General features: G+C 35.9%; 1 pseudogene; it reads right to left on the bottom strand.

The window, feature by feature from the left end:
• Positions 1-35,239: 35,239 nt before the first annotated feature.
• Positions 35,240-49,897, bottom strand: LOC132499540 (serine/threonine-protein phosphatase 4 catalytic subunit-like; annotated as a pseudogene).
• Between the last annotated feature and the right edge of the window lie 22,192 nt (positions 49,898-72,089).

Here is a 72,089-nt window from a genome sequence, read left to right as displayed (position 1 = left end):
AACTCTTATAATTTCAAAAACATTAAGTAAGGTAAAAGCTACAACAAACATTCAAACACTTGCAGTATTTTCTCTCTCTTGAAAAAGGGTAAACTTTTAAAATTTTGTTTAAATGCCTTAAAAATCATGTCCTCTTTGATTTAAGTTTATTCAACAAATGACTCAGTTTCTATTTTCTGTTTTATTTGGTCCTGGGTGTGTCACTGAGAAGAATAGTTTAGCACTTAACAGTAATGGGAATGCAGAAAGCTCGGTCAAACAATTTGGGGGTTTCTGATAGTAGTTTCAAGTGATACCACAGTTTGTGTATGAGATCATGCAGGGCATGGAAACTGAGGAACTAATTTATGCACCAGAGCAACAATTTACTCTGCACGTAATAAGGATCAGACCTAGATGAGACACATTGTTGTCTCTAATCTTCACAACAATCCTGGAGGGTAAGAATTCCTGCTGTGATTTTACAAGGGGAAACGGGTAGAGAATTAAAGCAACTGGCTTAAGGGTACAGAGTTCCCAGGTTTTGGAGCAGTGATTTAAAGCTTAGACTGTTGACTCCCAAACCCATGTTTTTGCAATTAAACCTTAGGATTAAGCAAGATGTACCCCTGAAACAGTGTTTGGTTCTTCCAAAAATGGGATCTGCTTTAATTTTTATATGCCATAATTTCTGGAATAAATTTTAAAATAATGCTATCTGGGACAATGTTCCAGAATTTCAGTGAAACACTGTAAACAATCTAAATGTCAATAAACAGATGAATGGATAAAGAAGATGTGATATATATATATATATATATATATATATATATATATATATCACATCTTTATATATATATAAATGAATAATATCTGTCTATCTCAGACACACACACCACACACATACACACACACAATGGAATACTACTCACCATAAAAAAGAATGAAATTTTCCCATTTTCAGCAAGAAGGGTTGACTTGGAGGATATTATGCTAAGTACAGTAAGTCAGACAGAGAAGGACTAATACTGTCCTTCAGTGTTTGGTTTTAGGTGGACTCTGGGATCTGCTGTTTCACCTCTGTGGCTCATTAACTCTGAGCGCCTTGGAAAGCCAGCCCCACAGCTCCTCTTGCAGCTCCAGCCTTGCCCCCACCCACCACTGTGATTCCACTTGCTGTTTCCCCATGGATCTCCCTTGCTCACCTGTGGGCCACCTATGCATTTAAATAATGTAACTAAACTCTTCTCATTTAAAAAAATCACTTATATGTGGAATCTAAAAAATACAGCAAACTAGTGGATATAACAAAAATGTAACAGACTCACAGATATAGGGAACAAACTAGTGGTTGCCAGTGGGGACAGGGAAGGCAGAAGGAGTAGGGGATTAAGAGGTACAAACTATTATGTATAAAATAAACTACAAGGGTGTATTATACAACATGGAAAATATAGCCTATGTTTTATAATAACTATAAATGGAGTATAATTGTTATAATTTTTATGACAATTAAAAATTATGAATCACTAAATTGTACACCTGTAACTTGCATAACATTGTACCTAAACTATACTTCAATTAAAAAAAATAAAATAAGTCTTTTCTTGGTGAAAATAGTCCTCATATACAGTAAGTCCCCTACATAGGAACGAGCTCCATTCTGAGAGTGCTTTCGCAAGTCCAATTGTTCCTAAGTCCAACAAAGTTAGCTTAGGTATCCGACTAACACAATTGGCTATACACACACACACACACACACACACACATATATACACACAAACATACAGTATACATACAGTACTATACTATATGTACATTAAGTATAGAACTGTACTGTAATAGGTTTATAATACTTTTCACACAATACATTAAAAACAAACACAAAAATAAAGAAAACATTTTTAATCTTACAGTACAGTACCTTGAAAAGTACAGTAGTGCAGTACAACAGCTGGCATCCAGGGGTTGGCATCGAGTGAACAGAAAAGGAGAGTCACTGACTGGAGGAGGGAGAGGAGGTGGGAGAAGGTAGAGCTGAAGGATCGTCAGCAATAGGAGACAGAGGGCAAGCTGCAATTTCACTCACGCCTGATGTTGATGGCAGAGGTTCTGGTTCCTTGCTGGATTCAGTTCTATCTGCCTTCTTGAAAAAATGATCCAGTGATGTCTGGGTAGTAGCTCTTTTTTTCTCATCACAGTTGACATGGTAACACTGGATTGCATTTTGAAAGGCTGCTGCAACCTTTGTGTACTGTTCTAGGTTTGGGTCCTGTGCCTCAAAAACTAACAGTGCCTCATCAAATAAAGAAAATCCCCTCTCCATTACCTGTGTCATGAATCTCTTCTGTTCTTCAGTTACTTCTTCTTCCTCTTGTCACTCCACTCTTTCAATTATTTTCACTTTTGTTTCCATCGTTATTGCTTGGCGCTTCTTAGCAGTACCGGCTACATCACCACTGCTTTTATGCTTGCTTCCGGACATCCTGCCTTTGAAATAAAGTACAGCTGTACTACTGTAGTCTATACCGTGCTGTACAGTAAAGTACACAAAAGCACAACCACTTGTAGAGGATGCACGCACGTGACAATGTATGCCAGACACGTGAACTAACTTATGTGATCGGACATGCAATGCACGTTCGCACCTTTGAAAGTTCGCAACTTGAAGGTTTGTGTGTAGGGGACTTACTGTAGTATATAAAAGTGCATACAAAAAGCATCTTATTATACACATTGTTTTAGAACTTGATATTTTTGGTTTAAAAATTGTTTATGAGTGTTGACCATGTTATTATCAATAGTCCTACTTCATTCATTTTTTTCTCCAACTTTTGTAGTTATAGCAAAACTATTCTTCAAAGTTGTGACAAATCATACTCCCAACAGAAGTGTATGAGTATTCCCATTTTCCACAACCTTGCTGTGGCAGACACTACTAGTTTTCTATATAATACCCATTTGCCATTTTTTTCTTACTAAATAGAAGCCAGATTTCTTTTGGTGGTAACATGTCTAACTTCTGAAAGTATATTTCCCAGCCTCCTTTGCTAACTAGAGGTGGCTGTTTGATTTAGTTCTGGCCAAGGTGATGTAATCAAAAATCTGTTGGATGATTCTAAAGTTTTTCATCTGTCTTATAGGTCCCAGCCCTTCTTTGGATGTTTCCTTGTTTTGAACTGCCCTGAAGTACAGATATGAGGTTAGAGATAGAACAGTGATCTTGAGTCCATGAAATATTAGTATGAGGGTGATAAACCTACAATAACAATGATGTAAGAGAAAGATAAAAGGTTGCAGGGCCATTGATGGAGCTGTTGTATTGGCTATGACTGCCAATCTCTTATCATTGTAGAGAAACATCTGTAGAGAAAAAAAGACATTGCTCTGACAATTTTCATTACATCCTTGGCAGGTTATTGATGTATGTTAAAAAGATGATTTTTACATTTAAGCCCGCATTTTTAGATGTTATGTATTCAAAGATCTCAGAGTATCTAATCACTATTTTTGCCAAAAAAATGAAGCCTCTTCAATCATTTAAAATTTGAACTCTTAATTAAATCAACACTTTGCATACTTGTTTGAAAAAATTAACTAAAGTTCATAGTAACTCAAATAATTACTCTTTTCAGTTCTTTCCTTCTTTTCATATAGACTGATCTGTTTTCTGGTTCATTTGGCAGGAATACAATACTAAAATTTTCTGTGATTTCAGTAATAAGTAAATCTGGGAGGAAAAGTACTTCTGGAGTGACAGAATGAGGAGCTCTGCTTACCTTCTCTCCCGTGAAACAATCATGACTAGTGAAAATCATAAAAAAAAAAAAACTCCATTGAAAATCTCTGGAGATTGACCTAAGAGCACACAGCAAATGGAGAAACACTTACTTAGGAAAATCTATTAAATCTCAGAAGAGTGAGTCTGTTTCATTTGAGTCATGACCCATTCCCCCACCACCAAGCCCTCAACTAAATCTGCCTCTTCCCCCAGCTCACTGTCTAGGATTATATTTTCTCTCAGTGAGGGACAGGCCACCAGCATTTCTCATTCTCTCCAGTCTGTGTTGCAGAAGCTCTAGTCAGCCAAGCATGGAAGTCTGGGATTCTCTTATTCCACCAAACCCTCAATCATAGACTGAGGGATTGCATTAACCCCAGTTTGCTCATAGAGCAGAGATTCCACACTGGGAGAAAAAAGCCAAGAAGACCAAGGCTACTGCCCCCACTCAGTACCATGCTCAGAGAGTAGGGATATCCCTTGGAGACAAGCAGACCATTATATAGGTTTTGCTTAGAAAGGGAGGTAGGCTGTAAACACTGAGAGTTCTATAGCTCATCCCAAGGAAACTGGGTTTATTTGGAACAGAGTGAGGAAGTTCAAGCCTAAAGATTCTATATTAAAAGAAAAAAGGAGACTTTGGTGTGAGCAGTTAAGGAACAGCTAGTAGCTCCATGATAGCAGCAAGTGAAATGATAGATTAGTTAGTAGTCTAGTTAAAAAAAAAAAAAAGACAGAAAGAGAAGCTAAGAAGAGCTCTCCTGGGATATGACCAAGTCACAGAGACTGGCCTAAAAGACTACCCCTGCAGAAAACCTGACTTTAATTGATTCAGAATGCAGAGTGATTTATGCCCTTGGGCATTTCCAAGAAAAAAGAAAAAAATCAATCAGCTAACATTTATTAAAGTTTAACAGCTGGGGAATAATAACACTAGAGAAGACTAGTATGAAGACACTAGAGAACACTAATAATAACACTAGAAAATTTTAGTATGAAGATCAGGAAAAGAGAAAATCATAGACAGCTCAGCTAAAACCACTGTCATCCCTGGGCAAAATGGATATCAGGGTGACTGTGCACTTGCCCAAGGATATGCTATCTGAGCAGTGACATTAAAGGTCTTACACTAAGGCAGAAATAGAATTCATTGAAATACTCCCCAAGGTCACTAAGCAACTAAACAAGCAACAACTACAGTAAGACCTAGGCTGGCAGGAGGACCAGTATCCAGAGTTGTTACATCAAGTTTTCAACAACAACTACAAAAATTTGCAAGAAATGCAAAGAAACAGGGAAGTGTGATACATACACAAACTATAGAGACTAAGTTTGAAAGGACCCAAATAGTGGATTTAGCAAAGACTTCAAAATAGCTATAACTGATATGTTCAAAGAACTAAAAAAAAAAATCCTTAAAGAATGAAAGAAAGACATGATGACAATGTCTTATCAAATAGAGAACATCGGCAAAGAGAAATAGAAGTCACAAAAAAAGAACTAAATGAAATTTTGAATGTGAAAAGTATAATGAGCAATATGAAGAATGAAAACTCACTAGAGGGGATCAATGGTAGTTTTGAATTGGCAGAAGAAAGACTCAATGAACTTGAAGACAGATGATTAGAGGTTATGTAATCTGAAAAACAGAAAAATGTATGAAGAAAAATCAACAGAGCCTAGGAAAAATGTGGGATACTATTAAGTATGATTGAAATACTGGAAAACTTTTTTTTTTTTTTTGTGGTACACGGGCCTCTCACTGTTGCGGCTTCTCTTGTTGTGGAGCACAGGCTCCGGACGCGTGGGCTCAGCAGCCATGGCTCATGGGCCCAGCCGCTCCACGGCATGTGGGATCCTCCTGGACCGGGGCACGAACCCACGTCCCCTGCCTCGGCAGGCAGACTCTCAACCACTGCACCACCAGGGAAGCCCAGGAAAACATTTTTAAAAGAAAGAAGCAGAAAAATTATTCAAAAAGCAATGGCTGAAACCTGCCAAATTTGATGGAAAAAAATGAAGTTACATATTCAAGAAGCTTACTGAACTCCACCTGGAATAAACACAAAGATATCCACATTAAAACACATCATGGTCAAAAGGTTGAAAGCCAAAATCAAAAAGAAAATTGTGAAAGTAGCAAGAGAAAAATGACTTGCCAAGGACTTGGGATTACCCCAATAAAACCAACAGTTGATTTATTCAAAACAAAGGAGGCTGGAAGACGGTGAATATTCAAAGTGGTGAAAAAAAGTATTATAAATCAAAGTTCTTATGTCAATTAAAAGTATCTTGCAGGGCTTCCCTGGTGGTGCAGTGGTTGAGAGTCACCTGCCGATGCAGGGGACACTGGTTCATGCCCCGGTCCGGGAGGATCCCACATGCCGTGGAGTGGCTGGGCCTGTGAGCCATGGCCGCTGAGCTTGCGCATCTGGAGCCTGTGCTCCACAATCGGAGAGGCCACAACAGTGAGAGACCCACATACCGCAAAAAAAAAAAAAAAAAAAGTATCTTGCATACTAAAGAAAGTTCTTCAGGCTGAAGACAAATAATCTCAGATTGTAATTCAAATCCACATGAAGAAACAAAGAGTGTTTGTAAAGGTAATTATGTAGGTAGTTACAAAAGACACTGTAATTGGAAATTTTCTCCCTTCTGTTAACTTATTTAAAAAGCAGTTGTATAAAACAATATGTAATTATGTTGTTGTGCTTATAACATACAGAAATACAATATATTCACAAAAGAAGTGGGTGAGAGCAAAGCTGTATTGTAGTGATAAAGTGGTACCAGATCATAACTCAAATCTACAGGAAGATGAAAAAAATAGAAATGGTCAATAAGAAGGTTAATATAACAAAGTTTATAAATATATAATTGCTCTCCTTTCTTCTTTTAGCTGCTTTAAAAGATATAAAATTATACAAAGTAAAAATATAATAGTGTATATGTAATATGTATAACATTGTAAAACATTGGTAGCACAGAAGAGGAGAAAAAGAAACATAACATTTATAACAGTCACATTTCTATATCTCAGTGGAACTAAGTACTATAAATCTGAGGTACACTCTGATAAATTAAGATGCATAGTGTAATTTCTAGAACAACCACTAGGAAAGTAACTCAAAAAAGTATAGTGAAAAAATTGTTAGAGCAATTAAAATAAATACTTGCTCTTCTCTCTTTTTTCAGCTTCTTAAGAGACATAACAATTATATAAAGTAATAATTAGAACTTTAGAATAATTACAATATTGTGTTCATAACATAGTCATAATATATATAACAAGAATAGCATGAAAAGAGGGAAAAGGGAATAGTTCTATATAGAAGTACATTTCTATATCTCATTAAAATTAAACTAGTGTAAGTTTGATATAGATTCTTAAAGTAAGTTAATACATCTATTGTAAGCCTAGAACAACCACTAAGAAAATAACTTAAAAATATAGCAAGATAACAAAGGAATTAAAATGATACACCAAAATTATGAATGAAATATTAATAAAGTTAATGAAAAAGAAAGAAAGAAATAGGGACAGAAGAACAAAAAAGACATGAAACATATATAAAACAAAAAATAAAATAAATAACAAATGTAAATCCAAACATCAATATTAACATTAAGTGCAAATGAGTCAAATAACCCAATCAAAAGACAAAGATTGTGAGACTAGATATTTTTAAGTCCCATTATATGTTGTCTATAGAAGACATATTTTAGATTTAAAGATACAAAAAGGTTGAAAGTTAAAGTTTGAAAAAAATATACCATAAAAGCAGCAATCATAAGAAAGCTGGAGTGGTTATACTATTACTGGACTCATATACAAAAAAACTGTTGCTAGAGATAAAAAAGGGACATTCTATAATGATAAAATTGTCAATCTGTCAGGTATTACACAATAATTATAAATATATATGCATCTAACAACAGTATCCCAAAATACATGAAAGAAAATCTGATAGAATTAAAAAGAGAAATAGAATATTGAAAATAATAGTAGAAGACTTCAATACCATGCTTCCAATGATGAATAGAACAACTAGACAAAAGATCAATGAAGATATAGAAGACTTAAACAACACTATAAACCAACTAGACCTAATAGAAATGTCTGGAACATTCCACCCCGCAACAGCAGAATACCCAGTCTTCTTAAGCACACATGAAAATTTTCCAGGACAGACCATGTATTAGGTCATAAAATAAGATTCAATACTTTTAAAAGGATTTCAATCATATAAAGAATGTCTCCAACGAAAGTGGAATAAAATTAGAAACAAATAATTGAAGAAAAGTTGGAAAATTCACAGTAATGTTGAAGTTAAAAAACACTCTTAAATAACCAATTGATCAAAAAGGAAATCACAAAGGAAATTAGAAAATACTAGGAAATGAATGAAAATGAAAACATAAGATACCAAAACATGGGACACAGCTAAAACAATGCTTAGAGGGGAATTTATAACTTTTAATGCCTATATTAAAAAAGAAAGATGTCAAATCAATTATCTAGTTTCCACTTTAAGACAATGGAAAAGAATAGCAAACTGAACCTAAAGACAGTAGAAGAAGGGAAATAATAAACATTAGAACATAAATTAATTTGAAATTTAAACTACAATAGAAAAATCAATGAAACCAAAAGTTGGTTCTTTGAAAAGATCAGCAAAATTGGCAAATTTTAGGTAAATTTACCAAGAAAAAGAGAGAAGACACAAATTACTAAAATAATGAAAGAAGGAACATCACCACTGACCTTTCAGAAATAAAATTAATTATAAGGGAATACTGTAAGGAACCATATGCCAATAAATTAGATAACTTAGATGAACTGAACAAATTACTAGAAAGACACAGACTATTAAAACTGGCTCAAAAATAGAAAATCTGAAAAAATATAACAAATAGAGATTTGATTAGTAATTTTAAAATTTCCTACAAAGTACGTAAATTGGTTCAGCCACTATGGAAAACAGTATGGAGGTTCCTTAAAAAACTAAAAGTAGAATTACCATATATATGCAGCAATTCCACCCAAAACACTAAAGTCAAAAAGATACATGCAACCCAATGTTCACAGCAGTACGATTTACAATAGCAAAGAAAATGGAAGTAAAGCAAGTGTCCATCAACAGATGATTGGCTTAAGAAGATGTGATATATACATACATACATATATATATATATATATATATATATATATATATATATATATACTATGGAATATTAGTCATAAAAGAGAATGAAATTCTGCCATTTGCAGCAATGTGGATGGACCTAGAGCAGCAGCCCCCAACCTTTTTGGCACCGGGGACCAGTTTTGTGGAAGACAATTTTTCTGGTGGTGGGGGGATGGTTCAGATGGTAATGTGAGTGATGGGGAGTGATGGGGAGTGATGGGGAGTGGCAGATGAAGCTTCGCTTGCTCACCTGCCACTCATCTCCTGCTGTGTGGCCTGGTTCCTAACAGGGCATAGACTGGTACTGGTCTGCAGCCCGAGGTTGGGGACCCCTGACCTAGAGAATACTATGCTTAAGAAATAAGTCAGAACTAGAAAGACAAATATAACTTATATGTGTGGAATCTTAAAAATAATACAAATGAATGTGTACCCAAAACAGAAACAGACACACAGACCTAGAAAACAAACTTAAGGTACCAAAGGGGAGGAGGGAGGGACAAATTAGCAGTATGGGATTAACAGATATGAACAACTATACATAAAATAGATAAGCAACAAGGATTTACTGTATAGTACAGAGAATTATACCCAATATCTTGTGATAACCTATAATGGAATATAATCTGCAAAAATACTAAATCACTATGCTGTACTCCTGAAACTAACACAATATTGTAAATAAACTATAATTCAATTAAAAAAATACTTTCTACAAAGAAAAGCCCAGCCTGGATGGCTTTACTGGTGGAATCTACCAAACATTTAAAGAAGCAATACCAATTCTTCACAAACTTTTCCAAAAAATAGATGAGGAGGGAATAATTTCTGACTCATTCTATATGGGTGGCACATCCATGATATATCTGATAAGGGATTTAAATTTAGAATATATAAAGGACTCTTACAACTTAATAAACAAATATAAATAACTCAATTGAAAATGGGCAAAGGATCTACATAAACATTTCCCCAAAGAACAGATATAAATGGCCTATAAATGCATGAACACATTAGCCTTTAGGCAGATCAAAACCATAGTGAGATACCCCTTTACATACACTATGATGGCTAAAATAAAAAAGTCAGTTAATAAAAAGTGATGGCAATGGTGCTGAGAAATTGGTACTCTCATACGTTTCTGGTAGAAATGTAAAACAGTGCAGCTGCTTTAAAAAAAGTCTAGCACTTTCTCAAAGGTTAAACAGAGCCAACATATGACAGAATTTTCACTACTAGTTATATACTTAAAAGAAAGGAAAACATATGTCCACACATGATCTTGTACACAAATGTTCATAGAAACATTATTCATAATAGCCAATTGATAAATTCATTTAGTGGATGAATGAATAAATGTAGCTTATCCATACAATGGAATATTATTTTCCATTAAAAAAATTGGAGCCACAACATGGATGAACCTTGAAAATATTATGTTCAGTGAAAGAAGCCAGTCACAAAGGACCACATATTGTATGATTCCACTTGTATTATGAAATATCCAGAATTGGCAAAACTATAGAAACAGAAAACATATTAGTGGTTGCCTAAGCCTGGTAGAAGTGGAAGGAGGTGGAATTGGGAGATTGACTGCTAATAGTACAGGATTTTAGAGTGGTGAGTGATGAATGTTCTGAAATTGTGAAGATTGTTGTGATGTGGTTGCACAACTTTGTGAATACCTTAAAAACCATTGAATTATATATTTTAAATGGCTGAATTTTATGCTGTATGAATTACATCTGAATAAAGCTGTTTTAAAAATCCTTAGGAAGGGTAGCTGCTAAAACATTACATTTTAAAAAATTACTTGACTTTTTTTTCTGTTAGCATATATTGATAGAATTTCTTCATCTCATGACTGATATACTGTAATAGAGCAGAAATGGGAAAAAACAAGGATCAAAAGAACCACATTTATGCTTCTTAGCTAGTGGTTTACATGAAGAATTGTGAAATACTGAAGCCTTCTTTTTCTTGTAGATTATTCAGACACAATGGAATGCTTAAGATTCAGAGGAACTTAGAGATCATCTACTCCCCCTCCCCCAAACTTTTTAAAAAATTAGATATGGTCACTAGGCCTTGAAAGATAAAGTGATTTGCCCAAAGTCCTGTGGTGTTGGAGCCTCAACTATAACCCAGATCTTTCGTTTCCTAGGCTGGGACTTAGTTCAGATGATGATTGTGTTTGTGATACATGACATTCAACTCATTATTTTTTTGTTCTTGGATTCATCCAAAATCAAAATACCTGTGCCTAAGAGGCATAGCTTCACACCCTCACAACAGGATTTGATCTTCACTCCTTTATTTTCTGATGCCAAGTTTTCCGATTTGTCAATGAAACCACAGCATACATTCATGCATTCATTCATTTTATTTAAACAGCGCTGTTGAACCCATACTATCTACCAATTTCTGGGCTCTGCAATTGCTGATCTCTATGTGGGACCACAAACATGAATAAGACAGACACTCTACAATCTGGGATACTAAGGTAGAAACATTACCCAAAAACTTAACAATAAAAAAAGATTAGTAAGCTAGAGAGAGAAGGCAGAAAAGGTGTTGTAAAGAGAGGGACCAGCATGTGCTAAAGGACAGAATTATGTTGGAAAAGTATAGTGAGGAAGTACCTGAAGAGGCACTATGAGTTTCATATTATTAAAATAATAGAACAAAGGCACAAATCTAAAGGAGGCTGCCGGTGTATTTTCACAAAGAGAGCAGGCCTATGTCGCCAAAAGACAGAATAAAAAACTGAATGTTATCAACAACCCAGAAATCCTCCTCTGCCCCTCCAGATACTACCTCCCTGCAAAAGTTACCACAGTCCTATTAAAAGGCTTAAAAAGAGAACGAGACAATCAGTGTAGAGGGTCAACCAAAACAGAAAGGGATTAATGGAGTAGGGCAAACAAATTTAGCAAACCATCACACAGTCTAGGAAGGAGATAGAAAAATCAAGGAAAGTAATTCCAATAGGGATGGAGAGAATAAAAGGAACTAGAAATTTGAGGGCGATGTTTCTCAAACTGGACTCTGTATCAGAATTATCTGGTAGTATTACACAGAATACAGGTTCAACACCACTGAATCTCTAGGTTTCAAGACCTGGAATAAGCATTTTAAAAGCTTATATGTTTTCTCATATGCAAGCAAATTTAGGAACCACTGACTTCAGAGACAGAACTCACCAGTCATGGAGACTACTTAACTACAGGATATGAAGAAAAGGGACAAGTCAGTAGAAGCCATGACATTTCTGTCTTGGGCAGCTGAGAGAAATAAAAACAAGAAAGTTGTTGAGTTTGAGGTGACTCTACAGCATCAGAGGTAAAGAGATGATAAGCTACTGATATTATTAGTCTTGCATTAAGAATAGACTGTGAGGGCTTCCCTGGTGGCGCAGTGGTTGAGAGTCCGCCTGCCGATGCAGGGGACATGGGTTCGTGCCCCGGTCCGGGAAGATCCCACACGCCGTGGAGTGGCTGGGCCTGTGTGAGCCATGGCTGCTGAACCTGTGCATCCAGAGCCTGTTCTCTGCAACGGGAGAGGCCACAACAGTGAGAGGCCCGCGTACCGAAAAAAAAAAGAAAAAAAAAAAGAATAGACTGTGATAAAAATCTGGGAAGTTTTAAATGTATGTGGTAGTTGATCTAATTGTATTGAAAAGTTTATTTATTTATTTGAACCATTACTCAGTTTCATTGGTGTGGATGACAGAGAAGTGACTACACTTTAGTTATTTTGAACTAAGTATCTAATCCTGTCTTCCAAATGGTGTACTAGCTGACTTAAATAGTTTAGTGAATATGGATTCCTATGACATCTTTGAACATATTAATAGCAATGGGTAATCTGACTTTATTTCCTTCTCCTATATGTCTCTTGTGTTTTGAGATGAAGGGAGAGGTAACTGGACAAAAATATTAATATCACAACAATGTTATACACACAGATATATTTTAATATGAACCATTGGTGACCCTATATGATTAAACAGTAGAATAAGATAGACAACTGGTGAAACTACTGCTCCTCCATATATTATGAATATTAACAACTCACTTTAAGGAGAAAGGCTTAAAGGAATGTTGCTTTACTCAAAATATGAGAAAGAATTTCTTCTGCCCATTTTTAAATCAGATTGTTTTTTTGATGTTGAGTTGTATGAGGTCTTTATATAGGTTGGATATTAACCCCTTTTCAGTTATATCATTTGCAAATATTTTCTCCCATTCAGTAGGCTGTCTTTTCATTTTGTCAGTGGTTTCCTTTGCTGTGCAATGGGCAGAAGAATTCAATAGACATTTTTCCAAAGAGGAAATGAAGATGGTCAACAGGCATATGAAAAGATGCTCAGCATCACTAATCATCAGGGAAATGCAAATCAAACCCACAGTGAGATGTCATCTCACACCTGTCAGAACGGCTATCATCAAAAAGAACACAAATAACCAACGTTGGCCAGGAAGTGGAGAAAAAGGAACCCTCCTACACTGTACGTGGGAATATAAATTGGTGAAGCCACTGTGGAAACAGTATGGCAGTTCCTCAAAAAACTAAAAATAGAACTACCATATGACCCAGCATTGCCACTCCTGGCTATATATTTGAAAAAGAAAACAAGGGCTTCCCTGGTGGCACAGTGGTTGAGAGTCCGCCTGCTGATGCAGGGGACACAGGTTCGTGTTCCGGTCCGGGAGGACCCCTTTTGCTGTGGAGCGGCTAGGCCCGTGAACCATGGCCTCTGAGCCTGCATGTCTGGAGCCTGTTCTCTGCAACGGGAGAGGCCACAACAGTGAGAGGCCTGCATATGGCAAAAAAAAAAAAAAAAAAGAAAAAGAAAACAAAAATACTAAAATCAAAAAGATACATGCACCCCAATGTTAATAGTAGCATTATTTACAATTGCCAAGATATGGAAATAACCTAAGTGTCCATCAAGGGATAAACAAATAAAGAAGATGTGAAATATATACACACACACATATACACAAAATGGGATGTTATTCAGCCATAAAAAAGAATGAAATTTTGCCATTTGCAACAACATGAATGGACTTGGAAGGTATTATGCTAAGTGAAATAAGTCAGACAGAGAAAGACAAATACTGTATGATATCACTTATATGTGGAATTTAAAAAATACAACAAACAAGTGAATATAACAAAATAGAAGCAGACTCACAGATATAGAGAACAAACTAGTGGTTACCAGGTTGGGAGGGGTGGAATATAGGTGTGGGGGAGTGGGAGGTACAAACTATTGAGTATAAGAGAGGTTCAAGGACACATTGTACAACATGGACAATATAGCCAATATGGAAAGTAACCTTTCAAAATTGTATAAAAAGTTGAAAATTAAAAACAAACAAAAACTCCCCACAAATTGTATACAGGTTGTATAAACTAATAGCACTAATTGTGCAACAAAATATTATGCTAACCAAAGCAAACAGTTATATAATAGCCTTGAAACATAAACTGAATAAACTTCTCATCTCAAAAAAAAAAAATAGGAAAGATAGGAATTTCTTGGTTTCCTTAGTATGTGACCCAGAGGCTTCTCTTAAGTTTGCAAATATGCTTTGTTTAACCACTTAGAATTAAAGTAATACTGAAATGAATATAATCAAAAGGAAAAATATTGCAATCCACTTCCAAATATTTTTGTTTTAAAGTCGTATTAAGATATTTGAATAAGCTTGTAGACCTAGTCTTAGAACTCTTCATTTGTTGTTTTACACTAAAAATCTAACCAGGTGCCCATCTTTCTTCCTTCCCCTGATATTTATTGAGAGGGAGAAGAAATAAATGAAGGAATAATATATGAACTCATTGAAAATAACTAGGCCCTGACCAACCAGATATTAATCCAGCTCCCTAATTGAATCAATTGAATTGTTATTTTCATCTGTCAGGATTCAAACTGATACCAACCTCTTCAATTTTTAGTGGGTTTTCTTCACAATTTAGTGTAATGTAATATTTTGCCCATTTTCAATACATTTTTCACTAAGAATGATCACTTGGAATCATGAAAACAACCACTATAAAAGTATGATTTTACTTTTTCCAAGATTTTTCTTCAAACAAATTTTTAAGGTCTCTTTTCTTTTATTACTTGATAGAGGTTTCCATGTATGTTAAAGTGAATATGAAAATTTGTGTATAGCTATAATCTAAATTAATTATTTAAGCCCCGTTGTATTATACAGAGTAGGATAAATGTTACCATTCCTAAACTACATTATCTAAATCAAAAACATATCACAAGTCTCATTAATTCCCTATGTGTTAATAGTGAAAATTAAAAATCTCCAGGTAAATCCATCATTTTCCTTCTCTCTTCTGTGCTACTCTAGTACTCTGTGCATACTTCTAGCCTAAAGCTTATCCCCGGAGCCACCATGCTACCCAGCATTAGGGAAACATTCACACTGTGGTCTTTTGAATAGCTGTGTGTGTTGAGCTGCAGTGGGCAACATTCGCAGAGGCTACAGTGCAGATATACCCCTGGAGTGTGGCCCTGCTTATATCATTAAACCATAACTATTAAGTTAGTTGTTTGTTTGCCCCACCAGAGAGAAAGCTACCTGAGGATGAGAATCATGTCAGGCTCAATTTTTCATCCCTATCTCTAGCAAGCTTCCTGGTATAACACTAGTGCTGAAGAAGTTTTTATTGTGCAAATGAATAAACTGATTCATGAAATATGGGAAGCAGTAATGTTGTACAATGTACCATGTGATTCAGATGTTTCAATTATCTTTTGTTGTTAGCCCCCAAATTAGTGGCTTAAAATATGAGCCATTTTATTTTTTAGTTTTTTAAATTAAAAAAAAAGTTTGATTATTTTTCATTTCTTTTTTTAATTGAAGTATAGTTGATTTACAATATCATGTTAGTTTCAGGTGTACAGCACAGCGATTTAATTATATATATATAAATATATATATATATTCCTTTTCAGATTATTTTCACTTATAGTTTATTACAAAATATTAAGTACAGTTTAGTTCCCTGTGCTATACTCCTTGTTGGTTATCTATTTTATATATAGTAGAGTGTATATGTGTTAATCCCAACCTCTTAATTTATCCCTCCCCGCACCTCCTTTCCCTTTTGGTAACCATAAGTTTGCTTACTGTGTCTGTGAATCTATTTCTGTTTTGTAAATAAGTTAATTTGTACCATGTTTTTTAGATTCCACATATACGTTATATCATATGATACATTTAAAAGCTTTTGCACAGCAAAGGAAACCATAAAGAAAACAAAAAGACAACTTACAGAATGGGAGAAAATATTTGCAAGTGATACAACTGACAAGGGATTAATTTCCAAAATATACAAACAGCTTATATAGCTCAATATCAAAGAAACAAAAAACCCAATCAAAAAATGGACAGAAGGCCTAAATAGACATTTCTCCAAAGAAGACATCCAGGTGGCCAAAAGACACATGAAGAGATGCTCAATAACACTAAATATTAGAGAAATGCAAATCAAAGGTCCAATATCACCTCACACCAGTCAGAATGGCCATAAACAAAGTCTACAAATAATAAATACTAGACAGGGTGTGAAGAAAAAGGAACCCGCCTACACTATTGGAAATGTAAATTGGTACAGCCACTATGGAGAACAGTATGGAGGTTCCTTAAAAAATTAAAAATAGAACTACCATATGACCCAGCAATCCCACTACTGGGCATATACCCTGAGAAAACCATAATTCAAAAAGAGACATGTACCACAATGTTCATTGCAGGACTATTTACAATGGCCAGGACATGGAAGCAACCTAAGTCTCCATCGACAGATGAATGGATAGAGAAGATGTGGCACATATATACAATGGAATATTACTCAGCCATAAAAAGAAATGAAATTGAGCTATTTGTAGTGAGGTGGATGGACCTAGAGTCTGTCATCAGAGTGAAGTAAGTCAGAAAGAGAAAAACAAATACTGTATGCTAACGCATATACATGGAATCTAAAAAAAAAAAAAAAATGGTACTGATGAGCTTAGTTGCAGGGCAGGAATAAAGATGTGGGCATATATCCAGAGGAGACTCTAACTGGAGAAGATACATGCACCCCAATGTTCACTGCAGCACTATCTACAATAGCCAAGACACGGAAGCAACCTAAATGCCCATCAACAGATGAATGGATAAAGAAGATGTGGTACATATATACAATGGAATATTATTCAGCCATAAAAAGAATGAAATAATGCCATTTGCAGCAACGTGGGTGTACATACAGATTATCACACTAAGTGAAGTAAGCCAGACAGTGAACCATTTTATTATATCATGTGATTTTTTTTTTTTTTTTGTGGTATGCGGACCTCTCACTGTTGTGGCCTCTCTCGCCGTGGAGTACAGGCTCCGGACGCGCAGGCTCAGTGGTCATGGCTCACGGGCCCAGCTGCTCCGCAGCATGTGGGATCTTCCCGGACCGGGTCACGAACCCATGTCCCCTGTATCAGCAGGCAGACTCTCAATCACTGCACCACCAGGGAAGCCCTATCATGTGATTTTTGTGAGCTAGGAATCCAGGCAGGGTTCGGCTGGGTGGTTCTTTTTTTCTACATAGTATCAATTGGGGCCAGAGGGAGCGGGCCTTGTCTGGAGGGTCCACAAGAACTTCATTCACGTACTTGGCTCCTGCGCTGAGTTGGCTGGAACAGCGGGGGATTGACCAGCATCACTTCATCTCTCCACATGGTTTCCTTGGTCTTCCTCACAGCAGGGTGGTCCCAGGGTAGTTGGACTGACAGGGAGCCCAGGGCTCTAAAAGCAAGTACTACAAAATACCGAGTCAGAAACTGTAAGATTCATGTCCCTTGCATTTTGTTCGTCAACCAAATAGCTAAGGCTAGCTGAGATTCAAAGGAAGGATCATTAGATTCTACCACTCAGTGGGAGGAAAAGCAAAGAAGTTTTGGCCATCTTTAATGTACCACAGATATTTGGATCCAACCTTTGTTTTTCAAGAAAGAGGTTAAGTAAATTGATAAGTAAATTGATCTCAGGAATGTTTATATATTTCGTGACTTCTTCTAGGATTGGCACCTCTTCCACCCAACTTTCCAAATCATATACATTTGCATCTATAGCTATATATTTCTAAAGTTTAGAATAGAAATAGAGAAAGGAATCTCAGTAATCTTTGAGATCAATTTTACTATTATAAGTTTTCTTTACAAGTTTCCTAAAAATTAACCTGAAAGTTTAATATATGTGTTATGCATTCTGTTGAATAACCTGGAGATAGGTGGCAAATTTCATAAATATTTTCATTAAAATTCAGGAAAAAATGTCAAAGATAATCTCCCACTGTCTATACATAGGAATTTTAAGGTGTACTTTTAGGAGTATTTGATTTTTACATATTTTCTGGTTTAAAGTATTGCAGTAATACTTTATGGAGTCCAGTGTGCCCTCTTATTGGTTCATTTGTTTCTGTTAGAATGGTCCGAATATGACTTTCTGAGCGTAGCCTTGCCCTGCTTATTTATTCCTTAACTCACCATAAAGTGCCTCGGTTGTGGTTTTCCACTCAGGGACTTCTACTTGTTTGTTTTCTCAGTCTTTAGGGGAGAATGTCAATCCCACCCACAGCTCAGCTGCTAACGTCTAAACTCAACTGGCAACGGAATACAGCTGTTTTCCAGCTACTTGCAATGTGAATACCTATGAAAGTTCAGCTGAAAGAAATAATATTTGTGGAGGACATCCTCGAAAACACCCATCCCATCATCTAGAAACTCACAGCTCTCCCTCTTGGTCAAGTCAATCTTGGAATTACACATTTTAGAATGCATTGTATTGAATTCTGACAGATGTGCCTATCACAGAGACAATCTTACAAAACTCCCTGCAACAGAATAAGAATGTGGGTTATATTATACAAAGTTCTCACTACACATATCAAACAAAAAATTCCTCTTTAGTTTCAGTATCAGGATTGGTTGTATGCCTTAAGTATCTGTTTTTTTGTTTTTTGTTTTAATATTGTGAAGACTGTCAATCATATAACTGATCAAATTTCTTTTTTCTGATGGCTATTAGTAAGTTTATAGACAGTGGCCCAACTCTAACAATCATAAGAGACTTTGTGACATCAGATGATCTGCACTGATATAATTCCTCATCCTATGAAACTCTTTTTATCCTATTTTTCTTTTGCCCATTTTTTTCTTTATTTTAAAAACAGATTATTCTTTGTATATACATGCCACATCTTCTTTATCCATTCATCCGATGATGGACACTTAGGTTGTTTCCATCTCCGGGCTATTGTAAATAGAGCTGCAATGAACATTTTGGTACATGACTCTTTTTGAATTATGGTTTTCTCAGAGTATATGCCCAGTAGTGGGATTGCTGGGTCATATGGTAGTTCTATTTTTAGTTTTTTAAGGAACCTCCATACTGTTCTCCATGGTGGCTGTACCAATTCACATTCCCACCAGCAGTGCAAGAGTGCTCCCTTTTCTCCACACCCTCTCCAGCATTTATTGTTTCTAGATTTTTTGATGATGGCCATTCTGACTGGTGTGAGATGATATCTCATTGTAGTTTTGATGTGCATAATGGAATATTACTCAGCCATAAAAAGAAATGAAATTGAGCTATTTGTAATGAGGTGGATAGACCTAGAGTCTGTCATACAGAGTGAAGTAAGTCAGAAAGAGAAAGACAAATACCGTATGCTAACACATATATATGGAATTTAAGAAAGAAAATGTCATGAAGAACCTAGGGGTAAAACAGGAATAAAGACACAGACCTACTTGAGAATGGACTTGAGGATATGGGGAGGGGGAAGGGTAAGCTGTGACAAAGCGAGAGAGAGGCATGGACATATATACACTACCAAACGTAAGGTAGATAGCTAGTGGGAAGCAGCTGCATAGCACAGGGGAAGCAGATTGGTGCTTTGTGACTGCTTGGAGGTGTGGGATAGGGAGGGTGGGAGGGAGGGAGACACAAAAGGGAAGGGATATGGGAACAGATGTATATGTATAACTGATTCACTTTGTTATAAAGCAGAAACTAACACACCATTGTGAACCAATTATATTCCAATTAAAAAAATAAAATAAAAACAGATTATCCTGCTATGTCGAAGTGAATCCAAATCCATGACATGCTGTAAACCATTTTGAAAATAATAATGGGGTACAAATTAATAAAAAATCCAAATGAACAGCTGCTGGGGACCTGTTGGCCTATTTTTTCACCTACCCTGGGATTAAGGTAGCTGCTTCTAGATTTGAATATAAAACCTCTGGTAGAATAGCTTTCTTGTTTTGTAAAAAGAAAGAAATAGCTATGCCTATAGAGGACTCCTGGAGAGAGATACCCTTGTATTAAGCAATTATGCAGCCTCAGAGAGTTAGCAAGTTTGGGGACTAGGGAAGAGACTCCTCCAATTCTCAAACGCCAAAACTTACTATGCTACTGCCGAGCTTGCAGAGGGCGTGTTCGCCTTCTCCTTCCTGGGCCTGGGACAGAGGATTCCTAGCATCCCAGCCTGGCACAGGGACTTAACTCCAACAGAAGGAGTGTTCTAACTTGTAGTTAATGTATGGTTAAAAAAATGGTGAACACACACACACATGCACACACACACATATTTTAGACACATATAAAAGTAAGTACAATTTTTGAGCTTATCTGAATATCTAATCATAATTTTCTAACATCATTTCTATGCAAGTTCAAAATAGCCTTATTAGTAAATTTTCTGAGCAAAATTTGTGAGCTGGGGACTTCCTTTGCCTATATTTGTGCTTATATTGAATACATTTTTGCAGGAAAAGAAAATGAACACAGGCTATATCGTCATTAAACACAGAGGAGGGATAATTAGTATTACAAAGGATGCTATTTGCACTCATTTACTCAGTAAAGGAATTTTACTGCTTGGTATCTGGCATTTGTGTTTCTTTACAAACCATAAAATCAAAACCTTATTTGTAATGATGTTGTACAGTATGCCAAATCAGTATAGAGTAACAGAATTAGAGGGGAAGAGAAAAAAATATTTAAACTATCATCTACTTAACAAATGTTCAACTATCAACTGCTTAGTAGTAAAATTAATACTGCATAAAATTGCATTTGGGACTATACTTAAACAAGTAAAAATAAGAAAACAAGAATGATTTTAAAAGTAAAATTCATGAGGAGTGTGGAAATTTCCAGAGCAATGGCTCTTATCTGTGTCTATGTTGAACAGAAAATGAAATCAAATTAACTTCTCATCTTCATATGCTAACCCTATTTATACAGTGACAACTTTTTTGCCAATCACCGGCTGAGAGTAGGTCTTCAGAGAGGTCCATAATCGCTCCCAAAAGGCAAGACCCTGGAGAAATGAGACAGCGGAGCACTGCTGGATGTAGTTGAGGACAGTGTGTGGGGAGGGTGGGGGAGAGGGAGAGAGAGAGAGAGAGAGAGAGAGAATCTGTTACCAGGGTGACCAGAGTGTCATGAAAGGCACAGCTGACTGCTTTTGTCTGATGGGGCAACTGAGAGGCCATATATTGTACCTCAGAACAGTCCATTATAGGAGAAGAAGGGGTAAACAATTTATCTGCTGGTTATTTCCAGTCTCATATGTCTCACTGGTCAGCCTGAGGAATATTATCACTTCTGAACACTGGCCTTGTGTTATTGAGTGGTTCTGGGCAGCTCCTGGGGACAGCTGAGCGTTAGGAGTTTCTCAGTGGGTGGCAGACACTTTATCACTAAAGGAGATGGGATGAGCCATCTCCAGAGTCACTCTCACCAGGAAGTTGGCAAAGCTGAACTGATCTGGGGTGGCACAAAAACTGAGGTCAGTACACACATCAGATAATCTCTACTCTTAAATTTTGCATAACCACCAAGAACATCTAACATTTATTTGCTGCTTACTATATTCCAGGTTTTATTTTGAGCGTTTGATTTGTTATCTCTTCTAATGCTCAAAAAAAGACCTGTAAGAAATGCACCATTATTATTTCTATTTGATAGATAAGTGAACTGAAGCAAAGAGGGTACAAGTGGAGTTGGGTGGAGTTGGGTGTAGCTGCCCAATAAGTCTTGTTCATAAAACTTCTGGGCCTTAATATGACAAAGTTTGGTAGAGCAAATACATTCCACTGAATGAGGAATACATTTTAATTCTATTACTTTTCAACTAGTTGACTCAGTTTTAGGTTTATTAACAACATTATGGATAACAATTAATTTATTAGAACAATTTTCAGTTGAATAGCTTTTTTTAATTAAACTTTTTATTTTGAGATAACTGTAAATTCACATGTGGTTCTAAGAAACCGTACAGAGCTACCCAGTTTCCCCGCATGGCAACATCATGCAAAACTCGAGTGTAATATCACAACCAGAGGATGGCATTGATACTGTCAAGATACAGAACATTCCATCACCACTGGATCCCTCCCACTGCCCTTTTATAGCCATCCCCACCCCCTCCTCCCTGGCAATCACTGTTCAGTTCTCTGTGTCTATAATTTTGCCTGAATAGCTTTTTAGGAAGTATTGCAATCAGTGTTTCCTTGACCCGAGCCTTTTATAATTACTCCTCTCTTCAAATATCTTCCTTTTGAGGATTTCACTATAATTTAGCATCTCCTTCAGTAGATAAAAGGAAAAGAGAGAAGAAATTCAGTAAGCATTCAAGTGCTATCAGATCCCCAAAATGGATGGATGCAAATAGTAGTTTAAATAAAATCCTCAGGAAACCTAAAATATTTACTAAGTGACTGTTTTCCATTGTCACAAATAATTTAGTGTTGATGCTATAAAAGTCTCCTTGAGTAGGGTGAGCTTGGAAATACTCAATTAAAAATTACCACACTCTGATCATTCATAAGTAATTTTTAAAAGAATGGAGCACTGTAGATAACTTAGCAGCCAACTTAAAAAAATACCATGAGCAGAGCCCATTATTTTATCATCATTCAACTGATGAATAAAGTGGATGTGGACTTGGTGTTGTGATTAATAATAGGTCACTTGGTTATGAGCTTTGTGCACAAAAAAAAATTACACATCAAGACCTTGAGAGAAAATAGTCTTATAATTTGGGTGGTAGTCAATGTAATTATTACCATCTGGGTCTTCCATTGACTACCCCCACTCCCATTTCTCATACTGTTAGCAGCAATATCCTTGATTCTGTTGCTGAGGATCCTTGGAATAATAGTGGCCTCACAGGAATGATTAATGACTCAATCAGAGAATGGGGGACAGGCTTCCAAGCACCGATTCAAACACTGAATATAATTAGCATATTCATTTTTCAGAAGCCAGTCACTTTTTATTATAGTTCGTGCTGTAGTTCTTTGACTGAAACTTGTAAGTACTTATTTTACATCCCTTTATTTATTGCAGTGACCTCTAATGCTAAGCATGCTTTTAATTTGGGGAGAAGACTGCCTGTTGCGTGACTTCTTAGGGTCTAGGCTTTTGATGTTGGATAGTTTGTCCTTAGTAATAGTCTAATTATCCCACTGGAGGAGATGTTTTGTTTTCAAAGGGGATTATTCATGGCTTAAATCGGATACCCCAAAGCTGCCAAGTAATAAAAGAGATGGTTAACATTCTAAATCATCTTGCCTAACTACTAACTAAAAGCCAGAAGTGTTGGTGTTATTTTGGTGACCAGAGTATAGCATTCCTCTTGCAAAACTGCATAATTGAAAGGGTGGGGTCTGGTTTGCATTCCAACTCAAACGACTTTTATAGCCCTTAGAAAGCTGGAAATCTGCTTCTTGTCGAACATCTCTTTCCACAACAGATTAGGTTCATCCCTTTTTCACTAAAGTCATTGGAAAAACTTCAACATTGAGTTTTTTTTCAAGTCTCAAAGTAATGAATCCCCTCAATATCTTTTTAAGTTGAAACACGTTCCAAATAATTTAGTTCCAGCTTAATTTCTTAGTAAGCAATAAATAACATTTCATTGGTGAGCAAATGCACATCCAACATCTGCTTTGGTGAGCTGGAAATTTCCCAGCTTGTGGGAAGCATTTCTCTTCCCTATGTTGCACTTAGCCTGGAAGAACATTCTTGATGCCAGGATTCAGTTTCTGTTCCCCCCTCTCCTTTTCCCCCAGTAAGAGTTAACATAAGGTGGGAACAAAAGAAAAATCAAACACTGAATTGGAAAGGAGGACTGGAAGTAAGTCTTTGATCAAAAAAAAAAAAAAAAAAAAAAAACTGACTTGGGGAAAGCAAATAAAAAGGTACAGTGAAGGAATGAGGAATTAAAGAGGAATAGCATATATGACCCAAGTCCTCTGGACGGTCTGCCATAGCACTGTGCCTGAAAGTCCTGACAGGGTCTCTAATGCTGTCCCCTAAACCATTCCATATGAATGTCTAGCTTGTTCTCCAAGGAGGAAGATTTTCATACCTGCCGTAATGAATGTTTCTGGGTTGCACTTATCTCCCCGTTCTCATCCAAACTCAGAGCCCACTGCCACCATTGAAGGTTAGTTATTCTTTTCTTTCTCCAGGTGAAATAAAGAATAATTAACCATTATTTATGATATAATAGTTCTTTCTAGCCCAGAACAGTGATTAGCTTACCTCTCAAATACTTTTCAATCAGGTTATACTAATTTTCAAATATAATATTGCTAGACTTTATGGGCTGGGTCTCTGTACAGCCAACATAACTATCATTATGCAGCAAATTATAATGTAAAATTAATATGACTTCCATTCTTAGTCAAATGTAGATAAAAATCCATTAGGCTTTGTGCCATTTTACCCATTAGCAATATCTTTTTTTTCCCTTTATTTCTAAACTGTGGGAAAATTCTCTCATTGTTGTACTTTGAAATGGCCCCAATCTCCCTACCCAAATAAATAATTCTACACTTATTTTTACTACAAATTGCCCTCTCTTAACTGCCCATTTGCTTCATTTTTACCTTGTTTTGGCTCATTTTTGATTACCTTTTTTTCCCTAAAACTGTTTTCAGAAGCAAATTTTCTGGCTTTTTGTTTGTTTGTTTTTGCGGTACGCGGGCCTCTCACTGTTGTGGCCTCTCCCATTGCGGAGCACAGGCTCCGGACGCGCAGGCTCAGCGGCCATGGCTCACGGGCCTAGCCGCTCCGCGGCATGTGGGATCTTCCCAGACTGGGGCACAAACCCGTGTCCCCTGCATCAGCAGGCAGACTCTCAACCACTGCGCCACCAGGGAAGCCCAAATTTTCTGGCTTTTAATTTTATGTCTTAATGGGATCTTAGCTGACTGTTGTCTCTTTCATGCCCCTATGCAGTGAACTCTCACTGAATTCTAAAAACAAAATCACTTTCCACTTTTAAATTAATATTTTATTCAAGTTTTGGAAATTTTTCTTTACCTTTTTTTAACAAGTAGATAATGATCAATTCTTAGCCAAAGAAGAACAAAAAGGAAAAAAAACAAATAGGAAATTTCTGTCTACAGTTTTTAAAAAATACAATGTATTTTTTACATTGTAAAAAAATTTATACAATGCAATTGTATATACAATTTTATACAATGTAGTTTTTCTTTTATCTTGTAAGTTGCAATGAAATTAAGTTTCCCCACCCAATCGATTGCTTCACATTGGAAACTGTCACACATCAGGCATCTGGCTTTTAGAAAGGGACCATTGCCCAACTGCTGTGGCCAAAATTGAGTGTGGCTTTAAGAACAACTGGCAGAGCCTTGGAGGAATGAACAGACCAGATTTCATGCTTATCTCCTAGGAGTTAACTCAAGGTCCACATGTCCTATCACCTACCAGTTGTATGAAGGTACTCTGTGAGTAATGAAAATATATAATTGCAAATTACTTTCCTTTTTTTTGATAGTATTTTGTAATAATGACGATGATGATGAAACTGCTATCATTACTGATAAGCTTGGTGTAATAGAAGTTTTTGGAGCCAGACAAACTTGGGGTTGAACCCCAACTCCACCACTGTGTGGCCTTGGACAAGTGACTTGGCCTCCTTAAATTTCAGTGTCCTTGCCTAATAAACAGGAAATAATACAACCTATTTATTGTGAGGATATAATTATATACTTAAAGTATCTATTCTACTGCCTGACACAAAATATAAGTTCAAAAATACTAGTTTTCCTATTTCAAAATCCATTTTACAAAATTATAATCAACACTTTATCTACTTCAGAAAGTGTTTTAAGACAAACACAGTGATTAACAATATCAAATCAAAGTTTGAGAACTAGAAGAACTTTGATAATCACTGATTCAAAGGTTTCTCCAGTTTTACGAGCAACAGGAATTACCATTTCTGTCCTCAGAACTTTGAGATTACCAGAAAGACAAGTGTCTGAGGCACTTCTGTAAGCCCAGAAACTGTAAAGAAAGACAGCTCTCAGGGAGGGCTTTGCATGTTCTACAAGATTTATATGAACTAGTTGAAAAATTCTACTCATCACAGCTCCTTACTTTAGAGATGAGGAATCTGGATCTCAAAGAGTTTGAGACTTAGCCAATTGGTGGTACTGCTGAAAACTAAAAACGGGTGTGCTTCCTAGATGAATGCTCTTTCCACGAGGAGTTATTTTGAGTCAACCCCAAAATCTGCAAGAACATCAAAATAATGCTCTTTCTCTCTCTGACCTCAACAATAACTGGTTAAGGATTTAGAATGCTTTGGAGCAAATCCTCAAAGCAGCTGCAGGTCCTCAATGTTCCAGAATAGATATTTGAAGTTCTTCATGCAAAAATTCCTGAAAAAGACCTTCTTTTAACAGTAACTAAAAAGGCTTCCTGCTCTTTTGTCCTGAAGCACCTATGGAGACATCAAATACAAGTTGCTCTCCTTTTAGGTAGCAGCAGAGGGTGGACAGAGATCCAGAATGGACATCAAAAAACACCTTGATCTTAGTTCTAATTCAAGTTTATCCTTTATATGGCATGAGGTAAGCTTTAGATATCTCTGAATTTGAAGTTATTTTTGACTCTTCATTTTCTCACACACTACATATCTAGTTCAACAGCAAAACTTGATGGGGCCATCTTTAAAATATATCCAGAATCTGATCATTACTCACCACTCACACTGCTGCCACCTTCATCCAAGAAATTATGATTTCTTCTCTGGGCAATTGAAGAAGGCTCCTAATGGGTCTGCCTGTTCTACCCTTTTCTCCTCCATACATTAGTGAGAATAATCTCAGAGTTTGCTAGCCAAGCTTCCATAAAGGACCTGTCCCTTGATAACAACCTTAATTTGTTTCTAAAAACCCTGCTGCTAAGTGAAAAGTTATTGTATGGGAAAGCTTCTTCATTAATTTTAATGGAAAAATTATGACAAATTTCATTCCAACCCAGGATACCCCAAAAATGTTTATAGAAAGAAAAATATTTTAATTGAACAATCAAAATATTGTTCAATTGTTATGACATTATGTAAGTAAGTAACATGGAATTTAAAATAAATAAAGTAGTTTGTGCATGAAAAGTAATGACGTGAAGTTTACTGTACTCACCAAAGCAGGAAAAGACGTGATGGAGGGTATTAGTGGAGGAGTGTTGAAAGTAGTTGTTCTTTGTGAGATACATTCTTCCCTCTGAACAACTTTCTGTATTAATGTTTTTAAAAATTTGAAGAATCGTGCTTATCTTGCACTCAAAGTGCACTTAAAATTTAAAGTTATAACATAGAAAGATATCTTTAGTCAAAATAATATCTATAGATGAGAGCACTCGGAAAGACAATAAAGTTTATTTAGTACATAGAGTGAAAAGTCACCAAAAATGTTACCTCTTCGACTTTCTGACTAAGCACACTTAAACAAAACAAAAGACTTTTAGTTTATTCAAACATGGTGCACAGTTCAAATTTGTTTCATCTGATATTTGATGACTAATAACTGAGTCATATAAAAAAGAATGATTTTCCTGGCTGGGACTTCTCTGGTGGTCCAGTGGTTAACACTTTGCTTTCCAATTCAGGAGGTGCGGGTTTGATCCCTGGTCAGGGAGCTAAGATCCCACATGACTTGCGGCCAAAAAACCAAAACATAAAACAGAAGCAATATTGTAACAAATTCAATAAAGACTTTAAAAAAATTTTTTTTTCCAAAGACTACAAGGTCGAAATATCATTTTTATGCTCATTTGCTTTATGTGCTTTGGGAAATACAGGTCACTGTATCAAAAAAAAAAAAAAGAGTTGTTTAGAAAGTGTCAATTTTTCAAGAGCCATTATGGCAAAGAATGGTTAACTGAATAGGCATTCTGTATGGTAAATCTGTGTTTACTGGTCTTTTTATTAAGGTTTATAATTCCTTGTGTGGCAGTATAGAACATTGTTGGCTTGTGTATAATCCAGGAATCAAAACCTTAGGGAACCTATGGAACCTTATATATTTCATTATCAAACAATATAACATGCATTTTTAAAGTACTGGTTATATACCAGATAACCTGATAAAAACAGGTAAGCCAAAGAAGAAAAGTGTTAAGTATTATCCTCATCCTCAAGGAGTCCTCAGAATAGTTGGAGATGGGGGAGGGTAGATGTATAAACTCTATTATAACATTATGAGTGCTACAATACAGAGTGCTCTGGGAGCAGAGGGGAAGGAACCACTAATTCTGCCCGGAGTAGGGTTGAATTTTCAAGGGGCAACACAGAAGAAACATCTAAAGTGGACCTTGAAAGATCAGCTGCTTGAAGGTGAAGGTGGAGGTGGAGTTGTGGGCAGTCCAGGCAGAAAGATATTATTTGCAATGGCTTGGAGTCATTGAAAATAATCTTTTCTTCAAGATGTAGCATCTCTGCATTCATCAACTTTCATCAATGTTGATTATGCTTTGTTTCACCAAGGAGCAATAAAGTCTACTGAAAGGTTTAATAAGAGAAAAAAAAATGATCACCATCTCTAAGTGTAAGGCTGTTGTGAAAATATCATTTCCTGTTGGAGTTTTCTATTGCTGCAAAACAACTCACTCCAAACCTGAAGACATAAAGCAGCAACCATTTTATGCTTATGAATGATGTAAGCCAGGAATTTGAACAAAGAATAGCAGGGAGGGCTTGACTCAGCTTCGTGAAACTGGGTACTCACCTGGGAAGATTGGAACTGCTGGGGGTGCCTTAAATAGCTGGGAGTTGGAGTCACCCGGAGGCTCCTTCACTCACATGTGTACCACCAAGGCTGAGGTGGTTTTAAAGCCAGAGCACCTACACAGCTGGCCTTCCATATCTATATCTACCTGGTTGGTTGATCCATAGATGTGGATGGAACCTGGGGACACAGAGGGTCACTTTACCACCCAATTTACATAAGGGACTTGAACATCCAAGGATTTGGGGCTCCACAGGGGCTTCTGGAGCCCAATCCTCTTGCAGATACTGAGAATGACTGTACATGAATTCTCTAGGTTTCCTGGGCTTCTTCCAGTAAAGGCTGGTTCCTAGAGGGAGTGCCCTTAGAGGAAAAGGCCTAAGAACAAGCGTTCCAAAGAACTGGATGGAAGCTGCCTACTCTTTACTGAATTAGCCTCATACGTCACAGAATGCCACTTTCATCATATTCCATTGATTGACACAGTCCCAGTGGAAGGAATAGGGTCTTAAACCCCATCTCTTCATAACAGGGGTGCCAAAGAATTTGTAGCCATTTATTTAAATCTCCGCATTTGACACATTACAAAACATCTAACAATCACACTACAGTATTTTCTGTATAGGTTATAATGGAAGAAATTGCTTTCTGGTGTTAACTGTCAGGTAAAATCTTTCTTCTTCTGCACAATTGATACATTTTTACTTTATGGTTACTTGAATCAGAAAAATGACTATTTCTCTTAAGTTTGGTGAACTTTGAACACTTTTATGTTGTTATTTAAAACATTTTTAAAAGAAAGCACAGAGTAAACAACTAAAATCTGTTTCTAGGTGACTATAGTTTTAGTTCACATGCACATGGTGTAAGGGCAGGAGATGAGGATGTGAAGATAGCCAGGGGCCAGATCATAAAGACCATATATGTTCTGCTAAAGACTGCACTACTTTAATTTACGTCATCTAATTTAATCTTTATACTATGGTATAGGCATTAACACTTAAATTTTGTAAAGAAAATGACTAGGATAAATGATTTTTTTTTACTTTAAAGTTCAAGAGCAGCATGATGGATTTATAACTACATATTTTAAATCTATCTTTCATTTTATTATAACATTGTAGTTTAAGCAAAATAATTTTACAGTATTTCCTTTTGAGGTAAACTACAGCAGTGCTTCTGGAACTACCTGTGGTGAAGGACCCATTTTATTTTTTATTTTCAATCTGCCAATCACTGACATTTTATGTAAAATATAATGATAAGTAATTATAAGAAAAAGGAAATGAGAAAAGACATATGAAATACAATAAGGGTTGACAACTACATTTAAGGACACTAACCGATTAACCCAGTTGATAATCTACTTGTCTTAGCTGGGCTGGTCTACCATGGTTTTGTCAACAACGTCTTCTGAAAAAAAATCATCTATTGAGGGATAAGAATCAGGAAAAGAAAGCTCTAATCCTTTGAAATTCACTTTGGAAAATGTTATGCCAATCTGATGTTGCCAAACCTCATGAGGCATCCAAGATTGGAAAATTCTTCTGATATTAAATTAAAACTGCATTCTTTTCTCATTTTTGGAAAAGGAGCTTAGAAATTACTCATGTAGCATATAGTTTACCACAAAACTCTAGCAAAAATTCAGCCAAGCTATGCAAAGAAGAATTCTTAATCTTATTTACCTTAATCTAATCTTATCAGTCCCATCCATGACCTCCTATGGTTCCCAAGTAAAAATGGGGGCAAGGCAGCCAGAATATTAACATTTAGATGACCTTATTCCACATTCTAAACCAGATTCACATTTTATACAAGCACAAATTCAAATAAAATGGAACGAGGTAACTATCAATGACGAAACTGAGAATATAAATTTCTGGGTTATGTTTCCAATACATTTCTATGCCTGCACTGGGTACATGCAGACACTGAAAACAGAGCAATTTTAACCTCTATCTTCCATAGTTAATCAGGTATGGGGATTTATGTGCTCATTGATTCTGTTGGTGAATAAGGTGAATTTTAGAGTACTCTTTTGGCAAACAAATACACACAGCAGGTTAAAATCGCCTTAAGAGCTAGTTAGTATCTCAAGAAACAAACACTTCCATATCTACTAACTGGGACAACTCTGCCTTACAAATGCACATCATTGGTCACAAATACAGCAAAGAATGTGGTGGCATTAGTACAACCAACTGCCACTACTAGAAAAACACAACCATAACCATGCAAGCCACAATTAGTGTATTACATTTAAATGATATGTATTACTCTGAAGTCAAGTTTTTTAAAAAAATAATATCCTTTTTAAAATATTTATTTATTTATTTGGCTGCACCGGGTCTTAGTTGCGGCACGCAGGATCTTCAATCTTCATTGTGGCGTGTGGAATCTTTAGCTGCGGCATGTGGGATGTTAAATTTTGTGGATATTTGAAAATATTTTTAATTATTTGATCAACACATACAACTAACCTGGAGCAGAGAGAAATCAGTATATATTTGAGAGCTTCAGCAATCTTCTACACATTCTAAATTCACAGGATAATTGCATAGTTACACATTATATGGTGTCACAATTTTGTGAAGAATGTGTAAATCTTCTCTAACCTGTAATATGATTTAGACAATCAGGTCATTACAACCCCAACTGTTATGCAAAAAAGAGCTTCTATAATTTGTGAAGTTTGAGTTAAAAACAGGTTGTAAAGATTTCATTAACCTCTATTGTTACTAACAATATGAAAGCTGAGCCTCACAGGTAGTTAATACAACGTATTGAAGTAGGTAGTCCCATGAATGCCAAAACGGTTAGTCAATTTATTCATAAATTCAGCTCACTATTGTTTGGGATATTATAAACAGAAGTGATTGTCTTCCCATTTTCAAACAGATGATACTGTCGTGGATTAAATACAGATAAGAGTGAATCAATTCAGACAAATATCAAGAAAAATACAACCAGAAAAAAAGCTATGTTCTATTTAGAGAATGACTAATTTGATATTTCTATGGTGTTGAAAGGAATTTCCCAGAAATAATATTTTTGTTTCCAGAAAATAATAGATTATATGCTGTAGTAACAAACTTAATTTCAAAATCATTGGAAATACATATTTTCAATTTTGCATTTCCCAATCTGTGTTTCCATCATAAAATAATTTTTTCCAAAAATTGGATTATTTATGAAGCTTAAAAAAATCCTTTATCTTCATGTTCACCCTCAAAATTATCATTTATTGTACCAGACAATATTTAGCTTAAGGAACACATTTCCTTATTAATATTCTATAGTAAGTTTCTTAGGCTCATTGATCAATGCAATGCAAATCTCCCTCGATTTATGATAGGGTTACATCATTTTATGCCATTGTAAGTTGAAAATATCATAAGTTGAAAACATCATAAGTCAAAAATGCATGTTATACACCTAATCTACTGAACATCATAGGTTAGCCTAGCCTACCTCAAACATGCTCAGAATTAAATTAGCCTACTGTTGGGCAAAATCACCTAACACAAAGCCTATATCATAATAAAGTGTTGATTATCTCAAGTAATTTATTGAATACTATACTGAAAGTGAAAAACAAAATAGTTCTGTGGGTACAGAATGCTTGTGATTGTATCAGTTGTTTACCCTTGTGATTGTGGGGCTAACTGGAAGCTGCAGCTGCTGCCCTGCCCAGCATCACAAGAAAGGATCATACTGCATACTGCTAGTGCAGGAAAAAAATCAAAATCCAAAATTCAAAGTATGGTTTCTACTGAATGTGTATCACTTTCACACCACGGTAAAGTTAAAAAAATCATTAAGCCAAAGCATCATGAATCAGGGACTGTCTGTACAGGCAATATTATTTAGCGACGTTAAAAACAATTGGGCCTAAATTCTGCCTTAATTTCTTTTCCTAGCAATGGGTTCATTCACTTCAAACCAGACAGATTCCAATTTATTACACACATTCACTATGAAACTGTATATTTCAGGCTTACCACAAGACAGCAGTAACATTCTAAAAGCAGAGGTATACCCCTATAAATATAGAGACCTCAAACTATCTCTTACAGAGGTGCTTGTCAGTATGGCAAACTAAGCTAATGAAATGTTCTGCTTTTTACTGCAACACTTTAAAAAAATACAGTAGAATAAAATATTGAAATGAAAAACATTTAAATTACATGATTTAATTCAAAAGGAAGAAACCAAGTGAAAAAACATCTGAGCCAAAAGGATAAGGACATTTACATTTTAGCTGCTTCCAGGAGAGTTGGGACCTCCTCTACATCTTGGGCACTAGAGTTTTAACATCCAAAAGAGTGTAGGAAATGGCTCTTCTAACATGTGGTGGCAGAAGTTGGAACTGAATCCCTTCCAGAAACCCTAGAGCCTTACAGAGCTGTCCCGACCCTAATAAGAGAGTAGAGGAAATGCCATACAGCACTCTGGGTAAGCAGAGATGTAATAGTCTATCTCTATCAAGTGCTTGTTGTAAAAGAAGACAAAACAAATATCCTAGGAAAAATTAAAATTCCAGTTAAGATGTGAGCCTAAGATTGTGTTATTCCAAGGCTCTTGTTCTTTCTTTTGGTTTATGCTGGCTGTCCTTTCTCAGAATTGTCTTTATATTTGTGTAGAGTAATATAGAGTTTTCCTCTTGAATCCAGAACCTAAGTGTAGGATTCTCTATGTACACACGATTTCTACAACATTTATATGCATGTCACCCTGCCAGCCTTTGTAAACTCTTTTTTGGTAAGGATATGGTCTTTCTCTTGTTTTTTATGCAATTATTCTCTAGCATAGATCTCAAAGGTCTGCAAACTAGTGAACATCACAGTAAAGCAGTGCAAACTTCAGCCCCCAGATTCAGAGCTTAATTAGATCAGAAACTGAATTCCAGTACGCCACGGTGTATGCTTCAGAGCAGAACTTCATTGATTCCCCCAACAAAATGCACTTGAGTTAAAAGGCATTGTTGCAATCACAAAGCCTCCCAGCCTAGAAAAACTATATTTTGAGAAAGGATGCAGGTAGATAGGAATATTGGATTTGAGTACTGAAGTTACCTTAAGAAGAATCTTGATGTTACACTTGTGATTTTAAAAATAGGCAGTTGGAGAGCTTCCCTGATGGCGCAGTGGTTGAGAGTCCGCCTGTCGATGCAGGGGACGCGGGTTCATGCCCCGGTCCAGGAAGATCCCACATTCCATGGAGAGGCTGGGCCCATGAGCCACGGCCGCTGAGCCTGCGCGTCCGGAGCCTGTGCTCCGCAACAGGAGAGGCCACAACCGTGAGAGGCCCGCGTACCGGAAAAAAAAAAAAAAAATAGGCAGTTGGAGACTAACTTTTTGCTCATGAAGGGGCTCTGAAATACTTCAACACTGCACCATATAAGCAGAGTCATCTATAAAACGGTATACTCAAGCATCACACATGTACCAAAAGTAAGGAGATCATTCATTCTTTAATTGCGCACACATTTTCATGAGCTGCAAAGATGAGAACGAGTAAGTAGAGGTAAGCACTGTGTAGATGCTCTTATTTCATCTCTCGTTAACAGGCACCCCTTCTTACCAGGGTTTATCATGAAGTTGATAATTGAAATATTTATCCCTAATGTGACATAAATGTTAAATAAACCCATCTGATAGACTGATTGAGATATAATAACATAGGTTACCAGAAATAACTCTAGAATAAATTATATGCTAGGGAAACTTAAAGCAGGGACCCTGATTAGAAAGAAGTATGGAATAGAAGGGTGTTTTCTAAACTGTAATCATTAGAGCCACATTTTTATGATTTTCTGTATCTAAATAACTCCTGAGCTATCATTTACCTAATATTTTCCTTTAAATGGTCTGTTTTTAATTTAATCAAGCAACACATTTTTCTCAAAATTTTGATCCAAAAACAAACAAAAAAGGAAAAAAGAAAAACAAAAATGTTATTGGAAACCATGGTTCCAGTGGGGAGAAATGAGAGGAGGAGCCTAGAGCTGAGGCTCTGAGGCCCTCCAGAGAAAATCCTCATCCCTGAAGTGCTCTCTTGAAAGGGGCACTATACCCAGCCTCCATCTGGAGAAGAGGGCAGATTCAATAGTAGTCTGAGGGCCAGAGGGCCTGGAAGGGGCAGGGGCCCAAAGGCTCACAGGAAGTATTCAGCCACTGGCTTCTTGAAAGGGATGCCCCATGTCCCTCAGGAGCAGCCTCACATATATTGAAATCTTCCTGATGATGCTCATCCAGCTCCAAGATGGCTGCCACATTCCCACAGTTGTAGCAGTAGTTGGGTGACAACTGAACAGTGAGCACAGTTTCACTGAAGTGCCATTCGTAACCTGTCACCAGTTGGTGGGCCCGGATCATGTCAGCGTCCTTAGCTGCATGGAACTGGGTCACCATATCACTGCAAAATAGGTAGTCAGTCCCACAGGGCTCACACACCATCCTGTTGTGTCTTGAGGGTCGAACCAGAGCAGGTCACACACAGTCCATCAAGGGGCGCATCTTGCTTTTGGTCAATCATCTGCATCTAGTCCAGGGCCTAGATGGGGGTGGAGAGGCCCTGTGCACACAAAAGATCTTGTGATCAGTGATGGCTAACAGACTGAGGTAGTCAAAGATCTCAGAGCAGTAGTGCTACATGGTGACGGAGCCACATTGCACTGGCACTCAGCAGAGAAGCCATAGACATGGACAATCTGGAGGCTACATGGTTGTCTGGGATCAGGGTGATATGGTCAGGATGGCCAACCTTAAATGCCAGCAGCAGGATTGTATCAGTGCCATAGAAACTATGATCCATGAAGTCTCCCACGAAGAAGTAGTTGGTCTCAGGGATGTGGCCACCCTTTCTGAACAGCTCCCTGAGGTCATAGAATTGTCCCTGGCTGCAGCCACATGCTGTGACTGGCAAGTACAGGTTCTGCACTTTGCTCTCCAGCCTTAGTGCACAGGGCCTTGACTTCTCTCCCCTTGATGATCTTGCAGCATGGCAGCTGCTGGATCTGCTGGTCAGGTTGCAGACCTTTGCTGTGGTCCACCCTTCCCCACACCACAGGTCAGTGTGGGCTGTGGTGCACACAGGTTTGTGCCCCTCCCACTCTGGCTCCAGCTCTCAGGGTCCCTGTCTTCCTCCTTCCCTCTGCTTTGGCCCCTTGCTCTGCTACTCAGTATTTCATCCTGGGTCTTTTTTTTGTAGCTTTTCTCCCTTCTTATCTGTAGTCTTCCCCATTTCTCTTGATTTCCATTCATTTCTTCTTCAGAATTTTTTTGGCGATTTCTTTTTTCTTTTTTTGTTCTGTTATTAGTTCACATTCACTGTCCTACATTGCACCTCTTGTTCAAGATATTCCCCCCAATGAAAAGTTAACTCTCTAAAAACTGTTTACCTACATAGGAATGCCTACCTACATAGGAAAATTATATTTAATAAAAATGTAATATTATATATAAATGATAAAAATATAACTAACATTTACTGAGAACTTACTATATGCTAAGTATTTTTCTATTTGCTTTACAAGAATGCACTCATTTAATCATCTTCAAAAATACCTTGACCTAGACAGTATTTTATCCAGTTTATAAATAAGGAAATGGAAGCCCAGAGATATTGCCCAAAATCTATATAGCCAATAAGTATTGGAGCCAAGATTCAAACTCTGACATTTTTACTTCAGAACTTATGTTCTTAACTTTACAATATAATGCACCCAAAACATGTGGAAACTACCAAGATTAAATCTCAGGAACACAAGTAATGCCTTGTCTCAAAGCAAATACTGTGGAGAACTATATTCCACGATAAATGGCTTCATGTAAGTAACAAGAAAACAAAAAGCACGTAGATGATCCTAAGTGGGTAATAAGGTAGTAAAATTATAGTAAAAATGTGAATGTAATTGGTGAAACTTCATTTTGTATTGTCTTTTGAATTTAAATGAAGGCTTTGAATTCTTTTGAAAATAAACAATGGCATGGAAATTTTCCTTTCATTTAAATTAATGAGTTTGGCCATGTTTTTCAATGAATGTTAAAAATAGAAAGTATGACATGTTGTATATACATTCTTCTTTTCCTAATTACTAGTTTGCAAGGAAGAGGGTTTAATAGGTAATTAAAAATTTCAGAGATTTGAAATTGATTCTGGAAAGTAATTTTATACAATTGTGATTAACTTTTTCAACAGGGTGTATGTGTGCATGTGCAGGCATCTATCATCTGCAATCCCCTGGACCCAAGGGGGCACTGCCATTTTTCTGGGATGGTCTACATTCAATGTCAGTAAGTGTTGGCAAAATTTATGCCAGTCAAATACAGGCAAAATAACTCTATAAATTCTAATAGTAACCCATGTTTTATGTACTTTAACTTGCAAATTATATAGACAATTTCCTGAAAGAGTATTTTTTTTCAATGACAAAATCTATATGCAGACTCTAGAAAAGGTGTTAAAAAGCTGAGTTAAGGGAGGGAAAAGGTGAGAACAATTATCTATCTTTAGAGCATAACAAATAATCATGATGTAGATTAGGTTCTTTAGAGAGGGAATAAATTAGCACTCAACTCTACATTACAGCGTAAAAGTGAACTATGCTCAGAACATCAGAAGTAAGAGAAGATGAACACAGCCCTTTGCCTGTCGTCTTGGCTAGATCTGAATGTGCAATGATGAAGGAGATTGATGGTTAGATCCTAAATTTGTTTTCCCATCTTCATTCTCATAACATCCTCATAGGAGAGTGTCAGTATGTATTGATCTTTCTTTACTAATGAGTTTTCTTATTGCTCTGCCTTCAGAGACCTTAATTCCTTGATATGTTATTACACTGCAACAAAAGAACAACCTAACCAAAGTCTAATAAGTTTTTGCAATATGTGGGGAAAGTATGTTTACTTTAAAGAATTCTTGCTAGACTACCAGAAAATATTCTGACTTTCTAATAGAAAGTTGTTTCTACCAGGATGAGTTTATGTGTTTTTGTCTTATTTTTCTAGACAATACAAATCTAAGGAACTTTCTGAAGTTTGGAATTTCCTGAAGATGTGAGATTCAGGCAAATAAACAAGATTTGTCTGGTTCAAATGTGAAAACATGATTAGCTTCATGGTGACATTTTCAATGTGCACACCAAGGATTAGGAGATGTATAAGGTAAGGAGCAAATGCCAAAGAGAGAACAATTGTACTTTGCTAAACACTGCTTAAAGCATAGGTTTTTATGCTGTTATTACATCTGTAACAGCTAGGGTTTGGAGCTCATATAAAATTATGAATTGTCCTGAGATGAATTAATAAATTACGTGTGGGGGTAAGGAAGTCTTTTTTTTTTTTTTTTTTTTTTTTGTGGTACGCGGGCCTCTCACTGTTGTGGCCTCTCCCGTTGCAGAGCACAGGCTCCGGACGCGCAGGCTCAGCAGCCATGGACCACGGGCTTAGCCACTCCGCGGCATGTGGGATCTTCCCGGACGGGGCATGAACCCGTGTCCCATGCATCGGCATGCGGACTCTCAACCACTGTGCCACCAGGGAAGTCCAGGAAGTAATTTTTTAAGTATCATTTTTCAAGAAGTTTAGCTTTTAATTATCAGTGACAAGGAAGAAAAGTGACAAAATTACCTCCTTCACCACTAGGTAAACTTTCATTTTAACAAATTTGAAATAGTTACACTTGACATCTAAAGCCTGAGTAGATGGCAGATATCTATACAGGGGGATTATATTCAAAGGCAGAAACATCTATATTTTCTACATACTGGAATGCTGTATTACCCATATTTAAGCTGATTTTATACTATTAAACATATATTAAATGCCTGGCAGTAAACACTGCAAGTAGTTTAATAAAATGTTTTTCCATTATAAAAATCTATTACTAGAGAGTTAAATTTCCCATTGAACTCTGCACAAACACTTTAAAATTACTTCTTGTCTTTCCTTAGGGGATTAAAGATATTGTAATACATAATCTGATTCTGTCAGTGTATCAGCCTGCTCTCACTTGTTTCAAACTTTGATATAATAGTTTCTTCCTGTAAGCATTTTTACTCTAATATGATGCTCATAATAAAAAAAATTCACAGCTGAATTTCTACGTAGCAAAAATTTCTATCATTATTTGACTCTAGCTTCCTGTTCACTGTTCTAGCTGATAATCCATAATATTTTATTTTTTACAGTTTAATCTTTTTAAGGGCTGTATAATCTGCCATCATATAAATGTATCACATATTATCTATTTATCTATTTGTATCTAGGTTTTCCTAATTTTTCCAGCTTTATGGATATATAATTGACATACAACATTGTATATGTTTAGGGTGTACAGTGTGTTGATTTGATACACTTATATATTATAAAATGATTCCCACCATAGCATTAGCTCTGACACCTCCATCATGCCCCATAATTATCATATCTTCTTTGGGTGAAAATATTTAAGATCTATTCTCTTAAACATATAATATAATGTTGTTAATTATAGTTACCATGCTGAACATTAGATCCCCAGGACTTATGCATCTTATAACTGGAAGTTTGTACCATTTGACCAACATCTCACCATCCCCCCCCGCCCCCCATCCCCTAACCCTTGGTAACCACCTTTCTCCACTTGTTTCTATAAGTTTGCGTTTTTATATTCCACATGTGAGATAATACAGTATTTGTCTTTATCTGTCTGACTTGTTTCGCTTAGCATAATGCCCTCAAGGTCCATCCAAGTTGTCTTACATGGCAGGATTTCCTTCTCTGTTATGGCTGAAATCTTACATCTCCTTTATCCATTCATTCCTGAAGCTGAATCGTAGGGAAAGGAGAGAATAAAGTAGAAATTACAACTAAATCTTACGCGTCTGAACATTTAAGAATATTTTAGAGATGTAGGGGGTTATAAATATTTCCATTCTCCTCACTTGGAAATTTCCATTTAGATTTAGGATTTATGAGCCCTTTTTCTCATTGTATATTTTATTGATTTTAAGTGGCTCACAGTTAAACTTTCTTTAGGAATTTGAAATTCTCTTTAGGTTTTCCTAATTAGTGGGCTGCCTATTAATAGAAATACTAAATTGAGAGACCTGTGGTAGCTCCAGCATTTTATTAAAAATGGGTATGAAAGCATGGGTTTTGAGCACAAGTGATATAATTAAATATATGGAAATTCTAGGGATACTGCCATCTTAGTTGGAGGATTCCTTTAAAGTGTGTTGGAAACTATACCTATTATCTAATTTACCACCAAATAATTAATGTTGACTTTTTTTGTTATTGTTAATAGGGAGGACGTTAGTAAAAAGCTTGGAGGAGAGGAGTGTAGCAGGCATAGAGGTTTAGGTAAAGACAGATTTGAGCCCAAAACACTAAGAATGGCTGGCACAAATGACTTCATACTCAGCAGTGCATTTTATAAATATAAGCAATTATTTTTCATAAGAAGACAAACCATAGTTAAATCCTTTCCTTCTATCCTTCCTTCCTTCCTTCCACCGCTTTTTATCTCCATTCCCCACTCTCTTTCATCTCCCCACCATAGACAAAAATTTTTAAACGTTTAATGTATTGGGGCTCTTTTATAAATGTATATTACTTTTTTGTGTGCATGTATTTTCATTCACATAAACAATGTTGTATATTTATATATATTTACATTTATACATACATCATTGTTTCTCTTTTACCCCAAACTATATTTATGAAAGTATATATATTTTGAACTATGATATATATACAGAGAAACAGGCAAAATGTACAACTTGAAGAATGTTTACAAACAAACATGTGAGTTACCAGCATCCAGATCAAGAAATACAATATTATTAGCACCACAACTGCCCCCTAATGTCCCCTCCCGGTCACTTCCTCCCATCAAGGGAACCCGCAACATGACTTCTTTTTTTCGTAATATTTATTTTATTTATTTATTTATTTATTTTGGCTGCATCAGGTCTTCATTGTGGCATACTGGTGTTTCTCTAGTTGTGGCCTGTGGGTTTTCTCTTTTCTACTTGTGGCACTCGGGCTCCAGAGTGTGTGGGCTCTGTAGTTTGCAGCACGTGGGCTCTCTCGTTGAGGCACCCGAGTTCGGTAATTGTGATATGCAGGCTTAGTTACCCTGAGGCATGTGGGATCTTTTCCCCGACCAGGGATCAAACCCAGGTCCCCTGCATTGGAAGGTGGATTCTTTGCCACTGGACCACCAGGGAAGTCCTGTGTATCATGACTTCTAATACCTAATTAGTTTTGCCTATTTTGAACTTTATATGGTTGGGATCATGTGATATACTCTTTGGGACTGCTAAACATTATGCCTCTGAGATTCATCCACGTGGTTGTTTAGCAGTTTTTCCTTCTTTTTTATAGTTTTCTATATTATGAATATACCATACTTCACTCTAATCTTGTTGGACTTTGAGATTTTCCAGGGCGGGTTATTACTAGCAATGTTATTTGTGCATATAATTTGGGAAACATGCAGGTATTTCTCCTGTCTACATACTTAGGATATAACTGCTTGTGCATCATGTACAAGTTCAGCTTTAGGAGACATTGTCAAAGAATTTTCCAAAGTTGTTTATCGCATTATCCTCTCATAACTGTGTGTGAAAATTTCACTTTTGGTAATACTTGGTACTGCCTGCTTTTTGATTTTATCTATTTTTGTGGCCATAACAGTATGTCATTATGAAGTTATGAACAGCGTTATTAAGGTATGATTGACATACAATAAACTGCACATATTTAAAATATATATTTTGATACATTTTGATAAATGTATATGACTGTGAAACCATCATTGCTATCAAGGTAATTAACATATCCATCACCCCTAAAAGTTTCCTCATACCCCTTTGTACCTGTTCCATCCTGTCCCTCCTTTTCTCCCCTTCCCCCAGAACAACCACTTATATCTTTGTTCCCATGTACATGTTTCTTTTTTTCTCCTTTAGCTGCTTCTAAGATTTTTCTGTTTGTCTCTGGTTTTAAGTCATTTGATGTGTCTTAGTTCTATTTCTTCATATTTCTTGTGGTGGACTTTGTTGTACTTCATGAACTGTGGGTTCATTGTTTTTATTTAATTTGAGAAATTTTGGCCACCATTTCATTAAATATTTTTTCTGGCTTCCCTCTCTCTCTTCTCCCTCAGGGACTCTGATTACACATATGTTAAGCTGTCTGAAGTTGCCCCATAGCTCACTGATGATCTATTTTTTTTTCTTATTTCTTTCTGTGTTTAATATTGCACAGTTTATTGCTACATCTTCACATTTCCTTTCTTCTGCAACATCTAATTTCCTGTTAATTCCATTTGGTCTATTTTTGTTCCCTGAAATTTTTTCTGTTTAGAATTTTATAATTTCTATTTTGTTCATTTTTATTTTATTTTCCATATCTCTCATTAAAATACTCATGTCTTTTTCTACCTTCATAACCATGAAATATAGTTATAAAACTAGTTTTAATATTGGTTTTTACTAATCTGTCATCTGAGTAATTTGGGGGTCTGTTTCTAGTGACTAATTTTCTCTGCATTTTGGATATTTTTCTGCTTCTTTGCACACTTGGTAATTTTTATTATTATTATTATTATTATTGAATGCTAGGTAGTGTGAATTTTAACTTGTTAAGTGCTGGATATTTTTGCATTTCTCTAATTATTTTGGTTTTTTTTTTTTTTTTCTGCGACTCAGTTATTTACTCAGAAACAAGTTTAATCCTTTTCAGGGTTTCCTACTAAGCTGTGATGGGCATGATGAGAGCAGCCTGTACTGTAAATGTCTATCCAAGTCATTCATCTGTTTTTCTGTTGGGTTATCTACTGTTTTCTTAATCATTTTTAGGATAAGTATTCATTCTACATATGAGCCATTTATTGAATATATAGGAAATATCCTCTTTCACTCTGTGGCATGCTTTTTTAACTTTCCCTCAATCAAAATGTTGTTTGCTAAGAAAGACATAATAAATATTTCCCTCCCAGGACAAGGCTATTTGCATTGTAACAGGGACATAAATGGCTTGTCAAAGGATGAAGGTCTAATGGTAGAATTTCCATTAGCAGTTCAGTGTGTCAGGAAGTTCATTGTAGCCCATCCTGGTATCTCTTCAGTCATAGCACAATCATGATATCTCCTTTGCTTATTGCTGAGATTGATTAGAACCTGTTATAGAAAAGGAAAGACCAGCTTCCGTATGACATGTGTTTGCTTAGAGTGGGCCCTGCAGATAGAATTAATAAAAAAAAAAAAAAATCTGGAGATCATTCGCCAAGAAACATCATAAAATAAATACACAGTCTTCCTTTTTATTAAAAACATACCTTTAAAGGTGAATGTATGTTCAGAGATGAAAATGTCTACAGGAATATTTTCCTAGAAATATGAATCATCCAGTGCTTTGGCTTCTCATTAAAAAAAAAAAAAGAAGAAGAAGAAAAAGAAAATGAATCTTTCTGCTTAACAGCATCTGAATGTGAACCTGTTATATCAGCTATTTGTGTTTCAAAGGCAAAAGGGTTAATTAAATAGCTTCAATTTAATCACTGTAAATTAAGTAACTTCTATCTCTTTGTCCAGATAATTTCCAAATATTTATTATCCCCAAATCATAAGGACTGGGAAATTGATCTCCTTATTTTTCTCTACTTTACATCCCAGATAACACTAATTCATTTATCTTTTCAGAAGTAATTACCTACTATGATACAAGACACACTAAACTAAACACTAACTCTCCCCCAAAGGAGTTTATAGTCTAGAGGAAAGAGGTATGAATCAATAGACAACAGAGATCAGTACAGCCTTTCAGTAACAGTAGCTGGTGGGTCTACATCATTAGGGACCAATGCCTGAAGGAAGAGACATCTGACCTGACTTTTGTCTAAGATTTTTAAGTGTTAAATCTTAGCATGTAATGAAGTTAATGGAGTCCCTCTAAGCCAGGATATTGTTGTCTTTTCCAAGTAAATGAATATTGCAGATCTTTAAATATGACTGTGTCTGATGTATGTGTAAGGGAGAAGGATGGGGGTAAAGGAGGAGGAGGGAAGAAATCTGTAGAGAATTAACTATGTTCTTTTGAAGAAAACTATATAAAACAGAGGAGTATATTCCCACCAGCCATCATCATCCTTATCATCATCAGAACTACTGTTTATTGAGCTTCAACTCTGTCCTCGGTGACCTACATGCATTGAAATCTAGTTTCCATAATGAAAGGTCTTTAAGGTCTTGCTGATAGTAGCTAGCAGAGCAAGAACTGGATTCAAAAGATACACTCTTTCCCTTCACTAGGGTTTATCAGAGATTTGTTGGTACATTTTAATCCAGTAAACTGGAAATAAGGGAACCACTTAATTTCTTGAACTTGATGGCACCCATAAGAGACCTGCATTAAGTCTCAGACAAGTAGAATCTCTTCTATCTAGAAACTAAAAGAGCTGCTGAAAATATTGGATAATTTTAAAAAGACTGGTAAAGCTGTAATGCAGAAACTTCAAGTGGCAGGGTTTAGAAAGAACACCCAGAGATTAAGTGGGGGAGGGTGGTTGGTGAACTGCCTGGAGGAGTTGCTTAGTGCCTTCATCAAATTAGCTACCCAATGGGAAACCATAGTTGTAATATCTTCACTCTTGATAGTTTGAAGGGGACCAGGATATGCCACCCCCAAATATGCCACTTCAGCATAAGTATTATTTTGAGCTGAAGGCAACTGAGAAACAACACATACACGAAGAGTTCTCTGCTCTGCCTAAAATGAAGGCATAAATTTTCCTTTGTGGAATGTGCCCAGGAAGAAGAGACTGACTTATCAGCAGAGACAGAGTCACACAGAGATAAATCTGTGTGAAAAAAACCTTACTAAAATAACCGTTGCCTTCTATTATATTTATTCCCCTGTGGGGTCTTCCCAGATGGATTGATAATGTTAACCCCTGTGACACTGCCCTCTTACCTAACCATCAACCAATCAGAGGATTGTGCACGAGTTGAACACATACCCTGCAACTCCCCTCCCTCACCTTGCCTTTAAAAATGCCTCCCTGAAACCCATCAGAGAGTTTGGGTCTTTTGAGCATTAGCTGCCTCAGACTCCTTGTCTGTCACCTTACAATAAATGCTGTGCTTTCCTTCACCACAACCCTGTGTCTGAAGATTGGCTTTACTGCACAGACGGAAGTTTGGTTCAGTAACAAGAGTAAAGGAAAATTATTTTTCCTCTGCCTCAGTCTATACCCTAGATTTTTTTCACTCAAGAGGCAACATAATGTGGTGGGAGAAATATCTGCCTAGGAATTGAGATACTTATCAGTCTTGACCTGAACTTTAGTTACCTCTGTGACTAAGTTAAAAAAGATTCTATTACAACTCTTTGTGCCTTAATTTCCTTATCAGCATAATAAAAGGGTCAGACTAGAAGAAGATGGCAAATATCAAGAGTATTTACTTCATGACTGGAGGGCTTGGTCAAAGATTTAGAAGACACACGTGTCATGATTAATTACTAACATCTATAATAGGCACTGGAGTTGGCTGATTCCGTATATATGCAGAATATATGTCATCTATGGAATAAAAAATGAATAAAAATTCTTTTACTTCCAGCATTCAATGAATCAGCTTGTACCCTTTAATAGGTTGTTGACACAGGTTGGGAAAATTCAGCATGTTTCAAATTCCACCAGAAGAAAAAAATAGGCAGATGCCTGAAACAATGATACAATGTTTAGGGGAGAAATGAAATCCTTTTTGAGTCTTGGGTGGTCAGAGAAGCAGCAATCCAAGATCTACCAAGGATGCAGTTTTCCACTGCACACTTTGTTGTCCAAAAACTGTGTTTGAGTGCTACAGATGCCTATAACAGTATATAACTAACATATAGAGATAGATAGCCCTTCTGTTTCAATTCTAATGTTTAGGTTAACTGGCTATCCTGGAAGGAATATCCATGTATCTATTAGGAATCTAGTTAATATTATCAAAGACTTGGTTTTAACAAACTGATCATGGATGTTCAGTTTTTCCAGTGTGAAACAAATTGAATTCATTTCAATATGACCCTCTTTGTGACATGTTGGTCTTTGAAGTTTAAGAAACTCATTCCCACATAATTTAAGTTTAATGCCACCTCTTTTCTCCCAGATGCCAGTGTAATTTATGTAGAAGGGGACATTAAAATAAGACACTCAGGGCAGACTTGCTTTCATTTACATAATGTTCTTGCCAGGGTGGGTTGGGGGGAGAGCATTAAATCAATTTTAACCTGTTTAGACCTGCATCCAAATAATGTGCAGGCCTGTTTGAGGAGAATTGGTTTTGAAATTTGTAAAAGAGATCATATGAAACGCATTACTCAATTACGTAAAGGAATTTATATTTTAGTATAGAATACTGTACCATCTGCTGGATGAATATAACTAATTAAATTTGACTTGTTATGTGATTCGAACAAACAGTTGAAAAATGAAAATTCTATAAAGAATTCTTCGGCAGCACCTGAAATGATAGATACCCACTGGGAAAGATTGCATCCAACCCTGCTCAGGTTGCAAGCAGACTTTCCATTGTCTGGCTGCAGTATGCATAATGTTTGCATTAAAAAGCAGGTCCGTTTCAGTAACTGCTCACCAGCAACACAGAAAACCCAAATGCAGTGTTTGTCTGCTGTTTTCAAAGAACTAAAAACCTAACAGGATGAAATCAAAATGATTGCAAAGCTTCCCTGGCCACAGAAAGAAATGACTTCGTTCTAAAGTATACTGCCAAAATGCCTGTTTAAGAAGAGGCAACCAAAACGATCCTGTAAAAAAATAGCCATTGTTTGTAAAACTGCAAGTAAATTGAAATGCTACACTGACAAATCAGGCTAAAGCCATATAACTCTTTGGTCTTGAATCTGAGGCAATCAAAGGTAGATGTCTCTATAGGTATTGGTTGTACCTGTCAAATGGAAGTAGTATTATGTCACCTTGTCAGGAAACCTATTAGGGGAAACTAAAGGATTTAGAAAGTGCTTTATACAAAATGTATAAACTTACCTATATAGATACTAGGATAACAAAATGTTTAGTTAAGAGAGAAACATTTCTATGGAAACGTGATTACTCAGTGTCAACTACTGAAACATCATGCTTGACTTTTTCACTTTTCCTCCAGATGTTCTTACTCTGTGTTGACACAACCTTGGTACTTTGTATCAGCCAAATGCATCATTGATTGAGCGCCCACAAGGGTGCTAGCTTTCTGTCTTTGGTAAGAACGACGTCTTTTGAAGATCAGTCATCATTTCTCCAGGGAATTTTTGGCAAAATTAATATATTTTCATATTTAAATGATGTGTCTTTTTTTTTTTTTTTTTTTTTTTTTGCGGTACGCGGACCTCTTTCTGTTGTGGCCTCTCCTGTTGCGGAGCACAGGCTCCGGACGTGCAGGCTCAGCGGCCATGGCTCACGGGCCCAGCCGCTCCGCGGCAGGTGGGATCCTCCCGGACCGGGGCATGAACCCGTGTCCCCTGCATTGGCAGGTGGACTCTCAACCATTGCACCACCAGGGAAGCCCCTTAAATGGTGTGTCTTTTAAAAAAATAACAGTATATCATTTTCTTTTTTTTTAACATCTTTATTGGAGTATAATTGCTTCACGTTGTGTTAGTTGCTGTAGTATATCAAAATGAATCAGCTATATGTATACATATATCCCCATTACCCTCCCTCTTGCGTCTCCCTCCCACCCTCCCTATCCCACCCCTCTAGGTGGTCACAAAGCACTGAACTGATCTCCCTGTGCTATGTGGCTGCTTCTCACTAGCTATCTATTTTACATTTGGTAGTGTATATGTGTCAGTGCCACTCTCTCACTTCGTATCATTTTCTTAAAGGGGCATTTCAAAGTATTCCTTCATTTGTTCAAACAGTTGAATGAACAGTAGCATTTAATAAGAAGGAGATGAATGAGTGCTGCTGGCTGTGGGATCCATAAACAGAGGAGAACTGGGTCGAGAAGCGGATCTATATAATTTGGTGATAAATGCTTCTGAGTAGCATATGCTTCCACTTTGGGCTGATGGTGTTTAATGAAGCACTCAGTATCATCACACTTCAGAGGAGAGTTAGGGTTGGACAGAAAAGAAAGCAGGTTTGCCTGAGGAGCGGGAGTTGGTCCCAGTAGCGCCTAGATGAGGATAGAGGTTTCTCATTTCATTTGTATAGGAATTAAGAATCCATGGGAAATGAGCATTTTGGAATTAACTAGCTCATTCAAATACAGAGGTTATTTTCCTATAACCATTTTCCGTGGTATGAAAATCATGGTCATCCTGGGGGACTACATAAGACAGTGGAATTCAAAGTAACCTGTTGACATATGGGAATGATAGGAACACATGCCAAATCGAAATAAGAAGGAGCATATGAAATAAATCACTGCAAAGCTGAACACATGTAGGTAGAGCTGGCCAAATTAGACTTTAGGAAAACCACGAAAAAAAACAGAATGAGATAAATGCTTGAGGTTAGACTCAGGGGATACAGTCATTCTCCTGAGGTCAGAAGAAGCTTCAACATACAACCTGAGCTATAGGATTTGATGGTATTTACAACAAAGTTCCATCTAGCAAATCTGTCAAGCCTGATGCTTTAATTGTATATTTATTAAAGACACTTCACAGGCGATCCCTGTTAAGCTGACCTGCCTGTTTACAATACGTGAACACTTAAGAATGATTATATAAACATATATCATGGGGCTTCCCTGGTGGCGCAGTGTTTGAGAGTCCGCCGATGCAGGGGACATGGGTTCGTACCCTGGTCCAGGAAGATCCCACATGCCGCGGAGCGGCTGGGTCCGTGAGCCATGGCCGCTGAGCCTGCGCGTCTGGAGCCTGTGCTCAGCAACGGGAGAGGCCACAGCAGTGAGAGGCCCACGTACCGCAAAAAAAAAAAAAAAAAAACCAAAACAAACAAAACAAAGAAAACATATATCATTTGCCAAGGTTGAAAATCTCCAACATGTTTTATAAATATGTTATCCAGGCATTATTAAAAAACTGGAACTCTTGTCCTGGTGAGAGGATTTCTGGCAGGTACCTGCGGGATTTCCTGTTTTTCCTGTTCTAACATCGTCTGAGTAGGGGATGACCACATGCCTTGGAAACACCATCCTATCAAGTTGGGGCTCTGGACCTTCCCTCCAGTAGCCTGTCTGAGGTGGCACTGGCCAGAGAAGAATCTTGTCATCCTTTTGAAGTTTCCCTTTAAATTTGTTTTGAGCCAATCTGTCAACAGGTATATGCTTTTTCTGCCAGGTAGCAGCAGTTAAGACATCAACTGCTATTTCCTTGATTGCAGAGGGGGAGGAGGAGGTGAAGATATACTCACTGAGCACAGTTTAGGTTAGAGGCAGATCTGGGTTTCTGTAAGGAAATGATTTTAACCAGTTTGGCAGTTGATCTGATTGAGAAAAATGGCATCAAGTGACATTTTTTCCGGTCACAGAAAGGTAATGTGGAACAGAACCTTAGAAAGAACTGTCATTAAGACCCACTGTCCCCACAGAGACTGGATACAGCCACTCCTCTCCTTGCTTAAGAGGTTTGAATTTAAATAATAGAGACACACTTTAGGTTTTTATTATTAGGTATTTTAAAACTAGTTTCTTAGAGACAGATCTTTGGTGTACACATTTAATTTTTTAAAAATATACATTTTTTGCAGTTGATACAATTCTGCTTCTCTTTTCTTAATTTGATGTGACTCATCCACCACCATTTGGGAAGCACCATCAGCTGTTGCACTTCCCTGATCCATGTCGGTTGGTTCTTTAAAGGCAGGAACTGAGACAATATTAATAATAATTACAGCTATTATTTATTAAGTGCTAACTCTTAATGTGTTCTATGCACTTTGCCTGTATTATCTCATTTAATCCTCACAAAACCACTCTGAAATAGGTATTATTGTTATTTCCATTGTACAGATAAGGAAACTGAGGCACAGGAAGAATAGTTAATATTAGAGTATTCCTTTTCATCTTTCTAACTCCAGCTAACATAATTCCTAGAACAGAGTGGTTATATGTTAGGATTACGTTGTAACCTGCCTCTGGTGTCCTGCTTTCAGTCTCGACTGTGGGTCCTACCTTACTGGCTTCAACTCCCACTCTGAGTCAATTGTTTTAAGACAATTGCCTTTAACCCCTAGCAAAAATAACAACTATTACTCAAATCTAATAAAGATGTATGATATTAGCATATTTCTTAACTTTCATTCCCCAAATTCATCATCTCACTTTAAACAATACCGATTGCTTGATCACTTCATTCATTAGTTCATAAGCTTAACAACAATTCACTGAGTGATGAAACCAAAATGGAGTCAAGACCTCACTTTAAATCTGTTTTCTGCCATTTCCCAGTTATGTATTCTGAGACAGGATCCTCTAGCTAAAAGAGCTGGATCTTTGGAATCAGACAGATCTGAGTTCTTAATTAATTGCTGACCTCAGATCAATTGTTTTAATTTCTCTAAGCTTCAGTTGCTTTATCTGTAAAAAACAGGATTATTGGGAGGAGAATTAATATAAGCAGAGTGCCTAACATTGGGCTGAGTACAGAGAATGTATACATTAAATTGTGCCTATTGCTAATATGTAACTTTTCAAGGAGAACATATCTGTGAGTCAAGGTAGATGCAAATTGATTCCCAGGGAAAGGCAAGAATGGTGTGACCAGGGTTCCAGGGCCCACCTCATGTCCCTGCCCACCCCTCATTTCTGTTCCAGGGACCCACTCTGTCCTGAAGATCTAGAGCCAGGAGTGAGCAAATGGTGGGGAGGCATGAATTAGAAGGAGATCGCCCAGTGCTCCTCCTGACTGGCCTATCTCCGCATCCTTTTTCAACTTCAAAAGTAATTAGCACATATTTCTTCCCACTAAGCAGCGGTGTGGGGCATTTATAGATAGTGCAATCCAACTCCAAGTGGAAAGTAGGCATTGCGGTCCTCAAAGATCATTCACATGGATTTGACTGATTATGAGGATGATTGTTGACATGTACAGATGTAGAAATTATCGGTGCTTCTTACTTGAAGAGAGCCAGGTGTCTGAAAAGCCAGCCATGAATAGTCATGCATAGAAAGATAGAATGAGAAAATTTAAGGAGAAAAAAACAAAATGAGATACTACTTTTTTTTCTTTCTTAATGGTCTCTGCTTCGGAAAATATGTAACTGATCAAAAAGAAAACTTAATTTCTCTCTCACTTTATAAATACTATATTGTTCTGTATAAGTATGTTATACGACAATAGTTTCTTCTTAGTGTTCAGTATTCTCTAGGACAGCAGTCTCCAACCTTTTTGGTACCAGGAACTGGTTTCATGGAAGACAATTTTCCACAGACTACGTGGTGGGGGTGATGGTTTCCAAACTGAGCCATGCAGGAAAGCTTCAAGCTTTTGTTCTCATTCAGTCCTCTAACAGGCCACTGGCCAAAGTATAGTCAAGGCCAGCATCACTTTGGAAAGAAGTATTAAGTATTTTCTTAATACTAAGTACATTAAGTACTCTGTCCATAATTGGGGCTGGAGGATGGCACTGCCAAATTATATGATAGAGGGTGTGTATCTCTAATCCTGATATATGATCCCTATCCATGTAGCTAAATTCTATTGCTTTTTATGAGTTTCTTGTTTGTTTGTTTGTTTTTTAATCCTTGCTGAACTCTTACCACTGTAATAGTTGTTGACACTTTTGGGTTTTCAAGACAGATAATCAGATAATTTGTATATAATGACAGTTTAATGTCCTCCCTTTCAATGCTTATACCTATCATTTCTTTTTTCTTTCCTTAGAGTATTGGCCAGGACCTATTCTGTTGAACAGTAGTGGTGATAGTGGGCAACTTTGTCTTGTTCCAGATCTTACAGGGAATAAGTATGTTGTTTCTCCATTAACTATAATGTTTAATGTAGGTGTTTTGTATATAATCTTATCAAGTTAAGGAAATCCCCTTTCATTCTTAGTTTTCTGAGAGTTTTAACCATAGTCATTAAATTCTATCAATATTTAGATAGTTGAGATAATTATATAATTTTTCTCACTTGGTTGTTAATGTGGTTAGTTAAAGTGATAGAATGTCTGATGATTATCCTATAATTCCTATTTGAAATGTACTAATTTTTACATAACCTGAAAGTTAATTTCATCTGTGTTCATTAGTGAAATTAACCTATAATCTTTTTTAGAAGATGTTGGGGGTAGGAGTTTATTAATTTATTATTTTTGCTGTGTTGGGTCTTCGTTTCTGTGCGAGGGTTTTCTCTAGTTGTGGCAAGTGAGGGCCACTCTTCAACGTGGTGTGTGGGCCTCTCACTATCACGGCCTCTCTTTTTGCGGAGCACAGGCTCCAGACGCACAGGCTCAGTAGTTGTGGCTTACGGGCCTAGTTGTTCTGCGGCATGTGGGATCCTCCCAGCCCAGGGCTCGAACCCGTGTCCACTGCATTAGCAGGCAGATTCTCAACCACTGTGCCACCAGGGAAGCCCTTAACCTATAATCTTTTTCTGTCATTTTTATTGTCTTTATTCCATTGTGCAAGAGTATGCTAGTCTGATAAAATGAGCTAGGTAGCTTTCTCTTACTTTTTATCTGAAATAACTTTTACAAAATAAGACTAAATTTTCTTTACATGTTTGGTAGAATTTACCTACAAAACTACCTGGGGCTGAAGCTTTTTGGAGGTGGAGATTTTTGATTGTTGTTTCAGCGTCTTTAAATGTCTTTGGACTTTGTGTTGTTCTGCCCTCTTTCCCACCATTCTTTCTCCTCTCCTCTTCCTCTTTGTCCTCCTTTTGCTGTAAACTCACATCAACTTTACTTAGCTTGTAAAGACCAATTCTTCTTTTACAGAAATTTTTACCAATTCTTTTGAACAGCAAATACACTTCTTAGAGAAATATCATGCTCTAGGCATGCCTTTGTTAATTTAGATCGGCAGGTGGAGTACCTCTTGTACCTGTTTGGATTTTAATACTTTTCTACAAATTGACTCATTTAAATTTTGAAATCTATCTGTTTCATCTGGGTATTTATATTCATTGGGTATTCATATTTATTAGCATATGGTTATTCATAATACTGCCACCACTTTTAGTTTCTACTAAGTCTGTGGTTGTTTCTCCTTTTTCATTCTGTATTGTTAGTTTATCTTATTTTTTCTTTATAAGTTTCACCAGAGATCTATCTCACTAAACTTTGCAAAGAACCAGCATTTCGTTATATTAATCTTCTCTATTTTTATTTTACTTTTCATCTCATTTATTTTGGCCTATATCTTTATTATTTATGTTTGTACTACTGCTTTCTTTACACCTTCTTGAGTTGAATGATTCACTTACTTACTTTTAACTTTTATTTCCTGATAAATATATTTAAATGCAATAGCATATTTAAATGGAAATAGAGCTTTAATTTTAATCCAACACACTTAGGAATGTATTATAAGTATTGTTATGTAAGTTTAAATATTTTGTAACTTTTTCTATGTTGTCCTTTTTGAACTCAAGAATTATTTAGTATTGTTAAATAATTTTATATTTTATATGGTTTTATCTATTCTTTATTCCTTTCTTTAAGACTTAAGCTAGACAAATGAGGGCATCCACATGGTAGTTGAAAAGGTGGTAGAAAATGGATTGTAGTTCCCTGTAAGGCCAGTGAATTAAAGGAATTTGAGAATTAGATTGAGCTGGAAAGAACTTAAAATATGGAGCTTGCAACTGAGATTACAAAGTGGTTATGAAGTGGTTTCAGTTATCAGTAATGACAAGGTCTAGGGAAAGCCTCCAGCATGAATACTGAGGTAGAGTGAGGACACCTTCCTCATCTGAAGATAGAGGTCATGGTTATGGAAGGCCATGAACATCATCCATATGGATAAGGAAGTCACCTAAGACTTAAGAAAGGAGTAGTGTTGGATAGAATGACAGGAGCCAGGTGCTAGATCTTCAAGGAATGGCAGGGGTAGTAGATGATTACAGCAAAAAGAAACAGAGGATTGATCTGAGAACCACAGCTGGAAGTGTCAGGGACCGGACTAGAAGCAACAAGAAAATGCTAGGAAGACATCTGCAGTGTCTCTGGGCTCCAAAGTAAGAAGGGTGTGAGAGAGAAAATAGTCACCCACTGAAAAGACTGAGGGGAAATTGCATCCTCAGGGGAAATCCAGGTTTTTGTAGAGCCTGAAGGTAAAGAGAGGGTGTAGCAAAAAGGTCAAGGATATGAGTGATTTGCTGAGGATTGATTGTGACATCTGGAGGGCCCAGTGGAAAGGTTTCAGGACCTAGGAAAGGGTGGGAGATGGGTCAGAGAAGGAAGCATAAAGAGATATAAATTATGGGAGATATAGAATGACCTGGGATTTAATGTAGTGGCTGATGTAAAGAAGTTACATGCCATAGTGAGATTAGTCCTCCTGTCCTAACATAGATAAGGGTCATATGAGTGGTGGGGAAAGGCTTAGAAAAAGGAGAGGAGCTTATAAGAAGGAAGGTCTATAAAAAGCATGAAAGAATCAAGGTCTCCTTCAGATTTTTAATGTTCTTTTTATGCATGTTTATTATACTTATTTAAAATTTTTGTTCCATTTGTTTCAACAATTCTGCTTCAGGGATTACATGCTGTTCAGCTATTGTCATTTAAATAAGAATTTTTTTTTGAGGTCCAAGAGGGAAGGGATATATATATACATGTAGCTGATTCACTTCATTGTACAGCAGAAACTAAACACAAAATTGTAAAGCAACTATACCCCAATTTAAATAAATAAATAAATAGGAAAGAATTTTTTTTATCAACGAAGGGCCGGCCAAAGGTCAGGGGTTTCCTGGCGAATGTAGGAGAAGAGCACAATTTCAGGGCCAGGCCACTTGTCTCACTTCAACTAGAAATTTCCTTGTCCTGGATTCAACCTTTAATCCTTGAGTAGAAGCAGCATTAGCATTGGCAGGGCACTCTCCTGTGGCTGTAATCCACCAGCTCTGGAGGAATGGCTTTGGGCTTCCTCTGGCCAAATGGCCTTTATACACTAGTGTTTCACCCTGTATGGAACGCTCTCCCTTCTTCCACTCTTCTCTTCTCCCAGTTAACTTCAGCTCAAGAGTCACTTTACTGGGGAGGCCCTCCCTCCATCCCCAATCTAGACCTCCTGTTTTATGCTCTCCTAGAACCTTGTTCCTTTCCTTGAGAGCATTTATCTCAATTTGTAATGACAGGTTCATTATCATGATTATTTGATTTATGACTATGTTCCCACAAGCCTGTAAACTGCATGAAAGTGGAAATGGTGTCTCTTTATAGTATCATATTATCGCCAGCATTCTGGGCAGTGCCTGTCTTGTAGCCCACACTTAATAAAGGAATGAATGAATAAATGATTTAACAGAAGAGCAGATGATGCTGAGGACAGTTTCCATTGGATACAAGCCCTTAATATGTTTTTTTAAAAGGAGGGAGGTGGTCTTGAGAACACATTATTTGAATTAGCACTTCCTGTGTTGTGTTGGGTAGCATTCTAAGACAAGCACTCATAAATTTCTTTCAATTGCTATCTATAGTTTTTACTACTGTATCAAACTTCTAACCTGGTACTTGGAGGTGGGAGAGTACAAACCAATGAGAACTTAAAGGCTTTCTATATATATATATGTATTTTTAATATATATATGTAATATATATATAATATATATTATATACAAGTTTATATACATATATATGTATACATATACATATATATTTAATACCAAACTTTCATATGGAAAAATCACAGGGTTATAATGTAGCAAAACTATTTTGGAAAATGCTGAATTAACTTTATTGATATGATCGATTGTGGATGGTGACATGTACCAATGCAAGGCATAGTATTTCAAGGTTAAGTATTACTGTGTTCCAATTAAATTGTGGGTCAAAAGAGCAGAACATCCTCCTTTGAATTCTCTGAATTGTCAAGTCTCATCTACCCTAAACAGGTTTCTCTATGAGACAGTCTTGCTGAGAGAGTAAGCTTCTCAAGGGTCAAGGTGAATTGTTTATGATTAGATGGCAGCAAAAACATGAAATACATTAATTAGTCTGTAGTGTTTAAAAACCGATTTTACTAAACTGATTCTTTGATTCTGTCAATGCTATAGTTTGTGTGCCAAACCCACTTTGGTTTTACACACACACCCCACCCCCTCCCCTTCCACTCTCTGAATCTGACATTCTGTAACGTCAACTTTATTATCTTGTTGATAATGTTGTACTGTTAACTAAATGGCACTTTTGCCCATTTCTGTCAAGGTCCAATCAACATGGTTAGGCTGTTATTTAGGAATCATAATGATACGTTAGCAGTGAATAATTTTAACATATTAATTGTTTATTCCTCTGGTTGTGAAGCCCTGAAGAAACTAATGACAGTAGCCTTGGTTGATTTCACATTTCTTTTAGTTGAGATCATTAATATACTGAAGTGTTGAAATGTCACTTCTGACATTTTTCTTTGCAATTAAAGTCAGTTTATCTTATATTTGTAATTTTTTTTCAAAAGAAAATAATTAGGAAGTGAGCAGTTTTGTTCATTCAGTTTCCCCATTAGAAACATTCATTTTTATGTTAAAAATACTCTTAATTATTATATTAGCAGCTTCAGCAAAATCAACTGGCAAATCAAATTGATATGCGTATATATCCTATATTATGTAATATGTAGTAACATAAATGCTTGGTGTTACCTTAACACCTTCTCAGAGAAATTTTAAATGAAAATCTTGGTAGTTCAGTTTATAGGACACTAAAATCCTTTCAGAGTAGCTTATGACCTGTGGAAAGAAGATCATCCATTTCTAGACATTTTCCAGTCAGTAATCTGCAGTAAGGTACACACACTCATGCACACACACATATGTATATATACATGTATATAAACACATAAATATTATATATATATATATATATATATACACACATATATATAATAAAGATTGTAAAAGTCCAGACATGGAAGCTGTAATGCAGGCAAAGATATAATCAAATACAAATTAAAAAGTACAAAATACAATTGGAAACATAATTAAAAAGCAAATATCTGGGAGATATAATCATTCAAACGTAATAGACAAAGATTAATGGACTTAATTATAAATATTTACATTAATTCATGAGAAGAATACCAAAATGCTAATATAAAATACAGTGGGGAAGGGGGACAAAGAATTTGAGCAGACAGTTCAGGAAGTGATACATAAATGAAAGATACCATTCACCTTCACTAATAATCAAAGAAATGCAAATTATAATATCAATAAAACATTTCTTCGGCAAAAATAAAGATATATATATATATATATATATATATATATATATATATATATATGGTTCAAAGAAAAGATGTAACTCTAGAAACAATACAAAAAATATTTTAAGTCATAACAGACCACTATAAACTTTATGCTAATATATCCTTCAAAGAGATAGACAATTTTTTTCAATAAAATTAAAAGGCACAAAATTAATGTAAGAAGAAATTTAAAAATATGGAAAGATAATTATTAAATACATTTAATCACCATTCAAAAGTCTGCCTCTCATAAAGATTCACGTACATGTGAAAATTTACATGACCAAATGAGGAAATGATGGACTATTCAATAAATGCTACTAGGTAATTGGTTATTTATATAGAAAAACAATAGCCTTACCTCATTTTGTACAGAGAAGTAAATTCCAACTGGAATAAAGATCTAAATGAAGAAAGGAAACTTTAAATATTTTAATGAAAACATATATAAAAATATCTTTATAAACTTGTGATACAGGATTACTTTTTAATCATGAACCAAAATTGCAAATAATAAAAAAATAACTTTGAATACAATAAAGTTAAATTTTGCTGTATAAATATGATACTGTAAACAAAGCAAAATGATGATCTTGGTGATAAGTTAAACAAAATACTTATAACTGAGTGACATATTATATTTAAAATGTAGAAGGTATTCTTTAATTATAGACTTTTATTACTGGCAATATAGCAAACAGAGACACTGAAGCCTTCTGCTATAAATATATAAAAGTGTTTGATAAAGTATGTACTTTCAAGTGAATCAACAAGCCTGTGAGATAATAATAAAATGTACCAGTGTCGGGATCAAAACAATCGTAGAACTGCAGAGAGATTTGGAGGCTCTAAAACTTCTGGCTATACTAGTCTCCTAGAGCAAAGCATTCTGGGAGTAAAGACTTGGACTTAGCAGTGCCAGGGGCCAGATTGGAAACTGTCCTGCCAAGAGTTGCTACACCTTCAGTGAAGTGAGATAAAACACAAAATTGGAAGGAAAATTATCCCTCTCATCGTTGGCTCTAGGCAAAGGTTTTAAAAAGTCTTTCCTATGATCAATTATAGGACTGCTAGCTGGCTTTATGTGGGTGTGGTGCCTGAAACAATACAATTTGCATACTATATTTTTCTTTTCTTTTCTTTTTTTTTTTTTTTTTTTTGCGGTACACGGGCCTCTCACTGTTGTGGCCTTTCCCATTGTGGAGCACAGGCTCTGGACACACAGGATCAGTGGCCATGGCTCATGGGCCCAGCCGCTCCGCGGCATGTGGAATCCTCCTGGACCGGGGCATGAACCCACGTCCCCTGCATTGGCAGGCAGACTCTGAACCACTGCATCACCAGGGAAGCCCCCAATTTGCATACTTTTAAATACATGAATCAAAAATATAAATAACTTAAAGTGGATCCCATAAGCAAATGAAATTTATCCCTGGAGGAAGTGTTATTGAATTCATACCTCAAAAAATTCTTACAAAAAACCAACTTCAGAAACAGATCTTCCAGTGTTGAACTTAACAGTTATATTATATGAAATAATTATTTTAATATATTTAATGAGTAAAAGATGGAAATAAAAATGTAAGCAATGAGAGCTTACAAAAATAAGCAGAAAATTTTGTAAAGAAACAATAAAACTCTTAGAAATAAAAAATATAGTTAATTAAGTCAAAAAACACAGTTGAAGGGTTAAGCATAACTAAAGAGAAAATTAGTGAACTTTATCATCAACCACAAGAAATTATTCAGAATGCAGTACAGGGAAATAAAATAGGATCAATATGAAAGAAAGATTTATCAACACAGAAGGACTGATAGGAATTCAAGAAACAAAAGAGATAAAGGAAAGGAAATATTAGAAAAGAAAATTGTGGAAATATTATTCAGAACTGATGAAAGACATGCAACCTTAGATTCAAGACCCAAGAATTTCAAACATGATGTATAAATTAAAATTCACATCTGGAAATAACAGAGTGAAACTACAATATACCAAAACCAAATTATGTCACTCAAAAGAAGGAAGAGAGAAAAGAGGTTTCTTAAAAAAATTCACCAATTGGATTGGCAGCTGATTTCTCAGTTGAAAAGATGAAAGGCAGAAGGCACTGGAATGATATCTTTAAAGTCTTGAAATAAAATAAAATGAAAAACCCAGAATTCAATGCTTAGCAACTCTATTTTCAACAGTGAGTGAAATATAAAGAGATTTTCAAATATAAAATAATCCAACAATTGTCTGTGACCAAAATATAGACCTAAATGATTTCTTCTGTCTCAGGAGAAATTTCTGAGACCCAAGTAAAGGAAATAAACATGTGGGTAAACCTAAACAAACAAAAATGGATATATAAAGCAATAATGGTAGTGTTTAATTGTGACATTAAAATTAAGCTAGTATATTAGATACTAACTATATTAAACCAGGAAGGGAGTGATTATAACTAAACTATCTTAAAGACTTTTTATTGTTTAGAATATGAGTAAACAGAGTAATTGTAGTCTTTGTTAAGTACGCATGTCAACATTTCTACTGTGAGAATTAAGAAAGAGAAAAAAAATACATACCTTTAAATGAGTGAGAGATGGTGAAATGAGTAGAAAACCAAAAGAGAAAAATATCCTTATTCTATTTAAATTAAGGAAAAGAGTGAGGAGGAAGGGAGGAGAGAGAGAGAAGGACAAAAAAATTTAAATAAGTATTCTTATAGTTAAATACATACACTTCTCAGCAATTTACTCATTTATTTCTCACAACAATCCTACAATCTTATGATGTAGGTATTATCCTCATGTATATTTTACATGTGATGAGGTATTATCCTCACCTATATTTTACAACTGAGAATTGGAATGATAAAAGTATCACACATCAATTTATTTTTTATCACCTAAAGTATTTATAGGTAACGTAATAGCCTTGAATAGTCTTTAAAAAATTGTGGTTAAAAAACACATATTATAAAATTTACCATTTTAACCTATTTTAAGTATACAGTTCAGTATCATCAAGAATGTTCACATTATTGTGAAACAGATCTCCAGAACTTTTTAATCTTAAAAAACTAAAACTCCATGCCCATTAAACAAAAACTCTTCTTTTCCCTCTCCCCAAGCCTCTGGTAACTACCATTCCATGTTCTGTTTCTATGAATCTGACTACTTTAGATACCTCATATGAGTGGAATCATACAGTATTTATCTTTTTGTGTCTGGTTTATTTCACCTAGCATAGATACCCTCAAGTTCCATCCATGTGATAGCATGTGTCAGAAATTCCTTCCTTGTTAAGGCTGAATAATATTCTATTGTATGTATATACCAAATTTTGTTTATCCATTCATCTGTGGATGGACATCTGGGTTGCTTCCATAGCTTGGCTATTGTGAGTAATATTGCTTTGAACATGGGTGTGCGTGTATCTTCCAGACCCCGCTTTCAACTATTCAGATACATATCCAGAAGTGGGATTGCTGGGTCATATAGCAGATATATTTTTAATTTTTTGAAACCTCCATACTGTTTCCACAGTGGCTGCACCATTTTACAATCCCAACAGTGCACAAAGGTTCCAATTTCCCCACATCCTCACCAACAGTTTTTGTTTGTTTTTTAACCATCCTTACAGGTGTGAGGTGATATTTCATTGTGGTTTTTATTTGCATTTCTCTGATGATTACTGATGTTGAAACTCTTTTCTTGTGTCTGTTGGCCATTTGTATATCTTCTTCTTCAAAAAAAAGTATATCCATGTCCTTCGCCCAGTTTTTAATTGGATTGTTTGTTTGAGTCATATGAGTTTCTTATATATTTTATACAGTAACCCTTTATAAACTATATGGCTTGCAAATATTTTCTCCCATTCCATAGGCTGACTTTTCATTTTGTTGATTGTTTCATTGTACAAAAGTTTTTTGGTTTAATGTAGTCCCATTTTTAAAATTTTTGCTTTTGATGCTTGTACTTTTGGTGTCATAGCCAAGAAATCATTGCCAAATCACACATGTTTCTTCCAAAAGGCCAAATGGTGAGGAGCTAAATGTTCAACATAAGAAATTAGAAAAATGGAGTAAATCCAAAAGAAACAGTAAAAAGAAAATTAAAAGATAAGAGAAAGAGGGCTTCCCTGGTGGCTCAGTGGTTAAAAATCCGCCTGCCAGTGCAGGGGACATGGTTCAAGCCCTGGTCGGGGAAGATCCCACATGCAGTGGAGCAACTAAGCCTGTGCGCCACAACTACTGAGCCTGCACTCTAAAGCCCGGGAGCCACAACTACTGAAGCACACCTAGAGGCTGTGCTCTGCAGCAATAGAAGCCACCACAATGAGAAACCCGTGCAACCGTGATGTAAAGTAGTCCCCACAGCACCCCATCCCTCCAAGGGGTGAAGAAACAAAGACACAATGCAGCCAAAAATAAATAATAAATAATAAATTAATAAATTAAAAAAAGATAAGAGAAAGAATTAAACAGAAAACAAAATATGATATAAAAGATTAACAAATATAGAAATTGATTATTTGAAAAAAACTAATGAAATTTGAAAACCTCTCACAGTGTAATTAAGAAACAGGGAGAGAGGGAGCTCAAAAATGAACAATATTGATCATGGAAAAGAAACATAACAAATAGAACAGAATCTAGATTAGAAAGGTCTAAGAAGAAAAGAGTGTTTCACACTGTAACTCCATTTGATCTGAAAATTGTATCTCTGTTAGCTGTTAAAAGTAGAATGATCTATGATTAACAGCAAATATTCTTAACCTTGCTTTGAGTTCCAACTTTGCCACTTACTATGTGTAAATTATTTAACTTCTCTGTGCCTCAGTTCCTCATCTCTAAATGGAGATAATAGTAGTACCTTCCTCATAGGGTTAAGTTACTAAAATTCAATAAATGAATATATTTTACCTGTCTTTCACATAGGATGATCCAAGTAAGTGTTTGCTACAACTACTAGAGTATTAATTTGAGTTAACTCTAGAGGAGCAATATTCTTGTGAGTCTTCTTTTTGCTACTGTACTCTTATGAGTTTTCAATGCTTATTATTATTTCCAAGTAAAGCATGCTGAAAAGGAGAGCAGATGAAATCAAACTCAGAAATTACTTTACAGTAGTGCTTCTTAGAGGTTGGAGAAGGAGGTGGAACTTAATAACTGAAGAAAAGTATTTTAGAAATTTATATCTCTGCATTGCATACCTCATTGAGATTAGGTTGTAGTAAATTTATACTGCCAGTGAATATAAGCAGTTTCCAAGTTTAAGTCATATAGTTTAAGTAATGTTCCAGTTTAAAAAAATCAAATCAATTCAATAAATCATATTTAGATATTTTGGTGAAACTCAGCATATTTTATTTTAGTAACTGGCTGAAGAGTTTGTGTCCTGCCAGAGAACAAGGTCCTTGAAGGTGTGACTGTGTTTTATTCAATATTATGTTGTGTTTCTAGTACAGAGTGTGTCATGAACTAGCTCATCATAAATATTGGCTAATGAATAAAGTATTAATCAATAACAGATTTCTATGCAGCATCTTAGAAAGTGCCCAAGAACTTTCTTTCTTATATTCAGCCTATGCATTTATTCTAATAATTTTTCTGTTTTACTTCTTATTTTTATCTACATCTCCAACTTACCATTTTATTCTTGCTGCAGGACTGAGACTGGGAGGCAATACGTCATGGGGGTTAAAAACACTGGATTTGAAATTTCGGCTTTGGCTTTGGTACTTACCTCCTGCATTACTTTGGGCAAGTGACTTAACTCTGAGTATCCTTTTCTTCAGCTATAAAATTAGTGTGGACTTTTAGAATAAGGAATAAGATTAAGCTTGCTTCCAGTCCTCACTCCATCACTTCCTAGCTTAGGTAAAATCAATAACACACTCTTTAATGTTGGCTTCTTCAAGTGTGTATTGGTGCTATCTTTATACATTGTAAGACTTATACAACTCTGTGAGACAGGTATTACCACTATTCCCACTTTACAGATTAAGAAACTACAGCCAAGAGATCTTCAGCCTGCTTCCTGGAGATTATTCTGTCCTGCCATATCTCCATAAAAGTTGAGATCTAAACACTTGGCTTGGCTCCAGGGACATATCTTGCCATAGCAACATGGATAAGTAGTCAGTATCATTCCATCCCTGTACCTAGGAAACAGACATTGGAGAGAGGAGAATTCTGATCGCTGTGAGCTGGCCCAGCATTTATGGATGTGTCAGCTGCCAATCTTAAGGGGTAAATTCTCAGTGAAGTCTTTACTCTAACTTCTGGAATTTCCCAGTTTCTCAACAGGAGTTACAAACTCCTGTTGAAACCTAGGACTTCATTATGAAGTCACTTGAAATGGTGGACTTTTGGGGATAGTTTAATTATTAAGGTAGTCAATATACAGTCTCACATAAACAACTTGGAAACTTTTTCAGGCAATTACTTTGGGTTTCCAACTGTACTTTGAGCCATTTCCTATAAACCAGCCTTAAATCCAGGCCACTAAGTTTCACTTCCAGGTAGGTTGTAGAAAGTCACAAGAGACTGTTGCTCCCACCCTAACAAAAAAGAAGCCAGATACGTTATAGTACCATAGTTTTGTAAAACCAGTCAGAGAACTGGTAAAAGGATGAGTTCTTTGTAGAAGAGAAGAGATCTCCCTATGAGCATGGCAGGAAAGAGCAAACCTGGCACAGATTGAGGGGAAAAGAGACCAGGCAAATTTTAAATGTTTCATGGCCACATGTGTACTGGCATGATGGAATTGAATTCCAAGGAGAAAGAGGCACAAAGTGAATCAGTACCTATATATCAGTTCTTTCCCATGATGCCTTCACCCAGTGCATGATGGCAGCATATCAGAGACTAGCAGCAGGGTAGGAAGGCTGAGAAAATACCTGCAATTTGCATGGAACTTTTACCAAGTGATAGGCAGTGTTCTAACAAAGACTGGGAGGAGGGCATTAGAGCTTAGAGAAAGTCCCCAAAATGCACAAAGCTATTACTGATTGCTTGGCAGCAGCCATCAGAAAGTAAAGGCAGGGCAAAAAAACTAAGAGTGATCTCTCCAGAGGTACATTGAGCCTTTACTCAGTACATAGCCAGGGTCCACCAAAGCTTTGGACAGGCAGGAGAAAATTAAATAGATCCCATTCTCATCCTTGAACTGCACCAGACCTTTATCAAATGGAACATGGCAAACCACAGATGGTGTTGGGGGAGATCCTGGGGTGCAGAGAGTAAGGGGGTGGCAGAGGTTCAAAGAAAACTCCATAGAAACACCAAAGCTATCTGCTGGATTAAAAGCAGAGAGACATCTCTCACAGGTCAAGGATAATAGCTGGGTTATAAAATATAGGGAAGTCCGCAGAATCTTGCTGGTGCATAGTTCTCAAGCCTGCAGATCCTTTCCTCAAAACTGAACCCAGAGATAAGCTGAATCTAACTAAAGCCATAACAAAACCAGAACCAACTCAACTGATGATTAGACGTCTCAACCCCCCACAGTAACACCTGACAGAGGAAAGAAAATGTCATTTTCTGGAGGTAAATATTATGTACTTCAATCTCCAGGGTTCATTTACACACAAAGTCTGAGACACAATGAAAAATTATGACACCAAAAAGAAGCACGGAAATGTGACTCAACAGAAAAAAAATTCAGTAGAAGCAAATCACAGATGACCCAGATGTTGGAGTTAACAGACAGGATCTTTAGTATAACTGCAATTAATATTGGAAAAGGTCTAGTGAAACAGATGGGCAACATGTGTGAACACACTGATAATTTCAGCATAGAAATGGAATCTATAAAAAGAAAACCAAATGGAAATTCTAGCACTGAAAAAGTGTGATATCAGAATTGAAGGGTTCATTGGATATGCTCAACAGAAGACTGGATACAACAGAAGAATAGATTAGAAATTTAAAAGCAGGTCAATGGATATTATCTAAATTGAAACTAAAAGAAACAAAAATGGGAAAAATATTTAAAAGTTAATCCAAGTCTCTGGGGTCATATCAGTTAGTTTAACAATATATAATTGGAGAACAAGAAGTAAAGGAGAGAATGAATGGTGTAGAATAAATATTTGAAGAGAAAAAGCCTAAGATTTTCCAAAATTAATGAAATATATCAACCTAGGGATCCATATAGTTCAGCCCAATTCCAACAGGTATAAATACAAAGAAGAATCACATATAGACATTCCTACTCAAACTGTTGATAAAAGTATCCAGAGAAGAAAGATACATGTTTTAAATATCTTTATTGGAGTGTAATTGCTTTACAACAAAGTGAATTACCTATATGTATACATATATCCTCATATTCCCCCCTGCCATGAGTCTCTCTCCCACCCTCCCTATCCCACCTCTCTAGGTCATAACAAAAGATCAAGCTGATCTCCCTGTGTTATGAAGCAGCTTCCCACTAGCCACCCATTTTATATTTGGTAGTGTATATATGTCAATGCCACTCTCTCACTTCATCCCAGCTTCCTCTTCCCTTCCATGTCCTCAAGTCCATTCTCTATGTCTGCATGTTTATTCCTGTCCTGCCCCTAGGTTCTTCAGAACCTTTTTTTTTTTTTGATTCCATATATATATGTGTTAGCATATGGTATTTGTTTTTTTCTTTCTGACTTACTTCACTCTGTATGACAGACTCTAGGTCCATCCACTTCACTACAAATAACTAGTGTGAGATGATACCTCATTGTGGTTTTGATTAGCATTTCTCTAATGATTAGTGATGTTGAGCATCTTTTCATGTGTTTGTTGGAAATCTGTATGTCTTCTTTGGAGAAATGTCTGTTTAGGACTTCTGCCCATTTTTGGATTGGGTTGGGTTTTTTTTGATGTTGAGCTGCATGAGCTGCTTGTAAATTTTGGAGATTAATCCTTTGTCAGTTGCTTCATTGGTAAATATTTTCTCCCATTCTGAGGGTTGTCTTTTTGTCTTGTTTAAGATTTCCTTTGTTGTGCAAAAGGTTTTAAGTTTCATTAGGTCCCATTTGTTTATTTTTTATTTTATTTCCATTACTCTAAGAGGTGGGTCAAAAAGGATCTTGCTGTGATTTATGTCATAGAGTGTTCTGCCTATGTTTTCCTCTAAGAGATTGATAGTGTCTGACCTTACAATTAGGTCTTTAATCCATTTTGAGCTTATTTTTGTGTATGGTGTTAGGGAATGTTCTAATTTCACTCTTTTACATGTAGCTGTCCAGTTTTCCCAGCACCACTTATTGAAGAGGCTGTCTTTTCTCCATTGTATATTCTTGCCTCCTTTATCAAAGATAAGGTGACCATATGTGCGTGGGTTTATCTCTGGGCTTCCTATCCTGTTCCATTGATCTATATTTCTGTTTTTGTGCCAGTACCATACTGTCTTGATTACTGTAGCTTTGTAGTATAGTCTGAAGTCAGGGAGCCTGATTCCTCCAGCTCCATTTTTCTTTCTCAAGATTGCTTTGGCTATTCAGGGTCTTTTGTGTTTCCAAACAAATTTTAAATTTTTTTTGTTCTAGTTCTATGAAAAATGCCATTGCTAATTTGATAGGGGTTGCATTGAATCTGTAGATTGCTTTGGACGGTACAGTCATTTTCACAGTGTTGGTTCTTCCAATCCAAGAACATGGTATATCTCTCCATCTGTTTGTATCATCTTTGATTTCTTTCATCAGTGTCTTATAGTTTTCTGCATTCAGGTCTTTTGTCTCTTTAGGTAGGTTTGTTCCTAGGTATTTTGTTCTTTTTGTTGCAGTGGTAAATGGGAGTGTTTCCTTAATTTCTCTAAGAAAGATACATTACATTTAAGAGAATAGCAATAAAACCATGGCTAGCTTTTCATCAAAAATAGTAAAGACCAGAAATCAATGGAGTGAAATCTTTACAGTGCTAAATAAAATTCTGTTAACTTAGACTTATATATCTAGAAAAATTCTTCACAACAAAAGACATTTTCTGGCTTACAAAGGCAGAGTCCATCTCTAGAAACTCTGTGTTAAAAGAAAGGCTTTAGGCAGAAGGAAAATAATAGCAGATAAAAGAGTAGATCTTCAGGAAGGAATGAAGAGAACCAAAAATATATAGGTAAATTTAGAAGACCATTTTTATCATCTTTATTATATATGTTTGTATATACTTAATTGCTTTAGAAAATTATTGACTCTTTAAAGAAAAATTAATAATTGTATATTAGGGGTTTATAACATGTGTAGATATAAAATATATAACAAACAAGCACAAAGGGCCAGAAGAGGAAGTAAATGAAATTATACCATTAGAAAGTTATTACATTGTTCACAAAGGAGAATATTATTAGAAGTTAAACTGTCATATGATATAATCTCTAAAATACTAGTAGGAAATACAGAGTGGTATAGCTGAAAAGTCAACAGAAAAGATAAAATGAAATAAAAATATATAACTGATCAAAAGGAAAACAGAAAAGAACAAAGAAACAAGTAACAAGTGGGACAAATAAAAAATAAACAAATTTTAAGACTCAAGCTCAACTGTATAAAGAACTAAATTAAATAAATCACTTCAACTACCTATTTAAATGGCTGAGATTGTATATAGAAGACCCAACTACATACTATCCACAAGAAATTCACGTGAGTTGTATAGACACAGATGCAAAAGTAAAATGATGGAAAAACACATATTATGCAAACAATAAACATAAAGAAATTGGTGTGGCTATATACACATTCAAAAAAATAGAATTCAAAACAAGATGTATTGTCAGATATTATCTTTTATTACTGCTTAAATAAGAATATCTCATGATTGGTTATAGAATGCTAGTCATTTAAGTGTTCTCTAGAAGTCTTCTGTAACAATTTAAAATATGTATATACCTAAAAACAGAACAAATTATATGACAGAAAAAAAATAAAGGCAGCTATAGGTAAATGCACAATCATGGTTGGGGTTTTTGATACTCATTCTCAATAATTGATAGCGCAAGTGGACAAAAAATGCTTAAGAATATCTGAACAATACTATGAACCAACATGACCTAATTGACATTTGTAAGGTACCATATTCAACAATCACAGAATACACTTATTTTCAAGTGCATATGGTCTGTCTTGGAACATTTGCCAAGATAGACCATATTATAGGCCTTAAACAAATCACAATAAATTTCAAAAGGCTGATATCATAAAGAGTATATTTCTCAATGGAGTTCAACTAGAGACCAGTAATAATAAGATATTTGAAAATACTCAAATTTTGAAAATTAAGTAATACACTTCTAAAAAACCATGAATTAGAAAAGAAAAAAAAAAAAACCTGAAAGGAATAGAACACATTTTGAACTAAATGATACACCAGAATTTGTGAAGTGTACCTAATGAGTGTTTAGAGGGAAATTTTCTCTTAAATTTCACTTTAGAAAATTTGTGAACCATATACAACCATTAAAAAACTAAAAAAAAAAAAAGCAAATTAACCCCTAGTACATAGAAAAAAAGGAAATAAACATCAGATTGGATATCAATGAACTAGAAAACAGACAAAGAAAATCAACAAAGCTCAAATTTGCTTTTTTTGGGAATGTTAATACAACTGATAAACCTCTATCAAGACTGATCAAGGAAAATCAATGTATCCATATAAGGAATGAAAGAGGGGACAGCACTACTGATCCTACAAGTATTAAAAATATAATTAGAAGATATTATGAAAAACTTTATGGCAATAAACTCAGCAATCTAGATGAAATGAGCAAATTTCTTGAAAAACATAATGAAACAAAATAGATATGGAAATAATTAGAAAAGCAAAAGAGATCTATATTTATTAAAGAAATTGAATTCACAATAAAAACCTTCCTGCAATAAAACTCAAAGTTCAGAAGCTTCACTGGTAAATTCTATCATACTTAATGAAAATATAATATAAATTTTACACAAGCCCTTTTCAAAAATAAGAAGGGAGAACACACTTTCCAACTCACTTTATGAGACCAACATATTTATATAAAGGAAAACCTGATAGAGACATTATCAGAAAATAAAGTTACAGATAAATATCTCTCATAACATAGAGGCAAAAGAAAAAAATGTTAGAAAACCCTATCAAGCTATATATATATATATATATAAAACAGCACAATCTAGCAGTGTTTCCAAGGTAAGCCAGGTTCCTTTAACATTCAGAAATGAATCAATATAGTTAAGCACATTAACAGAATAAATAAGAAAGATAATGTGATTTTCTCAATAGATACATAAAAAACATGAAACAAAGTTTAACACCGATTCATGACAAAAACTTTAAGCAAACTAGGAATAGGAGATGTTTTTGATTGGATCAGGGCATCTATGAAAAACCTACAGTTAAAATCATATTCAATGGTGATACATTGATCATTTCCTCACAAATTAGTCTAGAGATTCAATAAAATCCCAATTTTAAATATCCCAGCAGATTTTTAATAGAAATTTGAAAACGTATTCTTTCATCAAAAGGAATAAAATACCTTGGAATAACCTGTACTCAGAAAACTATAAGACACTGATGAAAGAAATTGAAGATGATGCAGATGGAAAGATATACCATGTTCATGGATTGGAAGAATTAATATTTTTAAAATGAGAATACTAAAGCAATCTACAAATTCAATGCAATACCAATCAAAATACCCATGATGTTTTTCACAGAACTAGAACAAATAATTCTAGAATTCATATGAAATCACAAAAGACCCCAAATTGTCAAAGCAATCTTGAGAAAAAGAACAAAACAGGAGTTATCACACTCCCTGACTTCAGACTATACTACAGAGCTTCAGTAATCAAAATAGCATTGTACTGGCACAAAAACAGACACATAGACCAATGGAACAGAATAGAGTGCCCAGGAATAAACCCACACTCTTATGGTCAACTAATCTATGACAAAGAATATAAGAACATACAATGGAGAAAAGACAGTCTCTTCAATAAGTGGTGCTGGGAAAACTGGACAGTTACAGGTAAAAGAATGAAATTTTAAAAGTTTCTAACACCATATACAAGAATAAATTCAAAATGGATTAAAGACCTAAATATAATACCAGAAATCATAAAATTCCTAGAAGAAAACATGAGCGGAATGCAAGTTAACATAAATCTTAGCAATATTTTTTTTGGATTTGTCTCCTAAAGCAATGGCAATGAAAGCAAAAATAAACAAATGGCACCAAATTAAACTTCAAGGTTTTTGCACAGCCAAGGAAACCATCAATAAAAGAACAAAATGTACTGAATGGGAGAAAATACTTGTAAATGATATGCTCAATAATGGGTTAATATCCAAAATATATAAACAGCTTATATATCTCATCATTAAAAAAACAAACAACTCAATTAAAAAGTGGGCAGAACACATTTTTCTAAAGAAAACATACAGATGGCCAACAGTCATATGAAAAGATGCTCGACTTCATTAAGCATCAGAGAAATGTAAATTAAAACTACAATGACATATCATCTTACACCTGTCAGATGGCTACCATCACAAAGAACACAAATAACAAATGTTGGTGTGGATGTAGAGAAAAGGGAACTCTTGTACACTGTTGGTAGGAATGCAAATTGGTGCAGGCACTATGGAAAACAGTATGGAAGCTCCTCAAAAAACTAAAGATAGAACTACCATATGATCCAGCAATTCCACTCCTGGGTATGCATCCAAAGAAAATGAAAGCACTAATTCAAAAAGATATATGCACCCAATGTTCATAATAGCATTATTTACAATATCCATGATAAGAAAGCAACCTAAGTGTCCATCAAGAGATGAATGGATAGGGCTTCCCTGGTGACGCAGTGGTTGAGAGTCTGCCTGCCAATGCAAGGGACACAGGTTCGTGCCCCGGTCCTGGAGGATCCCACATGCCACAGAGCGGCTGGACCTGTGCACCATGGCCGCTAAGCCTGCACATCCAGAGCCTGTGCTCCACAACGGGAGAGGCCACAACAATGAGAGGCCTGCGTACAGCAAAAAAAAAAAAAAAAAAAAGAGATGAATGGATAAAGAAGATGTGGTATCCACACACACACATATACACACACAAAATTGAATACTTCTCAGCCATGAAAAGGAATGAAATTCTGCCATTTGCAGCAACATAAGTAGACCAAGAAAATATTATGCTTAGTGAAATAAGTCAGGCAGAGAAAGACAAATACTGAATGATATCACTTATATGTTGAATCTAAAAAATACAACAAACTAGTGAATACAACACAAAAGAAATGACTCACAGATACAGAGAACAAACTAGTGATTACCAGTGGGGTGAGGGAAGGGGGTGGGGCAAAATAAAGTAAGGATTAAGAGGTACAAACTCCTATGTATAAAATAAATAAGCTATAAGTATATACAGTACAAAACAGGGAATATAGCCAATATTTTATAATAACTAATGACGCAGATGTAGAGAATGGACTTGAGGACACAGGGAGGGGGAAGGGTAAGCTGGGACGAAGTGAGAGAGTGGCATGGACTAATATATACTACCAAATGTAAAATAGATAGCTAGTGGGAAGCAGCCACAGGGCACAGTGAGATCAGCTTGGTGCTTTGTGACCACCTAGAGGGGTGGGATAAGGAGGGAGGGAGGGAGATG

This window comes from Mesoplodon densirostris, chromosome 11 (genome assembly GCF_025265405.1).
Source record: "Mesoplodon densirostris isolate mMesDen1 chromosome 11, mMesDen1 primary haplotype, whole genome shotgun sequence".
Lineage (NCBI taxonomy): Eukaryota > Metazoa > Chordata > Mammalia > Artiodactyla > Ziphiidae > Mesoplodon > Mesoplodon densirostris.
Note: the sequence above shows the minus strand (reverse complement) of the source record. Positions and strands in the feature narration are given on the sequence as shown.